Below are 71,647 nucleotides of genomic sequence, written 5' to 3'. Positions count from 1 at the left end.
TAGAGAGGGACAGGGATCTTCTATCCTCTGGTTCACTCCCCAAATGACCACAACAGCCAGGCTGAAACTAGGAGTCTGGAGCTTCTTCCAGGTCTCCCATGTGGGTGCAGGAGCCCAATGACTTCGGCCATCATCTGCTGTTTTCCCGGGCCATAGCAGAGAACTGGATTGGAAGTAGAGCAGCCGAGACTCAAACCAATGTCCATATAGGATGCCAGCAGTGCAGGCAGCGGCCTTACCTGCATCACCACAGTGCTGGCCCTGACTTTAGGTTTCTGAGCTTGACCTCTCTCTCCTATGAGACAGGTGGCTAGTCTCAGCTCCTTAGAGTCACTGGGGAATTTGATAAATAAAGACTTTGGACATGCTAAGTGCTCAATAAATAGACTAATATGTGAAAGTGTTTAAAGTAGTGCCTGGCACAAAATACCTGGTTAACAAAGTTCCCAACAGGGATGATGAAGATGAAGATAATGATGGTAATGATTTTTGCTTTTCCAGCTAAGTCATCTGAGTTTTGGACAGGCCTGGTCTTGGCTGGGACACTGCCAGCTGTGATCAGAGCTGAGGCCAGCGCGGGGGGAGCTGCCTGTTTCCTCCAGGGTCTCCCCTGGACCCCCCTCCCCCCCGGCCAGGTTCCAGTCCCCCGGGCTCTCTTGCTCCTGGGTCACTCGGGCCCAGTTGTCCTGTGATTTCTGCAACATGGCGGGAGGCACAGAAGCTGCTGTGAGGCAGTCAGCAAGGAAAGGTTTGTGGGGCAGGGCTGGGTGGTACCCCAAGTTCCAGGAAAAGGGGTGAGTGTGGGGGTGGAGGCACAAGAGCGAAGAGGCACAGAAAACTGGGTTCTCACAGGTGGGGAAGAAGGATTCGTTCAGCTCCCTGAGTTGTGATGCTGGCCTGTACCTGAGCTGCTTCCCCAGGCAGAGCCGCCCACCATACCAGGGGCCGCCCACCATACCAGGGGCCATCCACCATACCAGGGGCCGTCCACCATACCAGGGGCTGCCCACCATACCAGGGGCCATCCACCATACCAGGGGCCATCCACCATACCAGGGGCCGTCCACCATACCAGGGGCCATCCACCATACCAGGGGCCGTCCACCATACCAGGGACCGTCCACCACACCTGGGGCCACCCTGGCAGGTCCCGTTGCATGGCAGAGGTGTTCCTACCCCAGAGGCTGCTGCTGGCTTCCCGGGAGTCAGGGGGATCGGCACGGGACGAGCTGTCTTGCCAGGGCACCCTCCTCGCAGCCTCAGGACTTGGCAGGACCCTGCCAGAGAGGCCAGAGGGCCAGAGGTGAGGAACGGTACAGGGGAGCGGGGCTGGAAGAGCCTCGGGCCCAGGGTCACGGCACTTGGGCTCCAACCCCAGCTCTTCTGCTGGCAGCATTCATGACCTTGAGCCACTGCCTAGCTCGCTGGGCCTTGGTTTCCCGAGCTGGGAAACGAGTTACTCATGCTTGCATCACTGGCCTCGCAGGGTTGCTGTGCTTAAACCCATTACTGCTGCCTAGCAGAGAAAGTCGTAGGTTGTCCTCAGCTTTCTCATCTGCAGAATGGGGTCAGAGTGTCTCTTTCAGAGGGCTGCAGTGAAGGCTAACCGAGGTGAGGGACGCCAAGCTGTCCACGCAAGGTGACTGTGGATCAGGATTTGAAAATCTCAAGCTGTTTGTAGACCCCGCAATGAACGCCCCCTGTAGTACTGGGAGGGACTTGGACATGAACCAGAGCCTCCCTGTGGGCCACATGGAGGGATACAGATACCCACAGGGCCCCAGAGGCAGGACAACACATTAAGGATGTGAATTGGAAACGCTGGTGCTATGACACAGCAGGTTAAGCCACCACCTACAGTACTGGCATCCCATGTGGGTGCCGGTTTGAGCCCCGGCTGCTCCACTTCCCATCCAGCTCTCTGCTGTGGCCTTGGAAAGCAGTAGAAGATGGCCCAAGTCCTTGGGCCCCTGCACCCATGTGGGACCTGGAAGAAGCTCCTGGCTCCTGGCTTCATATCGGCTTAGCTCCAACTGTTGCAGCCAATTGGAGAGTGAACCAGTGGATAGAAGACTTCTTTCTCTCTCTCTCTGCCTTTCCTTCTCTCTCTGTGTAACTCTGACGTTCAAATAAATAAATAAATCTTTAAAAAAAAGCGATGAGGAGTGAGGCAGACAAGGCACAACCTGTGGCGCCCAGGAATCAGTGCTAAACTGCAGAAAGGGCTGTGGTACCCAGGCTGCCACCATCCGTGCTCGGGTGGCTGATTTAAGAGGGTCTGTTGAGCTCTGGGTTTTGTTTGGCTGAGGGTCTTTGTGTGCCAGGACCACTGGGCCAATGAAGTGGGTGGGTTTGTAAAACCATCGCTTTTATGGAGTTCACCACTAGCTTAAGAATTGAGTTAAAGTTCTTAAAAAAGGTGGTTGCCAATTTACCAGAACCTTCTGGAAGTCCTTGGTAAAATGCCCATCTTGGAATCATATGGAGAAGGGAGGTTCTGGGGACCTGTATTTGTGCGGAGCTCTGCAGGTGGGTGTTCTGGCTGGGAAGCCATGGATCAAGGGAAGAAGTGGCAAGTTCCGCTCACCACTGACTCTCCCCGAGGGACAGTCCTCACTCTTGGCGCTGGCTTCGCAGGTGTGAGGTCTGCACACTTGCATTTTTAGAAGCAGCTCAGGCCGGCGCCGCAGCTCACTAGGCTAATCCTCCACTTTGCAGTGCCGGCACACCGGGTTCTAGTCCCGGTCGGGGCGCCAGATTCCGTCCCGGTTGTCCCTCTTCCAGGCCAGCTCTCTGCTGTGGCCCGGGAGTGCAGTGGAGGATGGCCCAGGTGCTTGGGCCCTGCACCCCATGGGAGACCAGGAGAAGTACCTGGCTCCTGCCATCGGATGAGCGCGGTGCGCCGGCCATGGCGGCCACTGGAGGGTGAACCAACGGCAAAAGGAAGACCTTTCTCTCTGTCTCTCTCTCACTGTCCACTCTGCCTGTCAAAAAATAAATAAATAATAATAAATAAATAATAAAAAAAAAGAAGCAGCTCAGGTTCAGAAGGACCGCATTCCTGGATTAAGGCTCTGTGGTCATCATCTTGAAATTCAAATTCTTGCTGTTTTTTTGAACAAGAGGCTCTGCAAGGGGCCGGTGCTGTGGCATCATAGGCTAAGCCTTCGCCTATGGCGCCGGGATCCCCTACGGGCAATGGTTCGTGTCCCAGCTGCTCCTCTTCTGATCCAGCTCTCTGCTATGGTTTGGGAAAGCAGTGGAAGATGGCCCAAGTGCTTGGGCCTCTGCACCTGCGTGGGAGACCCAGCTCCGGGCTTCGGATCAGTGCAGCTCTGGCCATTGTGGCCATCTGGGCAGTGAACCAGTGGATGAAAGTCCTCTTTCTCTGTAACTCTACCTCTCAAATAAATAAATAAAATGTTAAAATAAAAAAAGCCTCTCTGCAAATTGTGTGTCAGGTCCGCTCCTCTAACTGGATGCAGGATGCAGAAAGGATGGACTTGCCCAAGCCCCAGTGCTGTGTTGTACTAATGGGTCTGACTCCAACAGCTCCACCGCCCCGTGCCTTTGAGACAGAAAGGGAAGGGAGTGGACTCTCAGATTTCAGCCACTTTGTCAGGACCCGGAAGGCTTTAGGGCGAAGGTGGACCTGGTCCAGAAACTGTCAAACTATGACAGGCGTGTTTTTCACACACGCTGCCTCCTCCTAATCAGAAGACTGATCCCCAAACTTACTGCAAGGGAAGCTTCTAGGTAACCCCAGTCTGGCAGCTCCTGTTGGAGAGACATTGTGGATCACTCCTTCCTCCCGCACCTTGTTTTGTCTTTGCTATTCCGAGAGCAAACGGCAGAGCGTGGAAAGTGGGTAGCATCTAGAGGAAGAAAAGAGGGCACATTGGCCGGCGCCGTGGCTCACTGGGCTGATCCTCCGCCTTGCGGCGCTGGCACACCGGGTTCTAGTCCCGGTCAGGGCAAAGGATTCTGTCCCGGTTGCCCCTCTTCCAGGCCAGCTCTCTGCTGTGGCCCGGGAGTGCAGTGGAGGATGGCCCAAGTCCTTGGGCCCTGCACCTCATGGGAGACCAGGAGAAGCACCTTGCTCCTGCCATTGGATCAGCGTGGTGCGCCGGCCGCAGCGCACTGGCCGTGGCGGCCATTGGAGGGTGAACCAATGACAAAAGGAAGACCTTTCTCTCTCTCTCTCTCTCTCTCACTGTCCACTCTGCCTGTCAAAAAAAAAAAAAAAAAAAAAGAAAGAAAAAAGAAAAAAAGAAAGAAAGAAAGAAAAGAGGGCACATAAGCCAACTCCTGCTACTCACTATGATGAAGAAAGTAGTGAGCCTCTTTTTTTTTTTTTTTTTTTTTTGGACAGGCAGAGTTAGTGAGAGAGAGACAGAGAGACAGAGAGAAAGGTCTTCCTTTCTGTTGATTCACCCCCCAAATGGCTGCTACAGCCAGAGCTACTCCAATTCGAAGCCAGGAGCCAGGTGCTTACTCCTGGTCTCCTATGTGGGTGCAGGGCCCAAGCACTTGGGCCATCCTCCACTGCCTTCCCGGGCTACAGCAGAGAGCTGGCCTGGAAGAGGGGCAACCAGGACTAGTATCTGACACCCCAACCGGGACTAGAACCTGGTGTGCCGGCACTGCAGGCAGAGGATCAGCCAAATGAGCTGCGGCACCGGCCTCGTAGTGAGCCTCTTGAACTTGAATCCAGTTTGTTGTTGTTGTTGTTTTTAAATCTATACAATGGAGTGATGCAAACAACCAGTTCCCAAGGCTGTGGTGAGAGCGAATGAACAGATGTTTGTGAAACAGTCTGGAAAGATCTAGAGAAACTCAGGCAGCGTTCGGCACTGCCAGGACGGGCTGGTGCAAGGACAAGGAAATGTTTAGGCAAGAGAGAGAGAGGAGCACCTGCGTCTCGTCCAAGTTTCATTTCCAGGCAGGTGGCTCTGGTGGCAGCAGGTGGTTTGGAGCTCAGGCATGGCTTGGGGTGGGGAAGACATAGGACGTTCAGGACGCTTACAAGGGTTGGAACCCAGGGGCCTGTGCTCAAGGCTTTGCTACTGCAAAGAGAGCAGAGCTACCGTGGGCAGCATTAACAGTGATGGGACAGGAGAGAAAGGACTCGAGGCACAGGCCTAGTTTTTCTTGGTTGAGAAGGAAGTGCAAGGCGTAGCTGCTGCTTGCTAGGTAAGGACCTGACCCATGTTAGGTCAGGCTTGGATGGGGATGGAGACTCAGGAGTGGAGACGAGCAGAAAACAAGTGCCAGACCAGCAAGTCTGTTAGGCTCAGAGACACTGTTTGTGCTTGGGTTGGTTTGTAAGGCAGCTTCTGCTCCAAGTCTTTGCTTAATTCTGAGCTAAGATAAGTCGGTTTCTCTGAGCCTGTGTTCAGCCAAAGGCCAAGGAGTCACTGGGACAAAAGGCTTGGAGGCCCTACAGCAGAGAGAGGTAGGGGAACAGGTGGACAGGGTGGCTCCCAACCTGCACGGGTAGAGGCGGTGTCCCACACAAGCCTCAAAACTGGGGGCAGGTGGCGCCACGCTGAGGAGCAGGTGCCAAGAACAACTCAAGAAAGGGGAGCAGGTGGGTGCAGCCCGTGGGCGGACGAACCCACACAAATTAAGGTAAGGTGCGAGAGATGTAAAAAGGCATGGCTACTTGCTCCATGCTAGAGCCAAGTGGCTGCTACCGAATTTCTCACACCGAGGTCTGGGGGTTCCTGAGTGCCTGCAGAGGATCCTGGGAACTCACCGATACCTGAGCTATCTCAGTGTGGGTTTGCGTGCTCACGACGATGTAAGTAAAGGAGTCAGTCTAAGCGTGTCGTGGCTTGTGTGAATTGGTGGCCTTCAGAATGCTTTGTTTTCGGCAGCCACCCATTCTGCAGAGACTCAGTTCCCACACGCAGATTCTCACGCACAGACAGAGCCCAGCCGGGGCAGCTGCACCAGTTGTCAGCAGACTGCAAGACTCCAAACCACTGGGTCAGCAGCAGCCCTGGGCCTCCTAAATGTCCCAGTCCCCGCCTCCCTGCTGGTCTTGGTGCCTCTGCACCCCAGACTGCAGACCACGCCAGGGTGGGCAGCAGGTGGGGGCTGCATCGGTTTCCTGGAGCAAATCCCAGCCTACAGGGAGGCTTAGAACTCAGTGGTTTGTCTTTTCACCCTCGGGAGGCCACACGTCCAAGTGTGTTCACTGAGCCAAACCCACGACGTCCACAGGCCACCTGTCTGTCAAGGTTACATCTGCCCTGTGTTTCTCCTAAACACTTGCGACAGCATTTAGGGCCCCCATGGACCAGCAGGAGAGCCTGCCCTTCTCAAGGTCCTCCACCAAGATCCCGTTTCCCTGCAGGGGTGGGGAACTGTTTAGCTACCAAGGGCCATTCGGATGTTTCCAACATTCACGGGCCACACGAAATGAGCAGCTGAAAAGTTAGATTTTTCAGATTTCAAGCCCCACCTGTGGTCGCCTTGGAAAGGCTGGACCAGATGATTTTGCCAGCCTTACACGGCCGTGGGCTTGACGTGCCCCTCTCCATACAGTAACACAGGTGCCAGGATTAGGCCCTAATATCTTGGGAGACCACTAATCAGCCTCCTACCTACAGCGGGCTGTCAGGGACCTGCCCCAGAGATGTGACAGCAGCATCGATTTGGACTGGTCACCCCTGTGTGGTTGTGTGCATACATGTGTGGGTGCGTGTGGGTGCCCAGGTGTGTGTGTGCAATACGATTTTCTGAATATGACACTTATTCTGACATCATGGGATACTTGGTATTTTCCTTTCTGCATCGTTTGTTTAAAAACCGTGCTTACAACCCGATACACTGATCTCACGATCCACCAGTAATCCTGCTGCCCACGCGTGTGTGTTGATCACAGGGCACTCCATCTGAATTATTGCAGGCGCTAATGAGAAAAGAGGGAGGCTTAATATGTAAATGACGCGTTCTTGAGAAGGCCAGTTGGCAGAATGGGCAAATGATGACTTCCTGGTGTCAGAACAGGATGGGAGAATGGAATCCACAAACGGCACGTGGTGACATAAGCAAGCCCCACTCGGAGGGTCCGTGCCATGTTGGCCCATATGCCAACCATATCGCACACAGAAATTTAGTTTTGGCAATCGAAAGCAGCAGTGTCTGCCACATTAAATTAATCCTGTTAGGATTTTGTCGTGTTGTCTGCACTTGTAAGACTGTTTTGGTTTCATAAATCATATGAGGGCTGTAAGCCTAAGGAGTTTTTATTTTTAAGGTTTATTTATTTATTTGCAAGTCAGAGTTACACAGAGAGGAGAGGTGGGGGTGAGGGTCTTCCATCTGCTGGTTCATTCCCCGATTGGCCACAACAGCCAGAGCTTCGCCAATCCGAAGCCAGGAGCCAGGAACCTCTTCCAGGTCTCCCATGCAGGAGCAGGGGCCCAAGGACTTGGGCCATCTTCTGCTGTTTTCCCAGGCCATCGCAGAGATCTGGATAGGAAGTAGAGCAGCTGGGTCTTGAACCAGTGCCCATATGGGATGCCAGCGCTTCAGGCTAGGGCGTTAACCTAGTGAGCCACAACGCCGGCCCAGGAGTTTTAAAACCTGATTTTATATTTGCACATTTTCAGGAAATTAGATACAAAGAGATAATTTATCTCAACCTTAGCAGATTGGTGATGGTGAGGAGTCCTTAAGAATGTCTTTAGTTTGGATCAAAGGACGAGTGGATCTTTCCAGTTTAAGAAACACTGGTCTATTGAAGAGGTTGTACTGGGATTCTTGAGTGTGAAAACAGAAGCAGGTGGGAGAAAGCAGGGGAGCAGTGGCAGGATTTGTGGCTGCTGCCATCTCAGCAGGGCGCCTCAAGTTTGAGAAATAAGGAGAGAACCCAGCAGGGGCGGGGGGACCTGAGGAGCAGCGTTGGCTGGCGTGCATGGGCGATGTCCCCACCTGTGGAAGACACTGGCAACTCTAAGTCTGGAGTCCAAGCAGGACAACCTGCTAAGGGACCCAGATGGGAACTTTGCCTCCTAGTACTCAGAAGGAGGGGCAGAAAGCACACAGTCCCCTGTGCTATCCACCGACCGAGGTGCGCGGCGCCCAACCCACCTTTTCAAGAAGGTGCAGGTGTGCCCGCTCCTGTTTAGGTCATTTACAACCTATGGACATGCTTTGATTCTTTTTTTTTTTTTTAAAGATTTATTTATTTATCTGAAATCAAAGTTACACCTAGAGAGAAGGAAAGGCAGAGAGAGAGAGGTCTTCCATCCGCTGGTTCACTCCCCAGTTGGCCACAGTGGCCAGAGCTCCGCCTATCCAAAGCCAAGAGCCAGGAACTAACTTTCGGATCTCCCATGTGGGTGCAGGGGCCCAAGGACTTGAGCCATCTTCTACTGCTTTCCCAGGCCACAGCAAAGAGCTAGATCGGAAGTGGAGCAGCCAGGTCTCAAACCAGCGGCCCTATGGGATACCGGCACTGCAGGCTGTGGCTTTACTCGTTATGCCACAGCGCTGGCCCCCTGTTTTGATTCTTTTAAAGGAATTTCTCTGTCCCAGACAGACCATCTTGAGGGCAGCATCTGTCTTGAGAGCAGGTAGGCAACACCTGTGAGTGAATGGGCCAGATTCCCGTTATTTACTGCTGCTTCCTCACGGGCTCTCACTGGATACCACACTGAATTGGGTGCTTCCAGGAAACCAGTCTTAGAAGACCATGATCATGTCTATAATTTAAGAATTGGAAAGGACAGTAAGCTCATAGAAATGCAACCTTTTGGTTTTTCAGCTGAGCGAAATGAGGCCCCCCAGAGTAAGTATTTTTTTTTTTAAAGATTTTATTTACTTATTTGACAGGTAGAGTTACATCAGTGAAAGGGAGAGACAGAGAGAAAAGTCTTCCATCCATTGGTTCACTCCCCAAATGGCCACAACAGCCAGAACTGGGCCGATCCAAAGCCAGGAGCCAGGAGCCTCCCACATGGGTGCAGGGGCCCGAGCACTCGGGCCATCTTCCACTGCTATCCCAGGCCATCAGCAGAAAGGTGGATCAGAAGAGAAACAGCCGGGACTAGAACCGGCATGCATACAGGATGTCAGTGCTGCAGGCAGAGGATTAACCCACTGTGTCACAGAGCTGGCCCCTGAGAGTAAGTTATTTATTTGAGATTTCTTGGCATGCATGACGCAGCAAAGGGTAGAACCCGGGAGTCCTCCCTTGATCAGAGTTCTTTATGTCCCCTAAAAGCACTACAAAGTGACTGCACGTTGGTGTTGTGCTCCTATTTGATATAGTGGATGTTTTCTAGTGTACAAGCGTTGAGTTATTAACTCAGTCTCCCCTGAGCCTCTGTTCTCTCATCTGTCGAGTGGGAAGGACAGCACTTGGAGCCCTCATTGGACCAGGATGCGGATGAATTGAGATGATGTTAGCAAACTGGAGAGCACACTCTGGTGTCATCTCCTAAGGGGCCAGGTAGTTCACTGCCACAAGTTCAGGGTGCTACAGTGACCGAGGAGGGACCCGTGTTTGCATTGACCTGGCTGTTGCTGCTGTCTGAAAGGCAGCAGGGGCTCCAAGTTATGTCACCCCACATGGGGATTCTGGCAGAGCACAGTGTCAAATAGGATTGGGGTGGGGCGCGGGGGGCATGACTTGGCCCAGAGAACCGAGTGGCACCAGCTCATGAAAGGTGGGAACAAGGAGTGCCCCAGATGATTCAGAGGGTGGCATGGTCCCTCTGAGAAGCAACCAAAAAATGCCCCCCAGGCACTTGTGTAAGTGGTAGTGAGTACATGGGGTGGCCAGAAGGCTAAGCCCTCCAGGGTCACCACCCCTGGGCGTTGGTACGTGCAGTTCCCTCTACTTGATATATGTCACTCTACTACTTCTGGGGCAAAACCCTCCTCCTAGCTCATTCTTCAAGTCCTAATTCAGGTCTGTGGGGAGCCCATCTGGGATCTACTAGGCAGACTTAGGTCTTTTGTTTAGGACACAAATTTTAGTTACTGCATACCCATACACTCATCTACTATAGCACATTGCTTTGTTGATTGCGTATGGAGGAGACATTTGGATGCCTACCACTAGGATTTCCTCCAGCCTTGCCCACAGATCCTGTCCAATGGGGGAGCCAAGGTGGCCATGTTCCTACATCTGATCCTGTTTTCCAACCGTAACTGAGTGCATCAAGGGTTGAAAAATCATGTGATGGCTAGTGATTTATGAAGCAGGCCAAGGTCAGACAAGACTCTCTCTGCCCGGGACTTGAACTGGGAAAGACTCCAGCCACGGGCATTAGAAAGCAAAGCTGAAAGGTCATGAAACTCAAAAAGACCTGATGTTTTGATGCAGAAATGTGCTGCCTGCATCTCCCTTCAGCTATAAGGGATTTATTCTCCCTGACCGAGAAGTCATCCCACAGGCAGCCCTCAGCTGTCAGCTCTCTTTAGGACCTGTCTGTGTGGAAGAAAGTCACCCCACTCAAGATCACGCACCCTTCCCAGGGCAACCCAAATCCAGTGATTGGTTGGCACAGCCCTTTGGAAAAGTTCTGAGATGCCGTCTCAGCCTCAGAGTGTAGTCAAAGGACTCCCAGGAGGAAGTCAATCATTTTGTTAAATTGTTGCTTCAGTTACTACCATTTTTGAAGATGGTAAATAGCTTTTGTTCTTTTTTTGTGCAGTCAGATGCTGGCTTCACCGAGACCAGGGAGACCACCCACCCTGAGTTGCTTGGGACACCACTGCCCCTTAAGACAGAAGCACCCTTTAGGCCCATTCCATCAAGTTCATTACCTGACATTGGTAGGCATCCCACTTCCGGTATCACTCTCTGCATCCCTACAGTAAGCCTCCTACTTAGGAGAGCTGGCTTGGGCAGGGTTGTTATTTTTGTGCTTAGAAAGTTCATGGAAAATGTGCAGTCTCTTTTAATTCCATTTTGTGAGGTTCCCTCCTAGATTAGTGGCTTTGCATTAGTGGGAGATTTCACTGTTGACCACAGAAACAAGTCTGGCCACGTCAAGAGAAATATATAAACTCACTGGAATGATACTACTTATTCCCCAATTCAAAGGAACGTGATAGAGAAGAGTTGAAAAATCAGCAGGAAGCTGAGGACTGGCACCAACTTGATGATGACTGAAACCTATGGCCACACCAGAGTTTCTTATAAACACTATTAAGAGTCTGTGTTCCAGGACAAAGCAGCCACTTGGCTGAGCCTAGCCAAGTGTCCCACCCTGTGGTGGTACCAGGCATGGAAAAGGGGTAGAGAGAGAAGTGTGTAGCTCCTTTAGCTTCTATGATGGAAGTCAGACTGCCCACCCCAAATGGTGGATTCCTCACAAAAGAGGATGCAGTGACAGGAGAAACTGGGGTTGAATGCTGGAGGACAAACGGCAGTAGGTGTCCACTACAGTGTCTGTCTCCCTCCTGTGCTAGATGGACCGAGGGCACAGACCATGGAGTTTCATCTTCATATCCCAAATGCCTTATGTCTGGCACTAAGACAGAGGTTTTACAGAGGTTCCATAAAAAGCATGGATGAGGTTATCTCTTCCGTTCAAAGAATCAGACACATCTGGAAAGATGGGTGCTTACTCCAGCAATGCAAAGATGGCTACTCCAAGCGAAGGGCGAGAACGATCTCCGAGCAGGACTGGGACACACAGGAAAGGACCTAGCTGCCCCATACACCTGCTGTGTGTATGGGGCACAGGTTACATGGGTACAGGTTGCATGCACCTGCACACACGGGAAGAGAGCATTTTGTCCATGTTCCTCTCTAGTTGTGTTGTGTTCCTGGGTGGAATCCTCAGTCACCCTATAATGTGCTGCTAACTAAGGAGGAAGGCCTGTTTTCCTCCCTGTGCCAGATACCACTTCTGCTTGTTCGCCATCCTCTCTGTTATCGGGCTCTCAACTTACTGACAGCTCACAGAGGAGCGTTCGGAGGGAGAAAGTGTATTGATGAAGTAGAATTCAGAGGTGAGGCCGGCGCCGTGGCTCACTAGGCTAATCCTCCACCTTGTGGTGCTGGCACACCGGGTTCTAGTCCCGGTCGGGGCGCCGGATTCTGTGCTGGTTGCCCCTCTTCCAGGCTAGCTCTCTGCTATGGCCCAAGAGTGCAGTGGAGGATGGCCCAAGTGCTTGGGCCCTGCACCCCATGGGAGACCAGGAGAAGCACCTGGCTCCTGCCATCGGATCAGCGTGGTGCGCCAGCCGCAGCGCGCCGGCCGCAGCAGCCATTGGAGGGTGAACCAATGGCAAAGGAAGACCTTTCTCTCTGTCTCTCTCTCTCACTGTCCACTCTGCCTGTCAAAAAAAAATAATAATAATAAAATAGAATTCAGAGGTGAGAAATGGGGCAGCCAACCGGCTGCAGGTCCATTCCATTATCAGATTAAACCTTCACTGTGCCCGTGGAGCTTGACACATGGGTAAGTGCTGGGAACCTGGCATTTTCCGTAGGCTTGCAAAGGGCTCCCAGGAGGAAGCCAACCATTTTGTTAAATTGTTGCTTTGGTTTTTGAAGGTGGTAAATAGCTTTTGTTCTTTCCTTTCTTTTTTTTTTTTTTTTTTTTTTTAAAGAAAATTCTGCCCATCCCTATCAGTCCCATCACCAGAGAAGAATTGCTGGGATACCTCAGGAATTCTCAATTGCATTCCTGTTCCTAAACTTTAAAGCCTCAATCAGCCCATGCCTCAATCATTTCATCTATGACGCTGGGGCAATGGTCTTGAGTAACCTACTGAGTTAAGAAATCAACATATGGCCACAGGAGACAAAAGGGTGAGCCAGAGCTTTCAAACAGTATGGCGTTAAGCAATAAGGTGCCGAGGTTAGAATGAAGACAGACTGTCTCCAAAATGGAACAGGATATTTAGTGCCTGGACAACGTGAGAAGCGGTAAGTATTTATGCATTTCACTGCAGGAAACAGGCACAAAGATAACCATTTCAGGTCTGGCTGTTCTGAGGGAAGCTCTTTCAGATAGTGAAGAACAGAGCCTTGGTTGCACAAGGTGTTGGTGTTTCCTGCGGGGGTTCTTAGCTACTGGAATGCGCAGAAACTCAACACAGCTGCCGAACCCGTCCAGTGGAGACCTGGAGGCTCTTTAGGGCGTGACCCCACCTGAGTGTTCGGCTCCCCATGCCTCTGCTCTCCTTTTCCTTGCTTCTGCTGGGCCGAGTCTGCATCCATTGCTCCTGCAGGCTTTTTGCTCTCTCTCACCTTTCAGCTGCCCCTCATGGATGGTGCCCGCTTCAACTTCTGCTCCATAGCACCTGTTCATGGTGTTTCTCATTGCTTCTCAGCTTCTCTCAAATGCTGCATCTTCCAACTACTCTCTTTCCACGTGGCTCAAATGCAGACTCTCCTAGAAGGAGAACCTGGCTTTAATACAGGCACAAAGCTCTGTTCAATCATTTGTAACCAATAGGGTGGGATCTTAGGATCCCAAACAAGGTATTTACCTAGAAGCTAAGAAGAAAACTGTCCGTGTAACTCTCAGGCATTTTAAGTGCTCATGCGTGTCTAATACTTGAATATATTTATCTAATTTATATTTGAATTAGAGTTGAGCCTATTTCACTGATAATGTCACTGTAATATAGAAGATGACCTATAGCATATGATTGGTAAAAAACTCTTCTATGGAAATTCAGAGAGAAAGTTGATTTCCATTGATGAGTAGGAAAGGCACTGGGGTGAGGCAAAAATAAAATTGAGCATTGCAATGGATAGAGTGTGGCTGGAAAGGACGAAGGAGGACAGTGTCTTCTGAGTAGGGACAGCAGTGTCCAGAAAAGTGCAGGCCTGGAAAGTTTTCGGCGGGAATTGGTGACTCACCCAGTTTGGACACGGAGGGAGGAAGGGGTGGTTACGTCTGAAATATTGAAATGTCAAGCTAAAGATGGTGAACTTTCTTGGGTTGACATTGGAGGAGTCATCATGATTTCCAAACTGGGCAGCGAAGGGGCTGGGAGTTTTCTTAGGAAGAGTCTCTGAGAGTTGGGTGTGAAGTGGGTTGAGGAAGGAAACAATGGAAGACAAGGAGGCTATTATTGTCATCTAGGGCGTGTCAGGAAAACAAGATGAGAAGGTGGATTTGAAATGCCTGTCAGAGGTAGAAAATAGGAGCTGGTGCTTACTGAGGGCTCTTTAGGTGCAGCCTTGTGTTAGGGCCTTCCTCCCACTATTTGCTTAACCTAGAATGATATTAAAAGGTTGGTACCACCAGTCCTATCTTTTGGGTTGTGAAACTGAGACTCAAATCCACACAGTAACCTGTTAAAGTTTATGTCTGGTGAGTGAGAGAGCTGGACTTTGCACCTGCATCTGGAGAACTCCCAAAGGGGCCGGCAGCTGACCCAACAAAGGGACAAGAAAATGAGTGGGGGGTCAAAGAGGAGTTCAAGTTTCCAAGAATGGGTGGCGGAGAGTATGCTAGTGACATGGACGCAGATGGGAGAGTCAGGCAAAGGAGTGCCTGCTTCCTGGGAGTCGGGAATTTGAAAGGACATTTTGGGAGATGACTAAGATTGCGTGTCTACTGTGACCCTCCCTCAAGGGGAGTACACGAAGCACCTACACAGCAGTGGAAATTCGAGGGTGTAAAGAGGTCAGAAGACTCAGTATTACAAAAGTGGATCAGTCAATGACTCCCTCTGTCCTCTTGTATCTGAACGGGCGTGAATGACTGCTCTGTTCCTCAGCCTCTGCCACATTGCTCTAGAACCCTCCACTGGCCTTCCACATCAACCTGCTGAAACGCAGCAGTGTCAACTCGTGGGCCAGCCCAACCGGTCAGCCGAAGGGCAGCCCTCAGAACAACCCATGTTTCAGATCACGTGATCCTTCCCACTTGGCCAAGGCCAAGAGAATAAGTGACCCAGGAATTGTCCACTCACCTGTGACCACCTGATGACTGGCGAGTGCTGGAGGATGAACATTTTTTCCCAAAGAGACTCCTTAGTTTTCTAAACAAAAACTCCTTAGTTTTTCAAGTAAAAACAAATACACATCTGGTAGACCTGGGTCTCTAATTCTCCAAACACAACTACTGACTGAGGAGTTAGTGTGACAGGGACAGAGCTGAGCCCGTCTCCTAGGTCCAGCACAGCAGCCAATACATTGTAAATACATACGGATGCATCTATATTTGAATCTTTGCAGTGGACATGGCTTTGGCTGTGTATAGTTGTTTGTATTTTTAATATACCAGTGGGTAATTTATTTTATTATATCATGGCAATTTTTGCCTATATCTGTCTCCATTAATAATAATTATATTGGTATTAGTGTTGGGTACTTTTCTGAGCATTTCATGTGTTTTGACTTGTTTTTCTTCACAGCAATACCAAGCATTGGATACAATTCTTAGCTTCATTTTTAAAAAAAGATTTATTTATTTATTTGAAAGGCAGAGTTACAGAGTGGCAGAGGGAGAGAGAGAGAGAGAGATATCTTTCATCTGCCAGTTCACTCCCCGAATGGCTACAGTGGCTGGGGTTGGGCTAATCCGAAGCCAGGAGCAGGAGCTTCTTCCAGGTCTCCCATGCGGTTGCAGGGGCTCAAGGGCTTGGGCCATCTTCCACTGATTTCCCAGGCCATAGCAGAGAGCTGGGTTGGAAGCGGAGCAGCCGGGACTCGAACCAGCACCCATATGGGATACTGGTACTGCAGGCAGTGGCTTTACCCTCTATGCCACAGTACTTCATTTTAAGGATGTGCAAATACATATAGAAATATTAATTCAATTGTTCAGGGGTTACATGGTTAAATTAAGTGGAGATAGCAAGCATTATGTCTAGTCTGTCCCCTTATGTTACACTGTTCTTTGGGAATGGATGATAAATTGTATGGAGTCCATCTGATTAATTTCTGCTATTCTAATGCTTGCTTTCTAGTAAGTGGTCTCTCCATGTATGTGGTGTTGAATTGAGTAAAGTTTCCCAACTTGGCCAGCATGGGTTTTAGTATGAGTATGTCTGTTCCCTGTAACACAATATGTAATGTGGAGGGCCTTGGTCTTGTTAGATATAGTGATGATCCAGATAAAATTAGGGAGGGTGGTTAGAAGATTGGCTCCTATCAAGGTAACATAAGACACCCGGGAGAGAAGCCAGGGGCAGGTGGCTGGGCCACAGGGCTCTGTGTACAGTTTTGTGATCATGCTGAGATGTTCTGAGGGTGGGAGTGGGGGCACCCACACGTGGCAGGAGTGCTGAGGACAGTGTCCTGGTGTTTCTCTCCACTGTGGAGGAGGACCATTTGGTTTGGAGAGTGATGCTGACAGCCCTTCACGTAAAGAAGTCAACTCTCCGGCCTCCCTGGCCTTTCAGTGGGTATTGCAAATTCAGTGGTTGATTTTGTGGGCTAGTCTGTACGATTTCCTTCTGAGAAATGGCTGTGGCTTTCAATCTGTGGGAAGTCAGGGTTCTCAACTAGAAAAACTAAGCTATTTTCATCGTAGGCTTACCAGGCCTGAGCTTACTCTGCGATCCCTCTGTGGCGCATTGCTCTGGGACCTCCTGAAGCAGAGAGGAAAATCCAGGCCCCACGTGGGATCCACAGCAGGTGTCCAGGTCGGAGGCTGGCACCTGTCTCCTGGTCTGTCCCTCTGATTTCTCTCTGGTTCAGCCGTGAGGCTCCTGATGAGTCCCACTGAAGAGCAGTTTCTCTAGAATTGATGTGAGACCCAGAGGCCCAAGTCACATCCACATTGGGGTCCACACGGCAGGGTGCCACTCCAGGAGGGGTAGAGGGTTCTCCCTAGTAATGGGGAAGGTGGAGTGGATTTGGGGCTGGTTTGGGGCAGGCTTGGCAGCTTGTGATGTGGGTGGCACCAACCATAGGTGGCAGTGACATCCACAGTGGCAAAAGGCAGTCCTCCAGTGGTTTTCTGAAACCCTGCATGGGTTGACCACACCTTTGCCATCTGCCTGGTGTACCTTCATGGGTACTGGAAGCCTCTTCTGCTGTTCTTCATAGGAAACCAAGGCTACAGAAGCAGACAAGGGCGTGCACCAAGGGTAACATAAAGAACAATCCCCTGATATGCACCAGATTCCTCCAGGATATTCCCAGAATCTGTTGGTGGTGACAGGTGGGGCTTTGGAAGTAGATTAGGCTTTAGAGTCTTGAAATAGCAAACTAAAAAAAAATGATACAAATAGGGCATGCACCTGCTACCCTCAGGCCGGGGCTCCCTGAGAGACTTGGCTTATGGTGCAGATGAAGAACAGGTGAGGTTTCCTTGTTCCGGTTTTTCACAACATACCTGGTATTCCGCACAACGCAGGCAGAAGTGACAGGAAGGTCTTCTGGCATGCTCGCTGCCCATCCGTTGGTCTGACAACCTGGCAGCTCCAGGCAGCCTGCTGATGCCTCCCCGTGAGTCATGGGCAGAGCTTGTCGACATGAGTGCGTGGGTATTTTTAGTGCTGATAGTACAAACAGGAAATCTTGGACTGGTTAATTTTATTGAATGAGAACTTGATGAAAATTCAGAATCTTGAACAACGTGTTAATTTTGGTATTGCTTTATTTGAAAAATTCAATCCATGATGCCTGCTTATTTTGAACAGGATGTTAAAAACCCTATCACAGAGCTCTTGCGGAAGCCTTTAACGCTGAGAACGGTGCCACAGATGCCTGAAACAGCCTCATCGAGAGGAAAGGACCAGACCTCCCAGGCAGAACGTGCTGTGCGATGACAAGGCCTGCGCTGCCAGCGTGGGCTCATCAGCCATGCCTGGGCCACAGAGGCAGCGCAGATGGAGGTGAGGAGCTCAGCAGAGAGGAAGAGTTCCCGGGGCACCTCAGGGGCGTACTGGACATTTCTGGGCCCACTCCATGGGATGGGGAAGGAAGTGTGTTCCCTTCAGCATAAGCTAAACGAGGAAGGTTTTGGGGATCTGCTTGCAGAGATGAGCAAGTCTCCTGTAGGATACAGGGTTGGTTTGGGACTCACACCAGAAGAGTCTGAAGGCTAGAGGCGGCGCCAATCACCCTCTTCTCCCCGTCGGCATAAGCGAGCGCATTGCTGGTCGCGCTGATGCCTGCGGAGGGCTCGTGGAGGGAAGCTGGCCCAGGGCCACCTTCAGTAAGAACTGGCCCAAAGATTTGCCATGAGGATGGGGGTCCTATCTTGCGAAGAGCTCTTAGTAACAGACGATGGGGCCCCTGTCTCTCGGTGTAAGTAGGAGGGGACTGACTTTAGAAGGCATTAGACACGGCAGGTGCCGTGACTCACTAGGCTAATCCTCCGCCTTGCGGCGCCGGCATACCAGGTTCTAGTCCTGGTTGGGGCGCCGGATTCTGTCCCGGTTGCCCCTCTTCCAGGCCAGCTCTCTGCTGTGGCCCGGGAGTGCAGTGGAGGATGGCCCAAGTGCTTGGGCCCTGCACCCCATGGGAGACCAGGAGAAGTAGCTGGCTCCTGGCTTCGGATCAGCGTGGTGTGCCGGCCGCAGCGCGCGCGCAGGCCGCGGTGGCTATTGGAGGGTGAACCAACGGCAAAGGGAAGACCTTTCTCTCTGTCTCTCTCTCTCTCACTGTCCACTCTGCCTGTCAACCCACATCAACACCAGGGAAGCCGTGTCCCTCTGCCCGCTCCTCGCAGGCCTAACGTCAGCCTGGAAGCCCCAGGTGGGGTTTCTGGTGTACAGATTCTGTCTGGTGTCCGCAAAGCCAATTGGAAAATGTTGCAGTGTGCACGTTTCCTTGGGCAACTGGGTTCACACTTAGGGGAGGGCAAAAGTTTGAGAGGGTTTGCAAACAGCAATTGTCCACTTCTGATGGAAGGATGTTGGCTGGAAGGATATTGGGCATAAGGGGACAGCGCTAAGCAGACAGCTGGAGGACAGGAATTGCCTACGACAAAAGATTTGGAAGGCACCCAGTCAGAGGCTTTCAAAATGGCAGAGTTGCAGGAGACCAGGAGGGCGCTCTGGGGCTCCGTCACGGCCCAGGGCACCAATGCCTTTCAGGTTCACTACTGCTCTACTGCTTCCTTTCGCTCAGTCTTTCCCTCCACCTCCTCCTCCTGCTCCTGTCCCCATGTGCAGGACCCCCACCTGGTGCAGAATTAGCGACCGGTGAGTAGGGGAGGAGCCGGAGTGGGGAGAAGGACATGGGCCACACGGCCTTACCTACTGATGGCTTGCGTTGAGGGATGGACAAGTTTTTAACCAGCGAGAGCTTGCTATTTTGATGATTTGAGGATTACACTGGAGCTGACACTTTAATATTTGAATGGGAGCTGAAGATTGTTATTTTATTGTCTAAGGATGATGGAGCCAAAGAGGAGACCCCAGCTGAGATTTTATTTCGCAGTGGGGAAGAACAGGGCCCAAGAGCACATTGAACTGGCAATGGGAGAAGCCATCCAAGGATTCTGTCTGCCCCTAGCAAGGCTGATTCAGTTGGCTCTAAGTATTATTACTATAAAGGTATATTTGTTGTTTCTATAACTTTATTTTATTCATAAAAAATAATGTAGGGGGCTGGTGTTGTGGTGTAGTGGGTAAAGCTGCCTCCTATTATACTGGCATCCCATATGGGCTCTGGTTCAAGTCCCGGCTGTTCCACTTCGGATCCAACTCCTTGCTAGAGGCCTGGGAAAAGAAGTGGAAGATGGCCCAAGTGTTTGGGTTCCTGCCACCCACATGAGAGACCTGGAAGAAGCTCTTGGCTCCAGGCTTCGGCCTGGTCTAGCCCTAGCCATTGTGGTCAACTGGGGAGTAACCAGCAGATGGAGGTTCTCTCTGTCTCTCCCTCTTTTTCTCTGTAACTCTACCTCTGAAATTAATTTTAAAAAGAAAGTGCTGTTGTCTTCAGTTCTCAGAAGAGCCTTATGAGGTAGGGATAATCACTCCCACTTTGTGGATGAGAAAACTGAGTGTTGGACAGGTTAAACAGCCTCTGTAACACCACAGAGCTTTCAAATAGCCACGGGAGGCCTCTTTCCCTTCCTCCTACACCACTGCCCAACTGGTTTGTGCTGGGTCTGCACCCCGGTCTGGCTCCCTGGAGAGGGCCCTGGCGCTGGAGACATTGCAGTCTTGTTTCACGAGTACTCGCTTACCCTTTATACATGTTCTCATTTAATGTCCATCAACCCTATAAAGTCAGTCACATTGCTAACCTCATTTTCCAAGTTCAAAGTCAAGCAAACTTGCCAGGAAGCTGTGCAACTGGGGAATAGTGGGGTGAGCATGCCTATACATATAAATATAGTTGCTATAGCAACACACTTTTTTCCTTTTTTTTTAAAGCTTATTTACTTATTTGAAAGGCAGAATAAAAGAGAAAGAGAGAGATCTTCCATCTGCTGGTTCACTCTCCAAATGGCCGCAATAGCCAGGGCTGGGTCAGGCCAAAGCCAGGAGCCGGGAGATTCTTCTGGACTTCCTACTTGGGTGCAGGGGCCCAAGCACTTGGGCCATCTTCCACTGCTTTCCCAGGAACATTAGCAGGGAGCTACAGGGGAAGCAGAGCACCTGGGACTTGAGTCTGCTCACTGATATGAGATGCTGGCTTGGCAGGCTGCTGAACCCCCAGTGTGCTGCAGTGCCAGCCCCCGGCAAGACTCTTAACTGCCATGCTCTACCACCATGGGATGCACCAGGCTGAGTGGAAAGGGGAAAAGGCGAACTTCCCGTGGCTTCCAGCCTCCCAGGAATAAGAGCAGGAGCAGTCCTTCCTCCTCTGTGCCTCCTCAGTGGGAGGGGTCCCAGGAGAACCTCTACCTCCATCTGAGCTCTGGCCCAGCCTCACCCCTCCACTGGGACTTTGCTCTGGGCAAGCCCTCTCTGCTGTGTCTTCAACCCCACCCCAACCCTTACATAAGAGCCAGTGGCCGAGAACATCTTAGGGGGCCAGCTTTCTCAATGGGCCATTTTTTGTGTAGAAAAGCCATTTGTCAAGGTCATGGTGGATGGAGGAGACAAAATGTGAACTGCTCCATGGAAGAAGGAAGTAAGGCTTTGCCGATGTTACCTGGACATGGCAAGGCGGGGGTGGGATGGGGTGGTCTTGTCTGCATGCAGAATAAGGCAGGAGCCCAAGCAAGAGAAAGAGCCAAATAGAGTTTGTTGGGAGCTGCATTGGCCAATTTGAAGAAAGGGACTCACACTCAGCTTTGTGGTTTTCCATCAAAGCTCTTATGTAGCACCCACTCTGCTTCGTAGCCCTGCTATGAAGCCTGCTGCACGCTGTCCTCAACCAATGGCACGGTGGGAAGTGGTGTCTGATGGCAACACGCTGGGGCTGGGGCAGCTCTCCTGGAAGGTGGCACATGGAGCTGAGACGGGGAACGTGGAAGCCGGGGCGCAAGAGGATTAAGAGAAGCCTGAGTCACCTCTGCTTCCCAAAGCCCTGGGGTGTGCTGTGAAGGATGCTGGATTGGCTGGGGCACAGGGCAGGGGTGTCTGAGCCCACTCACACATCATTCTCCACCAGTTCGCTCTTGCAGCTGAGCGCAGCGCCATGAAGAGCCTGGGTTACCCAAGCAGAAACTTTCCCACTTCCTGCACGCTCTGAGTTTCCTTTACAGACCTCAGTCTCTGCCTTCATCTAAGCCTGAAATTTGATTTCTCCTCTGCTCTGACCTTGGCTCCATCTCCTGGCGTCTGATTTTCTCCCTCCTTCACAACTCATCAGGTCAGCAATGGCCTCTTGGGTAAAAATTTCCCCTAGGTCAATCAGCTCCTGGAAATACCCCTTCTGTTTCCTGCTCCACCCTCACTGCCCTTTCAGTCCACCCCAGGTCCATCTGCAAACACTAAAGAAGTTGGGATTTCAGTAGATGGAAAGGAGAGGGCATGTGGATGAGTTTAGCTACAGGATGCAGAACACCCTCCAGTCAATTTAAAGCAGAAATGGATTGATTATGGGGTATTTGGTGGCTTACAGAATTGTTAGGAAGTTTGAGTTTCTAGAACCGACTCTCAAAGCCACCTCACAAAACAAGGCCCCTGAGGCAGCTAAGGGATCTTCCATCTCCATGAAGCTACTCAGCACATTGGCAAGTACCTGCCATCACTGGTGGCTCTAAAAATATCCTCTGAATCCCACAATCAGGAAGGCGGCGCAAACAGGACAGCAGGAAGCCCCCTGCCACCTGCCTGTTCCGGAACTTCCCCAGGCCCAGGCCTGGGTAAAGTGGGTGGCTTACATCTTATCACCAGCTCTTCAAGAGGCCAGCGACTAGATGCTAGGGCCATGCCAACTGTGCCAGGGGGTGTTTGCCTCCAGAAACAGCAGAAGTACAAGTCAGGTGGTCATCTCACTATCTACCTCCAGTTTTTCACTAGTGAATCCAAGTAGCGAGATCCAAATGATATCCAGAACTCTAGCTGCAAGAGATCTGGGGGGAAACTGTTGAGCTTTCTATTGTCTGCTGTATAGGGAAGCACACAATGAAGAAGGAAGAAGTTGGGAGGTGGGCGTTTAGCCTGGCGGTTAAGATGCCTACATCCCTCATTGGAGTGCCTGGACTTGATATCCAACTCTGGCTCGGAACCTTCCTGCTAATGCAGACCTCAAGAGGTACCAACGATGGCTCAAATAATTAGGAACCTGCCACCCACATGGGAAACCCGGATTGTATCTCTGGCTTCTGGCTTTGGCCCAGCCCAATCCCAGCCACTGTGGGCATTTGGGGAGTGAACGAGTGAGTGGGACCCCTGTCTATCTGTCTAGGTTTGTCTCCCTCTCTCTCAAATAAATAAAGAAATTATTTGTAAAGAGAAGGGGATGAAGAGGGTTGCTGTGATTTAATCAACCACACCTACCAGAGGGTTAACTTTGCTCTGTAAGGGCTCTTCAGAATCCCTTTCCCTAAATAGATTTATTTCCCACTTCTTTGGAATGACTGAGGAGAGTCCTATTTGGCTCAGAGAAGAATGACTCATGATCAGACTATTATTTATCACAGATCACATTGTGGTCTCTTCCAGCTTGTTGATGCAGAGTCCCTTAGTAATGGCTCAGGGTAGACAAACAGCACTCCACGGAACTAATCCATTGCATAGACTTGCTTGCTGTCCACACTGTAGATGGCTTAAGGTCCACTTTGCAAAGCTCTTTCCAGGGGTAGCACAAAAACCAAAAAGGATAAAACTCTAGGACAAAGAAAGAAGCAAAAAAGTCAATTTATTGCATTATAATCATCTTGCAGCTTGCAACAGCACTCACTTTCTCTGGTTTCTTCGATTGTTATCTTTTCCATCTGGTTCCAGGCACCAGAAGACTCTTCCTAAGATAGGCCAGGCCTACTGGCAACAAGAAATACTAGAAACCTCGCTAGAAAATAGAGTCCATTCCTGGCCTCATTTTGCCAGAGTTCTGATAAGTGTCCAAATTTTGCGTTGTTTATTCAGATTGAGCTTCTGCATCTCTTGAGGTTCACCCCTTGCAATTGGCGAGCCAACAGCTTGCAGGGGAAAAAATCACACATTTCTGACCCATCCTTGGAAAAATGCGTGTCTTTTCTCTGCCAGGTTACTGATTTACATATGCTCCAAAGCCAGGGCCAGCTGGTTGGAACTGTAAAGATGATTTTTAACAACTTAGCATCCAATGGTGAAAATGATTTGGAAATTATTTCCAATACCCAATTGGATCTTATTTATTCCTATGAGGGAGAATAGGTGGATTATGAAAAATTATAAGGATTGAATCTCAAAATATAATTTAAAATTTGTAATTAAAGTCAGGGGTTGGCTTGTAGACTCAGAGGATTTATATTTAGAAGGAAACTTCCAGTACCAACATTCCTGATGGGTTATCTTCAGTTATCTTGGGTAAGTGGGTGTTACTGTAAGTATGATTTAGTCTCTCATCCAATGTGAGAAAAATTCTTGGCAAAAACAAAGGTGCATTTGTTTAGAGGAAGGCAATGACATTTATTGGGAACAAACCATGACATGAAAATCTCTCTATATAGGGATTTGGCGTTGATGTAAACTGTGGGACTAGTTGCATAAACTTGTGCAAGTTATTTATCCTTTTGGAGATCCTCATCCTTGTGTACTGCAATTTTCTCTATTCTCATCAACTTGTTGCTTAACAACAGCTGAGCTGAAGGGTGATAAAACCTACTCCATGAATTATTAGCCCGTCTTGTCAATGGACTACTCCTCTAACATCTCTTGGAGTCTCAGGGAGGACTTGCAGTAACTCCCATACAAATCCAATTAAGTCCATGTTAACTACCACACGGAATACACTTTTCTCTTTTTGTTTTTGATGTTTTTGATGGACACTTTTGTATCTGCTGGCTCCCACTGGGCATGGCTGTCTCCTAATGGCACTATCTCTCTAAGGCTACATTTATCTTGGTGTAACTATTCATGAACCTTAGGCCTTGACTTAAGACTTCGTAAAAGCTTCAGACAATTTTGTAGCTGAGTTGGGGGGAAGCTGCCCCATTCCATAGATTAGTTAAGATGTTTTTGGTTGCAGGTTAATCAAACACTCAAACTAATCTGGCCCAAACAAATGGGTTTATTGTCTCCTAGACAACAAAGTGGAAGTCTAAAGGTAAGAAAACATGTACTAGTGAGGATTAGGTTAGGTTGTAAGAAGCAGAGGCCCAAACTAACAGTGGCTTAAATGAGCTTTGTTCCTCTTTCACATGTACAAAGCCAGAAATAGGAAGGCCAGGGCTTCTACGGTAACAGCATTTCATAGAATCTGAAACATCTTTCATTTTCTTCCCATTCCCTTCCACCTCCCTACTCTGCTATGTCCAGAGTGAGTATGGCACTGTGCTCACGGACTAAGATGATGGCTAGAGTTCCTGACATCATATCCTTGCTCCCAGCATCAAGAAAAAGAAAGAACGGAGATGTCGTGAGCCAATTGTCTTACAAGGAAGGTGTCTATGGGCTGCCGCATGACATTCCACTGATATTCCATATACTGGGGCTTAACCACATGGACAAATCAACCTGCACAGAGGAGCTGTCTCTATTTTGGATGGTTGGAGGCTCTGCTATGTGGAAGACAGGGAAAAATAGATCAGGGAGGGGGGAGAGAGGGGTGCAGTTTCTGCACAAGCACCTTTCAGGTTGATGAACTCCTGGGGCTTCCACTGTGTTCCCATGTGATTCTCCTGGCTTTTCATACTTCGTGTTTGGGCTTCATTCTAATTTGGTAACTAAACCACGTAAGCGTTCCAGAAAATGCCTGTCCCGACAGTGTGCAGACAGAAGAGGTCGCATCTCGATATTCTCCTAAAGGAAGCAGGGAGAACGTCCCTCGAAGACCTAAGCAACGCTGGATCGAGACTCCTGCTTAGTATTGAGCCAAGCAATGGCAAGAGGAAAGAGACTGCATGTAGACTACACCTGTCCTCCCCCAGGCTGGGGCTGAAGCCCGTGTCCCCAGAGGAAGCTGTCTTGTCAAAACGGACAGGGATTATACTAGGAACAATGAAAAGGAGGGGACAGGTGCTGAGCAGGAGACCCTGTGGTCTGGACCAAAGAGAGGTGGCACTAAAGCTTGCTGTTTATGGCCCATTGGCATACATGGTCTTTAGATATGTTATTTTTTCTGGTTTTGTTTTATTGATGTTCTTGTTGTTTCTTATATCCCTTTATCTTCTTAGTACCCAGACATGAATCCTTATAAGGAGTCCAAGGATATCAACAGCAAACACCATGTCCTACCGACCCCTACAATAGACTCTTTGTGACTGGGTCAAGATCACCATGCTCAACTCTCTCCTCCTTTCGTGTGAGTTCTTCCTCAGAGGGTTCCCCACTTCTTCATGCATATAGATAGATCCCTGGTGGGCACAAGCAGATGAGCAGAGCTCAGACCCCAATGGGATCCCAGTAGCACAGGTGAGTAGCCACTTACCCCAAAAGGCTGTTGTGAAAGTTAAATATACAGCCTTTGGGTATCATTTCTCACCACCAAGCTCCCAGGGAATAGGGCCTAGCAGCACATGGTAGTAAACACTACACAGTGGTAGCTGTTTGGGGCATTAGATTAAGCATGATAGCACGTGCAGGTGCTTCGTATACGGTGGGCCTTTTATCAATGTCAGCTATTTTCTGGAAGGTGCTCCTAAACTCAGCAGTCACACTACACCAGAGGGATTTCAACACCTGCGCACTACGTGCTGAGTTGAGACCACTTCACTTTTAAGACTGGAGACTCATGCCCCAGGCTAAAAGACATGGGATGATAATTAATTAATTAATGAACTAGCTATCCTGGGAGAGGAGCAAGTCCAAGAGTAGAAGGAAGAACGTTCTTCCACTGACATACAGTGGAGAGAACTTCTGTTGAGGCTGCAAGCATGAACAGTGGAGTCTAGCAGAGCCAGCATGGGGCATTATGAAAATCCAGGCGCCTGGGTGAATCGATTTGACACTTGCAGTCGTGACTGAATGAAGCATTAATTTAGTGAAGAAAGAGGCCATTGTCAGTGATACAACTGAATCATAATGAGGTTGTAAGAGCTTTCTTTTTATTATTGATGTTACAAGGACTAGAAAAGAAGAAACGGTGGGAATTATGTCACTTTCTTTTTATTAAATGCCTAATTAGAGTCTTTCCAGACAAGGTATGGATGTTTCCTGGGTTGTGTAAACTTTAATCATATAAAAATTGCCTTGGAGTATTTGTGGTGATCTTTTATTCCCCCTATTTTTAGAGGTTGTTGTCCCATCCATGCTGAATATATTGGCTATAAAGTGTTCTCTTTTTAAAAAAGTCTATGCATGTATTTATTTGCATTTATTAGAAAGGTGGAGAAACAGAGAGAGAGCAGAGAGATAGAGATATATCTTCTCTCCTCTGATTCACTCCCCAAATGCCTGCAACAGCTGGGGCCAGGCTGGGCCAGAGGCAGGAGCCAGAAGTTCCATCTGGGTCTCCCACAACGATGACGGGGACTCAAGTACTCGAGGCCATTACCTGTCGCCTCCAAGGATGCGCATTAGCAGGAAGCTGGGTCCAAAGCGGACTCAGGGCTCCACACCAAGAACCCAGAGTTGGGAGAGGCGCGTACCAAGTGTGCCCTGAGGACCACACCGAATGCCTGTCCCTAATGGCTCTCTGATGGAAGTTTCTATCCTTGTTCATCCATGGAGTTGACATAGGGCACTCAAATTGTGCTAAATCACTCCATGGAGTTACGTGAAAGAGTTGCTACCTCTGTCAGCAGAGCTGATTTTGTTCCTGTATCCTCTGGGAAGATGCTTCCATTCTGTCACTTCACGTTTTTTTGGTAAGATTTATGTATTTGAAAGACAGAAGGAGAGAGAGAGAGAGAGAGAGAGAGAGAGAGAGATTGATCTCCTATTGGCTGGTTCACTCCCCAGATGGCTGCAATAGGTATGTAGCAGGGACCCAACTACTTGTGGTTTCCAATTTTCAGTCTCATTTGCTCTTCCAACAGCTCCACTGTCTCCCTCCCAGAGAGGCCTTCCTGACCGTCCTGTCTAGAGGAGTGATTTCTCCAAGTCAGTTTCAACCGTAGCCACGTGTGCTGGCAGCCACAGCAGGTGTTAGTATTGAAAACGGTCTTGGTCACTCCTCCCTGGAAAATATAAACACCGGGAATGGGGATCTCGACTGTACGCCTTTCCAGCACCCACGAGAATGTTGGTCAGGTGGGTGTTCATTGATCGAAGGAATAAATGAGGGGCACACTTCCAAAGGCAGTAAAGCAAAATGTGTGACCACAGATGCACACCAAGAAGGAAGTCTGAATCAAAATAGTAGCCATGGTGGTAACTGTTTCCAAAATGCCACTGTGATGAACCCCTGGCAGTGCCCTCATCTCGTCAGCTTCCCCATGAAATACAACATGGCTCTTTGTCATATCCTCCTTCCAGAGAGAGAGAGGGAAAGGGAGAGGGAGAGGGAGAGGGAGAGGGAGAGGGAGAGGGAGAGGGAGAGGGAGAGGGAGAGAAGGAGAGAGGGAGAGAGAGAGAGAGAAGGAAACTTGGATTTCATGAAGCATTGGTAACTAGTGGTACACACAGCACTTAGTGTAGGCCAGGATGCTTGTAAGCCCTCTACCTGCACTTACACATTTAAATCTCACAGAATCTTCATGGCACAGGTGCTATTGACAGTATTCTTGTTAATAAGATAAGGAAAACCCTGGCAGATGGAATCACACAAGGCCACATGGTCAGTGGTGTGTCAGGGGCCAGGGCTAGGAGTGGGGCCCTTTGATCTTTGTGTCCCACACTCAGGGAAAAGTCGGGGAAGGCACTGGAGAGAAATGGTGGGGAAGGGTCTGTCACACAGCACACGGCGCAGCAGTAGAAATGCCTGGTAAGCCCCTCAGCACCTCCTGCAACGTTGCAGCCAACACCTGCGGGGCTGCCCCTCCACCTCCGCCAAGTGGGCTCCGCAGCTGGACAAGTGCTAAGACTGTGTCTGCATTTTCATTCCCACATCCATCATTCCGCTTAGCAGGAATGTTCAAAGGATCTTCTTAAGGGTGGAATAATAAATGAATTTTTTCCTGTACAAATTTATTTACTAAAACATTGAGATGTGCAGTGGCAGTTGTGAGATTTGAAATGAAATCTGTATTTTTACTTGGCCTTGGAAGGTGCTCCTTGCCCATGGGACACCCTAAGTGATAGACATCTACCTCCCCAGGCTGTGTAGACCCAGCAACACTGGTTCTTTCAGGAAGGAAGTTGTACCTGGCAAACCCAACCTCAACCCCCAATATTCCCCATTTGTTGGGTACCTTGGCTTGTCCCTGTGCGTGTCCACATACCTCTTTGATCCAGAGGTGGCCAAGGGGACCATCTTAGCTCATCAACTCTGGGGCTCGGAAGGAGCTGTTCTGGGTGATCCTGGCCTCTGAGCACTCAAGAGGGCCCTGCCACTTTGTTGAGTGCATTGCCCCACACCTCCAATGGCAGACTGAGCACTGGACACCCAGTGAGGTACCCCTTACCCCACACAACACCTGCCACGCATGACAATAATGCAACTCCACTCAGCTTTCAAGAAGAACCACATGGACCCCAGCTTTGAAGCCACGCAGCGGCCTGAAGACGCAGTTTGCAAACATCAAGTCTGTCTAGCGCTTGATTGGAAAGCACGTGTGTGTTAACTCAAGGACACGTCTCTTGACCCAGTGGCCCCATTTAGCCCATGTCCTATTACTCTTACTTCCCCGTGAGACACTTGGTTGCAGACGTGTCTGTGTCTGTTTTGACTGTCTATGACTAAGCAAACTTTCCTGGCTGTTCATCTCTTTAACCCCTTGTGATTCCGCTTCTGTTTCCACTACTTCGTCAAGGTTGCCTTGGCAAAGGTTGTGGATGATTTCCCATAAGCAAAGATGATGGCAGGCCTCCACACCTCTCCATCTGTGTTCAGAACTCTCTGTTGCATTTTCACTGCTGACCCGAAGTGGTTCTCACAAATTTCCTTCATTGTGCGCTCTTCCCACTTCTTCCTGCTTCTCTGTCTCTTTTTCAGAATTACTGTCTTAAAATTCTTGTTCTCCCCCAAGCTGTCTTCTTTCACTGCTGTGCAGTCTCTCTTGGACGTATCTCTGTCAATCTCAATGTATTCATCTCTATCTGTTTTGGTTGTGCGTTGCTACAACAAACCACCTGAAACTTAGTGGTTTAACATGGGGACACATCATTATCGGCCCCAATTCTGTGGGTTAATTGGGTGCTTTCCTTTTTTCAGTAGGTTCGGCTAACACGCCAAGAGATATGATGGCTCCAAAGTGACCTCACTCTTCTGGTTGGGAACTGGTGGTGCTGGTCACTGGCTAAGCATAACCACGGCTGACACCTACAGGTCCCACTTTTCTTCTCTCTAGGCCATTCCTCACCGCTGCTTCAGCTTCCTTAGATATGGTGGCTGTATTCCAAACTGCACGAGGTAAAAATGGCCCATTTTCCTAGGGCAGAGATTAGAATGTTCCACTCCTGCCGTGTTGTACCGGTCAAAGCAGCCACAAGGCCCCCCAAGGTAACAAACTGCATCTCTTGACGGGCATGCAGCCTTTGCCTGCAAGCAGGGAAGAAACCAATGGTGGTCGTGTTTGGAGATTATCTTTTTTTTTTTTTTTTAACAGGCTGAGTGAGAGAGAGAGAGAGAGAGAGAGAGAGGTCTTCCTTTTTCCATTGATTCACCCCCTAAGTGGCCGCTATGGCTGGTGCTTTGCGGCCGGCGCACTATGCCGATCCGAAGGCAGGAGCCAGGTGCTTCTCCTGGTCTCCCATGGGGTGCAGGGCCCAAGCACTCGGGCCATCCTCCACTGCACTCCCGGGCCACAGCAGAGAGCTGGCCTGGAAGAGGGGCAACCAGGACAGAATCCTGCACCCCAACAAGGACTAGAGCCCGGGATGCTGGCGCCGCAGGTGGAGGATTAGCCTTGTGGGCCACGGCGCCGGCCCCTTATCTTTCTTTCCCTAGGAAGAGTGCCTTGTGTCTGTAGCCGAGTTGACTGCACAGCATGCGTTTTGCTCACAGGAAGTTGGGGATCCAGGGCTCTCTCCTTTGATGTTCCCCTATCTGATATAATTTCTCTAAAACAATCTGTGGGCTTTCTGTGCACCAAACTATAATCCATGCAAACAAAGGAAAATCTGTGAACCTTTTTGAGGCAAGGTGTGGTGGGGAAAAATCTCAAAAATCCTCAGAAGCAGGACCGGTGCTGTAGCATAGCAGGTTAAGCTGCTACCTGCAGTGCCAGCATCCCATATGGCCGCTGCTTTGAGTCCCAGCTGTTCTGCTTCCAATCCGGCTCCTTGCTGGTGCACCTGGGAAAGCAGTAAAGGATGCACCCACGTGGGAGACCCAGAAGAAATTCCTGGCTCCTGGCTTTGTCCTGGCCCAGGCCCAGTTATTGCGGCCATTTGGGGAGTGAATCTGCAGATGGAAGACCTCTGTCTGTCTCTCTGCGTCTCTCTCTCTCTGTAGCTCTGCCTTTCAAATAAATAAAATAAAAAATAATTTAAGGCAAATGCCCAACTCTCACAGATAAAACTGTTTCTGTCCATAAACTTCAAGATTGCTGGATAGAACTCCCTGAACCTCTCCTGGTACTGAGTGTTTTGCTTTTGTTTTTGTTTTTGTTTTTCTTTTTCTTTTTGAGAGGCAGAGTTACAGAGAGAGGGAGAGACAGAGAAAGTGGTTTTTCATCCACTGGTTCACTCCCCAAATGGAGTCAATGCCCATAACTGGGTCAATCTGAAGCCAGGAGCTTCCCCCTGGCCTCCCACATGAGTGCAGGAGCCCAAGCATTTGGGCAATCTTGCACTGTTTTCCCAGGCACATTAGCAGGGACCTGGATTGGAAGTGGAGCAGCTGGGACTCAGGCCAGTGCCCATACTGGATGCTGACACCGCCAGCGGATGCTTAACCACAAGCCCCCTGAGAGCGGTTTGATTCAAAAAAGTTTTTCTGAATTTCTTTTGTCTAGACTTTTTCCTTTAATATCCCTTACTCTGTCATCTCCAACAGCATTTTCCTTTCTGCCCTTTCAGCCTTCCTATGTCTTTCGATTCTTCCCGACTTCCATCTGCAACCAAACTCCAAAGCCAATGTTGTATATATTGGATGTTTTCAGTTGTAGCACTCCATCTTCAGGTGCCGTCTTAATCCATCCCTACTGCTGTAACATACTGCTTGAGACTGGGTCTCACAAGTCGATGCCTCACAGTTCTGAAGGCTGACAGTCCAAGCGCAAGGCACTGACAGTTTCAATGTCTGCTGGGCATTGCTCTCTGCCTCCCAAACAGTGTTGCATCAGTCTGCTTTTTGTTACTTTAACGAAAAGAACCTGGAAGAGCTTCCTGGGGGTGGGGGTTGTGGGGGAAGGTTTATCTCAGCCTACAGTCTGGAGGTTACTGGATGGTGGACTGTGGGGGCTGGTCATGGCAGGTGCAGGGGGCTGATCACATAGTGACACAGAGAACAGGAAGAGCAAACTAGGTAGGACTCGAACTCAAGTGGGCAATCTGCTCTTAAAAAAAAAAGATTTATTTGTTTATTTATTTGAAAGGCAGAGTTACAGAGAGAGACATAGAAGGATAGAGAGGTCTTCCATCTACTGGTCCACTTCCCCAAATGGTCGAAATGGCCAGAACTGGGCTGGTCTGAAGCCAGGAGCCAGAAGCTTCTTCAAGGTCTCTCCTGTGGGTGTAGGAACCCAAGCACTTGGGTAAAACCTCCGCTGCCCTCCCAGATGAATTAGCAGGGAAATGGATTGGAAGTGGAGCAGCCTGGACTGGAACCCTTGCCCCTGTGGGATGCTGGTGCTGCAGGTGGCAGCTTTACCTGCTATGCCACTGTGCCAGCCCCTCAATCTGCTCTTGAGAACCATCTTCCAAAAGCGTGTCCTCAGTGACCTAAAGACCTCCCAGCCACAATTAGATCCAGTTCCCACCCTTAATCCATCAACCATTAACATGAAGACATCACAGTTTAAACACTTTCATGAGCTTTAGCGAGACAAATTCTGCTGTACCCCAAACAAGCCTCTTGTGGCTGTGTTCTCATATGGCAGAAGGCAGAAGGGCAAAAAGTGACAAATTTCCCACATAGCAGAAGGGCGAAAAGACCTGGCTAGGTCCCTCCTTCTCTAAGGTCACTAATGCTGTTCATAAAAGCCCTACCCTATGGCTTAATCACATCCCCAAAGCCCCACCTTTTTTTTTTTTAACACTATTGCATTGATGAATAAGTTTCACCATACAAACTTGGGGGGACATATTCAGACCTTAGCAGGCAGTAATTTCTGCTCTATTATGGAAATAATTTAGGACTATGGTTTAAAACAACAGCTCCCATTCATTATCATGCTTCTGTGGGTTTGTAGCTTGAGCTTCCTCACGGCATGGCAGCTGCACCCCAGACAGTGTTCTAAAAGGTTGGAACAAAAGTTGCCTTTCCTCTCCAGGTTTGAGCACAGAAGTCTCAGACTGTTTCTTCTACAGGGTTCTGTTGGTCAAAACACTTATAAAACTGGGGAGAGCTGAAATGAACTCCACCTCTTCATAGGGGAGGCGCATGTGCAGACAGGGAGGGAAGAAGTTGATGGTGGTCATCTTTGAAAATAGCTGTCAGAGCCTCTAGCTGATAACCACTAACTTTGTATTTCCAACCCTGCCATCATTGCCTTGCTTTCAGACTCATACGCCCTACTTCTTGAGGGATGGTCCCACATGCACCTCAAATCCAATGTGCCCTAAATGCATCTTCCTCCTTCCAAGAGCTGCTCTCATCCCGTGTTATCTGTTTCAGCAAACAGCAGCCACCCAGGTCAGAAAGTGCAATTCCTCCTGGCTCACCCGTCTGTCACCATTACTGCCCCCATGTGCTTGTGTGTGTCTGTCCAGATTTGACTCCTTGCTGTTTCTCCAATGTGTCTTCATTTTTCTTCATTCTACTGCCATCAACAGAATGCTTATGTTGCCCCTAAATTCATATGTTGGAATTCTGACCCCATAGTGATGATATTGGGAGGTAAGACTCCTAGGAGGTGATTAGGATGTGAGGGTGGAGCCCTCATGAATGGGATTAGTGCTGGAGAGAGACCTCTCATCACTCCTGCCATGTGCAAACAGAGTGAACAGGTGGTTGTCTATGAACAGACACCAGATGTGCCAGAGCCTTGATGTTGGACTTCCTAGTTCCCAGAACTGTGAGAAATAAATATCTACCGTTTAAAAGTCACACGGTGTTCTGTTAGAGCAGCCTCAATGGATTAATACACTAATATTGCTCCAGCTCAGGCACTTACCATGATCTGTCTGTGACTGGGGACACTGCGTGGTCTTCCTGTTTGAGTTGCACTAACACCAGGGGGAAGCTGAGCTGTGGTTTGGGGCTTATTGAGCCACATGATTAAACACAGATAGAAGAAAGAGGAAGAGGAGGAGGAGAGAAATGAAAGAAGAAAGAGAAAGAAATGAAAGCTAAAAGAGGAAAGGAAAGACAAGAACCTTGCTGGGCATATATCAAAATGCCACGAGCTGATGGTGTCATAGTTTAATTTCTGAAAGGAAAAACTCCATAAGTGCTATAATTTGTATTTGGCCAAATAGACTGACTTATAAGCAAAAAAAAATTCTAATTTCAGGGCAAAACTTTTATCCAAGTTTCTGAAATAAGGCCTTCCTTAAAAAAAAAAAAAGCCTGCTGGGAAGACAGACAAACTTGGCCCCTCCCTACCCAAGAGAAACTATTTTCCAGGTGTTACTACAGTGGCTTTCTAAAGCCATGATGCGCCTTTGCTTACAGTCTCCCAGTGGCCACTAGGCTCCTTACTCCAAAGCCACACTTGGCTGGACCCTCCTAATTCATCCCACAAATGTATACTGTGTGCTCAGTGTGTTGGGTTGTCCCCCTTCACATGCTACAGAGCGTTCTTACCCCATGCCACCTACCTGTGGTCTCTTGACACACACCTCTCATTCAATTCCCGTGGCCTGGGCTAGTTTCCTTCAGCTTCTCCATGCTCTAAGTTCATTCCCACTCACTCCCTGGTCTTCTGCTTAGAAACTACATCTCCCAGGCAGCCTTTGCTGGTCTCTCAGACTGTACTAAATGGCTCCAGACACCCTGCACATATCCATCGTCTTCTGTCCTCATAACTTCAGCATCACCTGTCTGCGTCCATCTCCCTGTAATCGTCTTCAGAAAAGACATCATGTCTTAAAAACCCTGTAATGCAGGCAGGCCTCCGTGTGCATAGCCTCCATATTAGCCGTTTCAACCAGCTATGCATTGAGAATTGTCTGCGCTTGGACATTTGGCCTAGCAGTTAATGTAACCACATCCCACATTGGATGGAGTACCTTGGTACAAATATCAGGCTCCAACTCCTGACCCCACCTTACTGCTGATGCAGATTCTGGGGGCAGCAGTGATGCCACAACTGGATTGAGTTCCTGACCCTGGATTTGGCTCAGTCTCTGCCACTGTGGGCATTTGGAAAGTGAACCAGTGGACGGGAGCTTGCTCACTCGTGTGCTCTCTCTCTCTCTCTCTCTCTCTCTCCCTCCCTCCCTCTCTTCCTGTTTCTCAAATAAATAAATGTATATTTTTGAGAGTTTAGAAGAAAAGCATGCTTGTATTGAATATATACAGATTTTTGTCTTGGCATTGTTCCCTAAACAACACAAATATAGCAACTCTAACATAGCATTTATATGGGGTTATGTGCAAACGCTATACTATTTTATTTTATTTTTGTAAAGATTTATTTCATTGGAAAGGCAGAGTAACAGAGAGAGGGAGAGAGCTTCCAACCGCTGGTTCACTCCCCAACTGGTCACAATGGCTGAGGCCTGGAGCTTCATCTGTGCTTCCTACATGGGTGGCAGGGACCCAACTACTTGGATTATCATCTATTGCTTTCCAAAGAGCTTAATCAGAAGTGAAGAGGCCAGGACTGGAACCAGAGTTCTGTCATGGGATGCCAGCATCGCAAGTGGTAGCTTTGCCTGCTGTACCACAATGCCAGTCCCTGCTACACCATTTTACACAAGGGATTCAAGTGTCCAAGGGGGCCTGGAACAATCCTCCATGAAAATTGAGGGAGGACAGTGCAGTGACACAAAGCCCACACTCTGGAGGTGAATTGTCTGAATTCTCATCCCAGCTGTACCACCTGCCACCTGGATAATTCCAGGAAGTCACTGTGTATCCTTAATGGAGGCGTGTTATTTTCTGCATCCTTAATGCAGGCTTGATATTAACAGATAAATGTCATATTGGTTTCTTATGAAGTGTCAAAGAATACACGTGTGTGTGTGTGTGTGTGTGTGTGTGTGTATTGTATTTAACATGGGCTATTCTTATTCTAATGATTCACCCAGGACAGCACCTAGCTGAATATTTATGGACTTGAATTCCTTCTCTTCTCTTTTTTGCCTCATATGGCAGTTTTCTAGCCCTTTACCTACTCCCACAATTTTCTGTTTAAGTCACAGGCTGTCTTTAACCTTTGATGGGGGGAATCCCCTATCCCCCGCCCCCTCTGACCTGGGGTCAGTTGCAGAAGTCAAGGAGAGCCAAGGACCCACTGCTATTTGCTGTCTCTGCCCTGGCGACCACGTCCTTGGCCCACGGTGGAGGTTCTTTCCCAGCGCCCGCCAAATAGAGGCATAATCTCTACCAGTTGCTACTGCTTCCTCATCTGCCCACATCCTGCGCACAACAGAGGAGGGAATTCTTTACATACCCAGAGCAGTCCCAAAGGTAAATGCTTGCATTGCCAAGCAGCACTCAAAGCAACTGTGGCGGTGAGAAAGCATGTGAGTGCCTTGCCATGGAAACCCGTGTTCCACTGAGGAAGGGCGGCTCCCCCAGAGCCAGGACCAGCCAAGCACCAGAAATAGTGACTTTGTTTCTCAGCTCTGCCTCTAGTTTCCTGTCTAAAAACAAAACGGAGTTAATCACGGTTGCACCTTGATCCCTCCAACGGGGCTGCTGCAGCTGTCGGGGGATGGCTCCTTACAGCCCGGTTCTCAGAGCCTGTTTGTGACACTGCCTGGGAGAGCCCCAGTGTGAAGGCAGCATCTGGAAGGGGGAGCTTAGTCCAAAAATGCCCTCCACTCTTTTCTCAGGACTTTATCGAATGTCTGTTTCTGCAATGGCAACAGCGTGATTTGAGTATGTAAAAAATACAGTGCGATGAGCTACAAACACCCCTAGACAACCACCTGCATCCAAACAGAAGTCATGGCAAGCAACAATGCTGTTTCCCATCACAGGACTCCGTGGGCTCCATAGCCAGGGACAGCCTCACTGCTTCTCAGTGAGGGCGTTGCGAGACATTGAGCCCTCTGGGTCTGTGTACTCTGACAGCCAACAGTTGTCTCCTTCCCTCTCTTTCTGTCTGCCCCTCCCCAGGTGTTGAGTCAGTCCTACAGAAATTCACCCATTTCCAGATGCTATCTCCGACCCACCACCAGGGGATGATCCAGCAACCCTACCCCTGACCCCAACTGAAAATCCCGCAAAAGCCGATAGGAAGCTCTTCTATGCCCTCAAGCCTCACCACGTGGCTCCAGGCAGGTGAGTGTTGTAGACATCAAGCCACGTCTCTAAGGAGTGCCTTGCCCCGGCTTTTTGGCTCCTCGCTGAGGTCAGGGGAGACACATGATCCCAACTGGGGCACTCGACCTTCTCTCTCTTTCTAGGAGTTGACCGCTGGGAAGCTGCCCCATCCTGCTCCCAAGGACACTGAATGGCCTGGAGCTGACGTTAATGCCCAGTGCATTAACTCTCCACTTCACTGGGTTCATTCTCCAGTAGCCTTCCCCACAACTGGCTTTTCTCATCCCCACCAGAACGGGGTGCTCCTAGCAGCCCCAGATCCTTAGCTAGTGCATCATGTTCATCCTCATTTTCCAACGAGGAAACTGAGGCTGGAGTAATTAAACAGCTTTGTCAAGGCTCACAGCACCAAGTGCTTGAACTGGAATCCAGAAGTCATGCTAACGCAAACATGTTGCGCCGCCTCTCGTAAGCCCGGACGATGCCAGGACAAGTACAGATGTGGGTCTGATGGAAAACATCTATCAAGAGACTTCGCAAAGGCTTAGGAGTCACTCAGGAATGCTGTTGTGGTCAAGTGACAGTTGATGGCAGCTACTCACGCTGACAGAGCATCCTCCTTTGGGTTGGGACAGCCCCACGGGAGACTTCCCCGTGTTGATTCCTCTCCCAGTAGCTTCTCTGGCCACCCCTGCCTATTGGGGGATGGGAATGGCCCAGGGCACCACCCTCATCATCTCTGGAAAAGTCCACCCTGACGTTAAGCCAGAAAAAACATTGTCTATACTCATAAATTAGCAAAGCAAACCTCTTGCTGCAAGAGATGGGCTTGCTTCTTTGGGTGGGAGGGGGCTTTTGGCTGACTTCCCCTGCATCCTATCGTATCGCTGTCATCCCTGCAACCCACACAAACACGGCCCAGACCCCAAGATGTAATGATTAACTGCCTCTTTTTTAGTTCATTAGCAATTCTGCTGTATTAATAGATTATCAAGAGCAGCTTCAGTATGTCATAAAATCTGTTTGGTATTAACTTGATACACGATGTGTTTTTCTCCATCCAGCTAAATAGTTTTCCTTAAATCTGGACCAGATGAGCACTCTGGGACTCGCATGAGCTCATGTGTGTGTGAGCATGGAATGCAGTGCGTTGGGTCCCCTTGGACGTGGGGAGCACGTGTTTGGCACAAACAGAAACATCCTTAGGCACTGATGCCTCAATTAAGGGAAAGATAAAGACGCAAGATCAGATAGGGCATCTGCAAAACGTTAATTTCCGGGGGATGCCCTCTATTTAAGTCATTTTTCGGGTCGGCTTGGTGGCTGGTTTAGGCAAAATCGTGCAGAGCATGAAATTGTCTTGATTCACCGTCCCTTTGGGAGCAGCATCCCTTCCCCTCCCCTAATCCCTGCTAATTATGCCTTCTCCCGCCTCCAGCTCACCAAGGCCCCCTCGCTCACTCACTCAGTTGGTCTCTTCTGAGTCTATTCTGTTTTAGGTGCAGGGGGTTGGGGGAAGAAGACAAAGAACGGTCTTGCATCTAAGGGCAGGAGACAGAAAGGTGGAAGAAAAAGACAACTGACCTACACGGGACATGAACCCCTCCTGGAAGAGACAAAGACTCCAAACCAGGACAGGAGAGACTTCCTAGAGGGAGCACGCAGCTTCAATAGAACTTTGAACATTCCAGCATCAGGGCTGCCACTGGCAGCTTTGTGCAAATGATAAAAAGGCACCACCATGGCCAGAGCAAGTCCCGTGCAGGGCACACAGCGTGAGAGACCCAGGCTCACTGCTGCGTGTAGTCTACTCTCCCTTCTAGCCTGGTGCCCCTGTGAAGTCAGCGACCGGCACAGCTGGGTCCCTGGGATGACACATGTAGAAGAGAGTACTTCAAAAAACTCAGGGAGGCAGACAGCACTATGGGTAAAGCCGCAGCCTGCAGGGCCAGCATCCCATATGGGCACCAGTTCGAGTCCCATCTGCTCCACTTCCGATCCAGCTCTCTGCTATGGCCTGGGAAAGCAGTAGAAGATGGCCCAAGTCCTTGGGCCTCTGCACCTCTGTGGAGGACCCCGAAGAAGCTCCTGGCTGCTGGCTTAGGATCGGCACAGCTCCGGCCATTGCAGCCAATTGGGGAATAAACCAGTGGATGGAAGACCTCTCTCTCTCTCTGTCTGCCCGTCCTTCTCTCTCTGTGTAACCCTTTCAAATGAATAAATAAATCTTTTTAAAAAATCAGAGAGAAATGGAATTAAAAGATAAGCTCATATTGGTGCAAAGAATTTCTAAAATTCCTGCATTTTTTTCATAATACACATTTTCTTGAACTTTTTGAAGATCCCTTCAGATTCCCAAAATTTTTTGCAACAACAATTTTTAAAGATTGATTGGTTGATTTGAAAGGCAGAGAGAGAGAGAGAAGAGCAGAGAGAGAGATCTTTCATCCACTGGTTTACTCCTCAAATGACCACAGCAGCTAGGCTGAAGCCAGGGGCCAGAAGCTTCCTCCAGGTCTCCCACATGGATGCAGGGGCCCAAGCACTTTGGCCATCCTCTGCTGCTTTCTCAGACGCATTAGCACGGAGCAGGATCAATAGTGGGTTAGCTAGGACTTGAACTGGGATCCACGTGGGATGCCAGTTCTGCAGGCGGTAGCTTAACCCGCTGTGCCTCAGCACCAGCCCCCAATTTCATGTTTCACACAAAATTTCTGCAGTATCCTCTTACTAGTTTCCTAGGGCTGTTACACGGAGAGGCTTAAAACAATAGGAATTCCTTGTCTCCCCATTCTGGAGACCAGATGTCCAAACCACGATGTAGGGCCCACCACGGTTCTTCTGGACATCTGGGAGAACAGGACTGGCCTCTTCCAGCTCCCAGAGGCTCCAGGCCATTCTTGATTTGAGGCTGCACATTCCAATCTCTGAGGACCCTCTCTCCAAATAAGGTCATGTTCTCAGGTTCTGGAAGCTAGGTCATAAGCATCTTTTTGCTTTTTAATTGTAAAAAAAACCCAACAATTTATTTTACTTGTTCGAAAGGCAGAGTTTGAGAAAGAAAGAGAGAGAGAGAGAGAGAGAGAGAGGTCTTCCATCCACTGGTTCACTACCCAATTGGCCAAAAAGGCTGAAGCTGGACAAGGCTGGAGCTGTGACCCCGGAGCTTCATCTGGGTCTCCCATGTGAGTGGCAGGGCCCAAGCACTTGGGCCATCTTCCACTGCTTTCCCAGGATGTTATAGGGAACTGGATCAGAAGTGGAGCAGCCAGGACTTGAACTGGCGTCCACATGGAATGCCAGCATTGCAGGCAGTGGCTGAACCTGCTGTGCTACAATGTAGGTCACAATTTTTATTTATTTATTTGAAAGGCAGAGAGAGAGAGAGAGAGAAAGAGAGCAAGAGAGAGCTCCCATCTGCTGGTTCATTCTCCAAATGCCTATAACAGCCAGGGCTGGACCAAGCTGAAGCCAGAAGCCTGGAACTCAATCCAGGTCTCCCTCTTGAGTGACAGAGACTGTAGCCATCACCTGCTGCCTCCCAGAGGGAGTGAGAGCAGGCAGAAGTCCCCACAGCCACCAGAAACTGGAGAGGCGGGGAAGGACTATTCCTGGAGCCTGTGGACAGAGCGCAGCCCACACCTCGATTCCAGACTTTTGAGAATAATTTTCTGCTGTTTTAAGGCACAAAGCTTGTGGTCATTTGCCTTGGCAGCCCTAGGAAACTACTGAACATTAACAATGCGCATGACATGCTCTTAACGTTGATAGCAAGGAACAGGCGAGTAATGAGGTGCACGGAGCAGAGTCTGGGCACTCTGTAGTGGTAACTGCTCTTGTTCTAAAAAGAGGAGCCGGTGGCCTGGCTCTCACTGCTCTGCCATCTTCCTGCAGCGGTGCCGCCAGGGACCACGCTGTTGTGACCTTGGAAATGAGTTTGCTAATCCCTCCACCTGTTCTCTCTGGCATGCTAGAGTACCCTCAGGGAGCCAGCGGGCTTCAGAGCTGCTGTCTCTTGATACTGATCATGCAATAAACATGGCAGGCTGGGTAGTCAGCCAGAGAGAAGTCCTTTGGCCATTATAAGCATGATCTAATGCACTGATCACCTTGCCTGCCGACGGTGGCCAAGTAGGCTTGTGACTGGCCAGTCCCCAAAACAAGTGAACCCCTGTTACAAAGGATCCTGCCACATGGCTTCAGCTGTCCTGAAGACTGGCTTAAGTCTCAGTCCCTGGAATGTAATAATGACATAGAACTCGTGTCCTTGAGTTTATCACAACTTTCCCACCTCACCCTTTCTTAGAAATATGCGAATAAAATAACTCCACTTGCAAACCATGAGCCTTCAGAAAGGACTAGGTATCTTTCTTTACCCCCAAGGCGATGCTAACAGGAGGTTTTCTGGCTCAACTAAAAACTTGAAGGACTTTCAGTACGGAAGCACCCTAAGCCCTTGGGCCATATCCCAACCAACCCAACTGGTCATGAAAGACCTTGACCTCCAGGCTCCGGAGCTCTTGCCACGTAGGCTCCCTGCTCCTGCTCATCCCCAGCAAGGGCTTTTGCTCTACTGCATCTCTTCCCACCCCCACGTGAGCTGAGTCTCAGCAGCTTCTTCCCTCCATCCCCCAGAGGAAGCCCAAGTCCCTTAGCCTCAGTGCGAGCCCCGCCCCCTTTTACCTTGTTTGGCACAGAACTCAAGGTTTCCTCGTGTAGCCCTTCCCATTGCAGAATGGAATTTCCTTTTGCACAGATAAAAGCTCAAGTCAGTGCTTTTTTTTTTTTTCTCTCTACCAGAAAGCCTTGGCCCCCGTAGACCAGTTAGGTTTCCATTTTTAGAAACACAAAGAATTGGCAGAAGCTTTGAAATTGCAGTTCTTCCATAAAGATCCCACTCTCAGGCCGAATCAGAATCCACACACTGAATTCCCCACCCTTCAGTTCCATCACAGACCCAGTTATCTCCATGCCCACAGCGACCTTGACCTTCACAGAGCAGAAGTTCTACTTCCTCTTCCTTAATCAGCACTGGGTGACTTTGGGCTAGAAGATTTCACCTGCCTGAGAGTCATGCTCCCTGTCTAGAAAATGGGATTAGTAATACCTTTCACACAGGGATATTGTGATAATATATTTATTTATTTGAAAGGCAGAGTTACAGAGAGAGAGAAGGAGAGGCAGAGAGAGAGAGAGAGAGAGAGAGAGCGGTTTTCCATCCACTGGTTCACTCCCCAGTTAGCCTCAATGGCCAGAGCTGTGCTGATCCGAAGCCGGGGACCAGGAGCCTCCTCTGGGGCTCCCACGTGGGTGCAGGGGCCAAAGGACTTGGGCCATCTTCTACTGCTTTCCCAGGCTGTAGCAGAGAGCTGGATTGGAAGTGGGGTAGCCAGGACTCGAACCAATGCCCATATGGGATGCCGGCACTGCAGTTGGCAGCTTTACGCACTATGCCACAGCACCGGCCCAAGAAAATATTTTAACTTAAGAAAACTGTCCATCAGGGTGCATGGTACACACAAAAAATATTCAATAAATTCCAGGCTCTTCTACTTTCTATCACTAGATGATTAAATAGTCATTTGCTTTGCTGTATTATACAAGTATTGTAATAGAGTACTATGGATTATATGAAGGATCAGAAACTCGAGAACAAAGACACACAGAGCCCCTTGCAAGGGAACCCAAGTGCTGAGTTTTATGGACTAGCCTCTTAGCTATGTATTTGCATATTTCTAGATTTATTTCTTTGTGATTAATTCCCAGTTGTGGAATTGGCAGTCAAGGGATAAATAAATTTTTAGAATTGTGGCTACACATTGCCAAATTGCCCTATGGAAAATCTGTTCCAGCTTATGTCTCCCACAGCGGTGTGTCAAAGAGCCTGTTTCTTGGAATTCTGAGTTTTTCTTAAAATTTATTAATTTGATGGATGAAAAGCGCTATCTCATACTGGTTGTACAACTGTTTTTCAAACTTGGAAAGCAAAGATTCACCAAGTCCAACTTATTTCTTTTAAAAGTGTGGATCCCAAGGCTCAGCGAGATTAAGTGACTTGGCCAATTCATCTAATTAGTAAGACGGCCGAAATCCATATCCTCAGTTTCCTAACCCTGGAATTCTTTCCATGCTACCACTCCAGGGAGGGAGAGTGAGCCCACAGATGAACTACTCACCTACTTAACAACAACATCCCATTAGACCTTCGGGGAAAGGTGTTGAAGAGGAAAGAGCTTTAATTAGTGTGCGGCTAATTCATCATCAGATAATGAGTTCTAGCCCTGGCCGTGCTAGCACCACCTACTGGTGACAATTTGGACTTGCCAGGATTCCCCTAGTTGAAGGTAGAATGGGAAACACCACTGGGAGATTTGGAGCCCTTTAAACTGTCTTATTCTGGGAAGAAGTAGGTAGCAAAATAAGTAGGTACGGAGTCATTGAGTCATGAGCCACGCCGTCTCTGACATTGCCATGAATGAAGTTCCAATTTCCTGTAGTAGCTAAGTCAGTTTCCTGTTCTATCGAGGGCACAGAATGCGTAACTTTCTTCATTTTTCTATAAACTAATTTCTAGTTTAGCCCACATTCTTCCAGTGGCAGGAAACTTCATACATAGTGACTTCCAGGTAGAAATCACTCACTTCAGTGTTTATGCAGTTCCTGTAGGTTTCAGTCTCTTGATTTAAAATTTTACGCCTTTCCTTTTCTCTTGGGGTCACAGCTAAGATCCTGGAAGCTTAGGATTGTTTGCGTGTAGGGAATGGACTTCTGGAGGAGATGAGAGAGGAATACGGGTGCTTTGGTCTATGGCCATTGGCATCTACTCACATTGGTACCCAATGGCCATGGTTGGCATGGTGCCTAAGTCTCAGTTGTTAGCCTCTCTCTCAAATACATCTCCCTCCTCTCCCTCACCCTCTGCTCCCAACTTTTAGCTCTACTCAGATCTGCTAGTCCCATTGAGCCATTCTGCACCCACTTTGAGGGGTGCAGCAAGGGAAAGTTTCAGGCGCTCTCCTACGGGTCTCTGGCTGTGGGCGGATCAGGGACTTCCTCAGGGCCCCTTTGCCAGCTTTGCTCTGCTGTGTCTTCCACTCTGGCCAGTCTTCCAGAGCAGGGTCAGCAAGTGGTGTCCCACAAAGAATTGGATAATAAATGTTTTAGACAAGTACTCCTTCCTGCCATTGCAGCACAAGGGCAGCTCAACAGTAGGTAAACAAGTGGGCATGTCTCTGTTCTAATAAAACTTATTTGTAAAAGCTGGTAACACACTGAATCTGGCCCTTGGGTCATAGCCTGATGACCACGATCTATATCTATGAGGTTCCTCCTCATTCTGGATATCTTCCAGGAAACAAGGCACGGGTTCTCTCAGGTCTTAGCACTCCCAAACCTGTCCTGCGGATTTATCACCCACTATTCCATCCCAGAAAGTCACAAGGTACGGGATCCTTCATGGATTCGTCAGCTTCAAGAACTTCTCCCCGTCTCCTCTTTCCCTGGCCAGAGCAACCTCCCTTCTGCTCTTTGCATTCTCTTGTTTGCAGTGTGAACTCCATGCCATGCTCATGTGGGCGCAGCCTTTAGATTTGAACACACTTTTCCGTCACCAGCCTTAGCTCTGGGGCCTCTCATCTCTGCAGTAAGAGTCAAGAGTCTAAGTAGCTCCATGGCAAGAAATTGGCCTTGTGTTTTGTGTTCTTTATAATCCTTCACTGGAAGTAGAGAATGCCTCCAGCAAGTGGGAGTGAGAGTCCTCGCCATCACTGCCGTTTAACTCTTGCTGAGTCGGGACCATGCCTGCACCAAACACAGACTCAAAGGAAGATGGTTTCAAATGTTTCCTGGCCCAGTGTCCGTTCATCCGGCTGTATCTTTAGAGGAACTGAGAAGAATGAGGTTAGCTTGAGATTCTTAGAAAAAAAAAACTGCTCACAACCATGAATAGAAACAGACACTTTTAGGAGCAAAACTGTTTAGAACAGAGCTTTTCAGAATACAACTTGTACCCCACTGGTTTGGGGCTGGGCAAACTTTTTCAGTAAAGAGACAAATGGTAAAATGTTTTAGGCGTGTGGGTTGTGCACACAACTCCCAGACTGCAGCTGCTTGATTCTGCCATCACCGTGGAAAGTGATCATAGACCATGGCTAGACAAATGAGCGTGGCTGTAATCCAATAAAACTTTATTCGTCCATGCTCAAATTTGATTTTCAAGTTTTCATCTTATGAAATATTCTCTTTTGTGTTTTTTTTTTCCACTTAAAGTTGTATTTATTTATTGAAGAGGTAGAGGGGGAAGGAGACAGAGAGAGGGAGACAGATCTCCTGTTCACTGATTCATTCCCTAAATGTCTGCAACAGCTAGGGTTGGGTCAGGTTGAAGCCAGGTTCTGGGAATGCAATTGAGGGCTCCCTCGTGTGTGGAAGGAACGCAACCACTTGAGCGATCATCATTGCCTCCCAAGGTCTGCATTGGCAGGAAGCTGGAGCCAGCATCAAACCCAGGCACTCGGATGTGAGAGGTGGGCATCTTACCTGGAGCCTCAGCTGCTAGACTGGACACCAGTCCCTTTCCCGACAATTTAAAAAGTAAAAGTCATTCTTAGCTTGTAAGTCATCCAGGTGCCTGGTTCGATTTGGCCCTAGGTTGTTGCCCACTGCATTAACGGGGTCATGAAATCAGTTAAGGGAGGCTGTGCCAGGATTTTTTTTTTTATTTAAGAAAATGAATAAGTAGGAGGAGGAAGACAGAAAATGTTGGAGTGCAGTACATACAGAAAAGGTCCCACAGAGCATTTACTCAGTGAATACACATGCATTTTCCCATTGGATTTTGATTCACAATCTATCTCTTGCTAGGGAATGTGGTAGAAAGCTCAAAAATCATCAATTTGGAAAAGTTTTCTCTTTTTGGTCCCCAAATAAACTCATCTGTCAAAAGTTCTCAGTTCTGTGTGTACTTTATTTTTTTATTTTTAAAATTTGAGGCAGACGGCTTGAGTCCGGCTGCTCCACTTCTGATCCAGCTCCCTGCTGATGCACCTGGGAAAGCAGCAGAAGATGACCCAAGTGCTTGGACCCCTGCACCCATGTGGGAGACCCTGAAGAAGTTCCTGGCTCCTGGCTTCGGCCTGACCCAGCCTTGGCTATTGCAGTCATTTGGGGAGTGAACCAGTGGTTAGGAGATCTCTTTCTCTCTCTGTAGCTACTCTGCCTTTCAAACAAATACATAAATCTTTTAAAAATTAAAATTTGAGGCAAGGAGACAGCAAGAGTGACACAGAGAGAGAGAGGAGAAAGAGAGAGAGAGATTAGACAAAGAGCTCCCACCCACTGATTCACTCCCCAAATGCCTGCAATGGCCCCAAACCAGACCAGAGGCCAAAGCCAGAAGCCAGAAACTCCATCTAGGTCTCTATGTGTATTACAGGAGCCCAGTCACTTGAGCCATCACTGCTGCCTCCCAGGGTGTGTGTTACCAGGAAGCTGGAGCTGGGAGCCAGATCAAGGAATTGAACACAGGCATTCTGGGATGGGACGAGGGCATCTTAACCACAAGGCCAAATGCCTGCCCCTGGAGAAGTGTTCATTTCAGGGTGACTGTTTCTCTCCAAGGAGTTATTCATTCATGCCACACACATCGTCAGCTAAAATGTACAGCATCTAGTTAAATTTGAATTTCAGATTAAAAAATGAATACATTTTAAAAGTAAGAATTCTCCAATTATTGTATGGGATATACTTTTACGCAAATTGTATTCACTAAAAAACATCTAAAATTCACATTCAGTTGAGTATCTGTTTTTCTAATTCAGACAGTTGTATATTATAAATTGTTTTCACTATTATTCTTATGATCTTTTTTAAAAAAAAGTGTTTTTTTTTTTTTTGAAAGAGTTACAGAGAGAGAGGGAGAGACAGAGATCTTCCATCTGCTGGTTCACTCCTCAAATAGCCATAAAGGTCAGAGTTGGGCCAGGAGCTTCCTTTGGGTCTCCCAACCAGGTGGCAGGGGCCCAAGTACTTGGTCCATGTTCTATGCTTTCCCAGGCCATTAGCCAGGAGCTGGATCAGAAGTGGAGCAGCAGGGACACGAATCGGCAGCCACTTTAGCCGCTCCGCCACAACACCGGCCCTACTCTTCCGATCTTAAACTTTAGGTGGGACAGTTCAGTTTCACTGGTGACTTAAGGGGAAATAAAAACAAGACCCAGCATTGAAAACTCCCTCCCACCCAGCAAGCTCACCGCCTCTTCCTCGCGTACCAGGACGAACCCTCACGGGGGCTCTTGAAGGAAGGGCAGCTTTGGTGCCTGCACGTCACAAAAGAGGAAATGGAGCTGCACTTGGGCCTCGACTGCGGGCGGAGCGCTGATCAAGGGCTGACCCTGCTGACCCCCATCCCTTGCGACATCTCCATGATGTACTGAGAGGCAAGCCCCGCGAAGTCACCTGCCGCTCTTGGTCCAGTAGGTACACCACGGCGGGCAGAGAGGCCAGCAGCCGGGGCCCAGCCAGGGAGCAGGCTGTAAGGGTGCATTGTCTTGGTGGCTCTACAGCACAGTATAAAGCTGGCAAAATCTGCCTTTTTTTTTTTTAATATTTATTTATTTATTTGAAAGGCAGAGTTAACACACAGAGAGAAGGAGAGACAGAGAGAGAGAAGTCTTCTATCCACTGGTTCTCTCCCCAGTTGGCCGCAACGGCTGGAGCTGCGCCTATCCGAAGCCAGGAGCCAGGAGCTTCTTCTGGGTCTCCCATGTGGGTACAGGGGCCCAAGGACATAGGTCATCTTTTACTGCTTTCCCAGGCCACAGCAGAGAACTGGATCGGAAATGGAGCAGCTGGGACTCGAACTGGCAACCATATGGGATGCCAGCACTGCAGGCGGCGGCTTAACCCACTACGCCACAGCGCCAGCCCCCAAATCTTATTTTTAAATTAATGATGCAGTGCAGGTAGTTAAATAGCCTTCCCCGTGCCTCTTGATGTGCCACTGGTTGGTATACAGTTGGTGCTCGGTAAGTGTTACTTTCCTCTTTCTTCCTCTCTCCTTTCTTTTCCTTCCTCTCACCTGGTAAGCAAGCTTCAGATCACTTGCCAACTCTAGTGGTGACGTCAGCCTAGACTGTGGGGTTGAGAAGGATTCTGAAGCCGAGCCTTTGCCCCCAACAAATGTACACTCTGCTTCATCGGCACGTCTGCCCCAGGGAGGGAGGGAGTGCCTCATTGGTACCACGTGTTTATTATCCTATCGTTAAACTCTGCAGCCTCAAGAGAGCAGGGGAGCCTGCCGAGCAGCTATTCACCATGGACCCTGGGCTCCTACCACATAAGGCAAGAGGGAGAAAAGAGGGAGAGAATTTCCACCCATCACGTCTCATCCCCCCACCTGCCCTTCAACACACACAGCTCCTGCGTAACCCAGGGCTAGAGGCTGTTTATGTGACTAATGGGCACCGAAGCAAAGGAGGCCCAAGGTCAAGGTCATTGAATATCTCCTCCCACAGCCTCTCACCTCCTGAAACACTGGTCCTGGTCGCCCCTGCTCGTGAACGCCTGCTCTCGATTTACGTGTGTGTGTGTGTGCGTGTGTATGTGAGTGTGTGTGTGTGTGTGTGTGTGTGTGGCTGGACACAGGGCTACAAAAATAGGCTGGAGGCGAGACTTTCCATTCCTTTACTTCCTTCCAAGCAGTTTCTTCTTGGACACAAACCTCCATCTTCCTTAAATTCCAAAATTGAGTAACTACTTGGAAGACGTTCTAGGTTGTTTTATTTTAAAATTATTTTTCCAGCTGTAATTTTTCTTCAATCTGGAATTTTGCTCTTTTTGCTCAAACTTCATTGTAAATCCAAGTTGAAAAGCAGGCCTAGTATAAATAGGCTTTGGGTACCGCAGACTTCGGGCATGCCATTTCTTAACCTTGTAACAGTCCCCCATTGTGATGAGTCCGTAACCTCTCAGCACTTCGGTTTGCCACTTTGTCCCAACTCCCTCTCCCAAACTGGGTAACAATAGGAAGGTGATGGCCAGGCCGTCACACAGAAGGAGTTGATAAGTTCAAGTACACATTCAAGGTCAAAAGAGAAGGATTGTTCAAAGGCATGTAAAGGTATGTGGATAGCTTCTTGGATATTTAATAACTTTGGTTATACTTCACTTTGTTGAAATAGGGTCTTGTGGGTCCAGAAATGGCTTCTGGTTTTTTTTTTGTTTTTGTTTTGTTTTTTTTTTTGAAGGCTTATTTCTTACCTGACAATCAGAGTTGCAGATAGAGAGGGAGAGAGAGAGAGAGAGAGGAGGGAGAGAGGGAGGGAGGGAAGGAGGGAGAGGAGGAGACAGAGAGAGAGAAGGCAGACATGGCTTCTAAAACTACTTGGTCAATTTCCTCTCAGGGAGTGGTGGTACAAAGGGTTACTCATCCTCCATACAGCTCATACCAAGTATTTTGTATGGTACGGAGGTCAGAATATTAGTCATAATGCAAAGGAGAATCCATGACATTTTGATGATTCTGGCCTAAAATATTTACATCAGATTTTTCTCAACATGATAGCGTTTTGGTGTGTTTCTTGGGTTTCCAAAGAAATGGGTCTAGATTCTTGTGCTTTGTTTGGTATCGCTTTGGGGAGTCATTCAGCATGCTTTTCCCAATGGATTCGGTGTTGTTTTCCATTGTGTCCTTAAACCCAACTTTCAGGTCCTTTGGTTGGGTTTCTTGGCCATACTCTCTGGGGTCAGATTGATTCCTACCTTAGCAACTGTATTACTGCTCAGGTGTTCCTGACTTGTCTCCCATGGACTTATCCCCCTACCCAGCCTGGCCTTCAAGGTCCCCTGTGGGCCTCAGGTCAGTCAAGCCATCCTTGACTTTCTCAGTATTCTATGGTTTCTCCCCACTCTGAACTTCTGTTGGGCTCATCCTCAACCCTCAGTCTTTACACTTGGTCTTTGATCATGTCCTACAGTGTTCAAATTTTTCCTGAGGCAAAGGACCATGTCTTATGCATTTTCTTTTCTTTTCTTTTTTTTTTTTGTGTGCTTTTTTTGTTTGTTTGTTTTTTGCAAATGCCTGACCCATGCTGGGCATGCTTCGAGCAATGCGGGATGGATGAATGGTATGAACCTCAGCTGGCTCCAGAGTGGATGCAGCTACACACACAGAGCTTCCCTTTATCTTGCAGTGTTTGACCAGAGTTTGCCCCCAGCCTTACCCAATTACAGGAAAAATAATGTTCAAAGTAGGAAGCGAGTTCTGTGAATCCACATTTCCTCTGTTGGGCAATGCTCTAACTGCATGTGGCATAGCATTTGCTGACACATCGTGTACTCACTCATTCTTTTTTTTTTAAGTTGTCAGAAAAAGACTATTTCCATTTAAGTCACAAGTGGGGAAGGGCAGTGCGGTTTCTCCGTGACCTTGGCCGAGTCATTTCATCACCGTTAGCTGCAGTTTCCCCTTCTGCGACTTTCCAGCTCCAAGGTTTGCGATTCCTCGGTTTTGTAGGTGTCCTGTTCTTCTAACATCTCAACTACCAGATTCGCTTGGATACAGAGGGGAGGGCTGTAGGTTTCTTGCTCTTCTCTGCTTTGAAGCTGATGTTGATGGATGGAGCTCGGGAAGTTAAACAGCCAGTGAGCTAGGGCTCTCTCTGTGTGAATCACAGCTCCTTATACACCGCTGGCTAAGGCTCAGAGCCCACCTCAAGGGTAGTGGCATAAGCTTGCCTGCACAGGAGCACCCAGGAGCTCTTGTTTTGAACAACCGCCCTGCTAATCTTTCTCCTGACCACGAAGAGGGTCCCTGCCTGTGGAGGAGCTGCTGCCTGTGGTTTTACAACATGAGCCAAGTCAATTCTTCTGTTAGAGTTTGGAAAATTCACGACGTGTACTAGTGACTAATAATGCAACTAATAAAGGCTTCAGTAGATGCCCTTTCTCTTTCTTTTATGTGGTTGATGCAAGGCAAGGCTGTCTACCACGGTTAGCCATCATTTTCTGAGTTGTTGCCTTTGGTGACTTGTGTTTCTGCCCTATCATTGTAGGTGTTGCATCTTGAGGACAGATGTCTTGGGTTAAGGCAGGAATTGATTTTTCCCTCCCAAAAGTTGGCCCTGGTGTTAGAGGGAAAATAGAGGAAACCACTGTGTTATTTGGGTTTCAAATGAATGTTTACATTCCAGTGAAGGGACTAGCTAGTTTGCTCTCTGCCACAATTGAAGAGAGATCTAAAGTTAGGCCTGATTAAGAAATACCTATTACCTAATTGCTACTAACATTTAATGCAATGACATCATGGCTATCTTAAGGCACAGAAGTTATTTTGTGCAATTTTTTTCAAGTGACTTGATCGACTGCATTGGGTTTGATCTTCTGAAGGGTTTGCAGCATTTTCCCTAAGAACGCATTGTTCAGCGGGAGGCGACAGTGGAATTACCGCTACTTGTAAGTAATTCAGCATGTGATGTAGGTGCTTCGCTTTCCATGTGGGCTCAAGGAAGCAATGCTCCTTTGAAATGTACCACATAATGAAGCCCCCCCCCCAAAAAAAAAAAAGAAAACAAGAAAGGAACAGGCAGAGTTTCAGAAGAAAGTGAGTTGTTTGGATTAGAACTAAAACCACGTGGGGCCAGGAAATCTGAGAGTACCCTGCCCATTAACAGTTCTTCTTCAAATAAATGTGCACATGCTGAAGAGGGGCAGAGAAGCCTTCCAGTGAAATTCAACAGCACGTCAGCCTAATTATTTCAGACAATGGTGAGCTCAATAATTCCACTTTTGATCCATTGCTGTGTGAAGTTCATTATTCTCTGTTTCGAATTATTGCTCATTTCCAGAGTGGTACAATGAAAAAGCATGTCAAGGCTTTGAAAGCGCACTTGGCCTTCCCGAAAGCTTTGTGAAACACTTCTTTGGAAACATTTCTGCTGAGGCTGTGCATCGGCTGTGAGTGGGCGTAGGGCATGGGTGTCTGCACTTCCTCTTTTCAGATTTGTTTACCTTAAATACATCTCCATGGAAACAGGCCCTGCTTCGCCGTTGACTTTGGGGTTGTCCACAAGAGGAATGAACAGAAAAAGACAGATAGCTAGAAATCTCGTAGAATCTGAAAAAAGGTAGGAAAGGCGAGAGGCGCTGGGGTTCACCAAGCCCCTGTTTAAGATGGGTGATGTTAAATAAGTTTTCTCCATTAATCATGAGAGTGGAGGGCATGATCTCTGTTCTACAAACGAAAACCTTACACTTCTGAACAGTTACTCAGATAGTAAGTAGCGAGCCCGGACTTGAACTCAGGCCTGCGTGACTCTGATGCCCACACTCTTTCCGTAAAGCCTCGCTGCCCACTGTTTCAACCCTTCCTCCCACCTCCTCCAACCGTTCTCCAGAACTGTGCGGGTTACCCTAGAAGCTACTTTCTTTTGGGTAAATAAAGTGCTTCTGAGGAACGAGTTATTAGGAAGAAAGAAAAAATAAATGGCCCAGAGAATTCTAGCTGAAATCAGCAGCAGCTTGAACAATAGTTTGAAGTCATTCCAGGATCCCAGCCCAGGCCAGGGAAGCCTGGTGTGGCTACCAACGCCTCAGGTAGCACGGCCTCCACTGGCTCTTTGTGGACGGGGCTCCACTTTGAGGATCCAAAAGAGTGGACTGGAAAGTGCCATGAACATCTGGGTTCCAATCGTGCCCTCTGCCTCTTAGGTTTTGCAGGAGCTACAAAGCCTTCCCTATTAACAGGGCATCTTGACGGGGGCAGGATCAATGACGATAGGCAACGTATCCACTGTGCCCATGAACTCCATCTCAGATATGCACAAACTTCTGATTAAAGGGCGGGGCGGCCAGCGCCGTGGCTCACTAGGCTAATCCTCCGCCTTGCGGCGCCGGCACACAGGGTTCTAGTCCCGGTTGGGGCGCCGGATTCTGTCCCGGTTGCCCCTCTTCCAGACCAGCTCTCAGCTGTGGCCCAAGAGTGCAGTGGAGGATGGCCCAAGTGCTTTGGCCCTGCACCCCATGGGAGACCAGGAGAAGCACCTGGTTCCTGCCTTCGGATCAGCGTGATGCGCCAGCCACAGCACGCTGGCCGTGGCGGCCATTGGAGGGTGAACCAACGGCAAAGGAAGACCTTTCTCTCTGTCTCTCTCTCTCACACTGTCCACTCTGCCTGTCAAAAAAAATAATAATAATTAAAAAAATAATAAAGGGCGGGGCAACAGGATTAGGAAAGAAACAGCCACTAAGTGAGGCGGTCTCATGTGGAGAGATGGGCTCAGCACCTAGGCCTAAGTGTTCGAGGACTGTGGTGGCCTGAAAACTGTGCTGTGGCTGATCTGAGATCTCAGCCCCACCCAGTCATGGAAAGAGCTTTGGCGGAAATGTCATCGAGTTGAGACTCAAACATCTGACTGTGGGATACCCACCCCTCTACCCACCCACCCCCAACTCCACTGCAACTGAACGTAACACGGAGGACTATTCTCGTCTTTATTTCAAGGGTGTCCAGTTCTCTGGCATTGAGGTATGGGGATTTTTCAGATTTAATGATACCCAAGGAATGGAGACAGGGTTGGAACGACCCACGTGAGTGATCTTCATGGAACATGGAAGCCGAAAATCCTAGCTCTGTGAGCCGTAGAGGCACAAGGACAGCCAAGCAGGATCTGTGGACATGTTTAAGCAGAGCCAAGTTTTCCCAGAAATACGAGGAGAAGGATTCATTCAATACGGACACTGGGGGAATAGGGGTTTGGAGTCCCTGGAATCCATGTGGATTCGACAGTGAAACTAGACTGGAGAAGTTATCTTCTAGATGCTGAGAGGATAAAGTACAGGGCCTGGCACACAGCAGGGCCTCCAGAAATGTGAATTATCTTGACCTGTCTGGGGCCCAGGCAGAGGTTGGCAAAGCGTTCAGGATATGAGGCAGAGCTAATCTCTGATCGGCTAAGGCAGACAGATCAGCTATCAGGGTGCAATCCGAAGGAAACGCAAGACGAAGGAAGAGAAGACAAGGAGTAAATCTGGAAATTAGCTGGGAGGATCCCGAACGAGGGAGAGGCCACGCCAGGAGGCCTCCAACTGGAAGGGCCGCAGCGGCAGGAGGAGATCCAGAAATGAAAACAGTGTGCGTGCATTTCAAACAAGGCTTGCACCAAAATAAACCGGTCTTTTACTTTCACGTCTCCACAGAGTTTTTGAAGTCCCTTGGTGGTTTCAGACTCTCAGAAAAATTGCAAGGATAATATAAGAATCACCATACGCCCGTATACTTTTCGCCCAAATTCTCCACATGTTAACGTTTTACTGCTTTGCTTAATCTCATATCTATTTATAGCTATGTGCTCATTCATATCATGTTTTTTCTGCGCTTTTTGAGTCAGGATGCTCCTTCAACTATGTCAGTATATATTTCCCAAAACTAAGGAATTCTCTACACAAAGCACAATACAATCGTTACAGTTATGAAATTAACATTGACATAATACCAGTGTCTACAGGATAGTCCTTTTCAGATTTCACTAATTGTCCCAATAGTGTATTTTAAAAAACAGATTTATTTATTTATTTGTAAGGCAGAGAGAGAGAAAGAGGGAGGGACAGAGAGAGAGAGAGAGAGAGAGAGAGAGAGGAGTCTTCCATCTGCAAGCTCACTCCCCAAATAATGGCCGCAATGGCTGGAGCTGGGCAAATCCAAAGCCAGGAGTCAAGAGCTTCCTCCAGGTCTCCCACGTGGATGCAGGGGCTCAAGAACTTGAGCCATCTTCTACTGCATTCCCAGCCTCTTTAGCAGGGAGCTGGATGGGGGAAGTGGAGCAGCTGGGACTCAAACCGGTGCCCATAGGGGATGCCAGTGCTGCAGATGGTGGCTTAACCTGCTGTTCCCCACAGCGTTCCCCCTCCCTCACAGCATCTTTCAAAGCGAAAGAACAGTCCCAGGTCAGGCATTGAATTCCACGGTCATGTCTGCTGTTTTCTGTTGTAACCTACAACAGTTCCTTTAAGACTACAGACGAAGCATTTTGTTGGTTTTATTTATGAAAGAGAGAAAGAGAGCAAGAGCTCCTCTTTGCTCGTTCCTTCCCCAGATGCCAGCAACAGCTGGGACAGGGCCTGGTAGAAGCAGCTACATCACGTGGATAGCAGGAGATCAATTGCTCTAACCATCAGCTGCTGCCTCCCAGGGTCTGCATTAGCAAGAAGCGGGATCCAAGAGCCAGAGCAGATGGGGCTGGTGCTGTGGCAAAGCTGGTAAAGCCGCCGCCAGCAGTGTCAGAATCCCACATGGGTGCCGGTTCGAGTCCTGCCTGTTCCACTTCTGATCCAGCTCTCTGCTATGGCCTGGGAGATCAGTAGAAGATGGCCCAAGTGCTTGGACCCCTGTACCCACATGGGAGACCCAGAAGAAGCTCCTGGCTCCTGGCTTCAGATCTGCGCAGCGCGCCGGCCATTGTGGCCATCTGGGGAGTGAACCAGCAGATGGAAGACTTTCTCTCTCTCTCTCTCTCTCTCTCTGTCTCTCCTTCTCTCTCTGTGTAACTCTGACTTTCAAATGAAATAAATAAATCTTTAAGGGAAAAAAAAGAGCCAGAGCTGAGAACTAAATGCAGCTGCCCTGATACGGGACACAGACATCCTAGCCAGTGGGCTAAATGCTGGCTCCAGGATATTTTCAGCTGGGGGTTGTCTGCCAGCTCCTCGTGGGTAGAGTCAGGTTTTACGTTTTAGGCAGGAAAAACAAATGGGATGCTCTTCCCAACACCACACCAGGAGGCAGACGCTGCTGTTTTTCCTCCCTTCTCAAGTCAACTTTGACCACTTGGTTAACAGCTGTCTGCTAGGCTGTTCCATCGTAGGGTTATTATTTTTGCTTTGTCCTTAATAAGAAGCTGTAGTGCAGATACGTTGAGGCTATCGAAGCGGCCTGTTCTTTCTCAAGTATGCCCGTGATTCACCACCCTTTGATGCTCTACCTGAATCAATCATCTTGATGATGATTGCCAAATGGTAGAATCCAGTCTCTTGACCTCCATTTCAGATAAATGAGCACAGAATGAGCGGGGCCTTCACACACCCAGCCTAAGACTCAGTGCCTCAGCTCACACACCTCCTCTTCCCTGAAGCGCCCCTCACTGTTGGCCAACGCTTCCTTTCAAGGCCTGACTGAAGATCCATCTCCAGGATCTCTTCCTTGGCACCCCTTTGCCTACAGTGACCTTTCTCTTACCCTCCTCTGGACTCCTGCCTTCAGCACATCTTAGCTTCTACGTACTCCACGAATGCGTGGCTTCTTACAGTATGATGAACTCCTGCCTTCAGCATATCTTAGCTTCTACGTACTCCACGAATGCGTGGCTTCTTACAGTATGGTGAAGGCTGTCATACAAAAACATATTTTTAAAAGTATTTGTGGCAAAGGGCCAGTTTTTTCTCAAGATTTATTTATTTCTCTGAATGGCAGAATTACAGAGAGAGAGAGAGCTCTTCCATCTACTGGTTTACTCCCCAATTGGCCAAAACCGCTGGAGCTGGGCCAATCCAAAGTCAGGAGCCTAGAATTCCATCTGGGTCTCCCACATGCAGGGGCCCAAGCACGTGGGCCACCTTCTGCTGCTTTCCCAGGTGCATTGGCAAGAAGCTGGGTTGGAAATGGAACAGCTGAATCTGAACTGGCATCCATATGGGATGCTGGCATTGCAGGTGGTGGCTTAACCCTCTGCACCACAGTGCCAACCCTGAAAGGGCCAGTTCCTAAAATTCCCAAGGGGCAGGCATGGGGTGTAGCAGGTTAAGCTGCTGCTTGGGACACCAAGCATTCCATATCAGAGTGCTGGTTCAAGTCCTGGCACCTCCACTTCTGACACAGCTTCCTGCTAATGTGCCTGGGGGACAGCAGATGATAGCCCAAGTGGTTGGGCCCCTGACACCCATGTAGGAGACCCAGATGGAGTTCTGGGCTTCTGGCTTTGTCTTGGCCCAATGCTGGTTGTTGTAGGCATTTGTGATGTGAACCGGTACATGGAAGATCTCTCTACTCTGCCTTTCAAGTAGATGAAAATAAATAAATAAATAAATATTTCCAAAATATTGAGGGACAATATGTAGTCCTACTGTGTGTCTCACCACACAAGTTCAATAGTACTTAAAATTGTCCCTGCTGTCCAGCTCACTGAGACAAGTCCATGGACCCCATGCTTGGATACAAGGGGATCTTGAGATTGCTCTAGAAGTTTCTAAACCTTCATTCTCTGTATTTAACATGGGCCAGTAACATTTTGAGTGGGTGTTTCAAATGTCTCCTTGCTCTGCCTACACCCACCCCTACTGCTAAACTCAAGAGAGAGCTATGATGGTAATCAGATGAGTCATAAAATCCCTTCCCCCGGTTCCATACACTCCATTCATTTTTTAAAAAGTATTTATTTATTTATTTGAGAGAGTTACAGAGAGGCAAAAGCAGAGGTAGAGAGAGAGAGCGAGGTCTTTCATCGCTGATTTACTCTCCACATGGCCGCAATGGCCGGGCACCCATCTGAAGCCAGGAGCCAGGAGCTTCCTCCAGGTCTCCCACATGGGTGTAGGGACCCAAGGACTTGGGCCATCTTCTACTGATTTCCCAGGCCATAGCAGAGAGCTGGATCAGAAGTGGAGCTGCCGGGTCTCAAACTGGTGCCCATATAGGATGCCAGCACTGCAGACCAGGGCTTTAATCTACTACACCACAGCGCCAGCCCCTCCATTCGATTTTGGCAAGACTCCTCTTCATAGCATGATTGCCACCAAAGTGACCCGAGACTGCCTGGATAGAGAAACAGTGAATGGCAGCTTCTACTGAAGAATGCGTCTGACAGATGTGGAGGGAACGTGAAGATTCAGGGACGTTCCTCTTGACAGCATAATATTTTAAAGGAATAAATCCACCTGCTTTTGCCATTGGAATAATTCACTCTACGACAAAGGAGTGAAATAATGAATTCTCCACTTCATGTCTCTTGGCAAGAGAGCCCTTTATCTGAGATTCCCAATATTAAATCAGAATGCGATTTAAAAACCATGGCTTTTGACTCTTGGTGAGATGTCACCCAGGCACTGTTGAATGCTGGGAGAGGGGTGGTAAACAAAACCCAGTTGCTGCCCTACTGAGGGAGGGCAGGGAAAACCCTATAGAGGAGTGTAACAAGGAACCCTGGGACCACAGGAGCTGAGGTTGAGCAGAGGTAAGAGAGGTGAGTGAGGGAGTGCACCCTTCGAAGGACTCCCTGAGACCTGGTGTGGCTCGGCAGAGAGGCAGGGAGGGTCTGGGAGAGGCCAGACCAGACCTATGGAGCAGGAGCCAGACCTGGGGGCCTATGGGCGGGTAAGGATTCAAGTCTTAAAGTCTTGGAAAGTGATGAGGAGTTGCCGACCAGGAAAGAGATGGGATCAGATTGTTTCGAGATGAGATCGCTGTGCTAGAGAGAGAATGAGCTGGAAGGCCAGAGTGGGCTCGGTGGGACCAGTTAGAGGGCTGGTGCCTGAGTCCAAGCCGGAGATGAGGCTGGCTTGGATTAGGCACTGGAATCTCTCACTCTTTTCGTCTTTAGGGGACCTGCCAACAACCAAACTAATTAAATCCTTGGAGAGACGAGTGGGCAGCGTTCCCATTTATGTAGATAGGGAGCCGGTTAGCAGGGGCCCTCATCGGGGTAGTTCTGCTCCTTTTGAGTAACGAAGAGAAACAACTTCTAAGAAAGGCAGAGCCTCCAGGCCGCACGGAGCCCAGGAGCCCTGCATGGTTATAACACCGAATACGCCCCATGGCAATGCCCAAAACACCATCCCTGGCTCCTTCCACCCCCACCATGACTATCCACCCCAAAGACCTTGAGAATGACAGATCTACCAGAGGAAATCACCACTGAATTTTGGCTTGGAACCTATGAACAGCCTAGTTCCCAATCCAGCAGAAGTCTCACTGAGTGGGAGCAGGGGAGAGGGCCGAGTCTTGAATTACAGGATGCTTTAAAGAAAACACAGCGTGCTGGCGCTCAAGGCCAAAGGTGAATCCATTAAGAGTCATGTATACAAGACGGTTCTCCTTTCGCTAATAGACCCGTGTGCAACCGCAATGTTATTACACACTAGTGTGCGCCCATCAGCTGTAGCCCTGCTGGTCATAATTAGAATAAGAAAACATTAATGATAAGCCAGTTATCACCTACTGAATGTTCACCAAGTAGGAGGCCCATGGCCAATATTTTAGTTTTCATATTGGATCCAATCCTAAGCATAAACCTGCCCTGTTAGGAGGGTTCTATTTTCATAGCCATTATGCAGATGAGAAGGCTAAGACTCAAAGAGGTTAAATAACTTACCCAAGGTCACACAGAAGTCAGAACAGGAACCTCAGACCGCCTGGCATCTAAGCCTATAACCTATTCCAGCAATGGAGAGAGCATCAAGGGTCTCGTGTGGGTTCCTTGCTTAGTAAATTAGAGTGAGCTCGTGGTTACCCACCTGCAAACGTCACTCTTGGTTGCAAGGACTGGTGGTTTCAGGAAGTGTGTGTAACCTCGCACGTAGCGAGCACACAGGCCTGACAGGTGGAGGTTGTGTGGCTTTCATATTCCATCAGGAAAGTGTCTGAGGACAATCCGTTTAGTAAAGAGAGAACCAGGGGCCAGTGCCACGGCTCACTAGGCTAATTCTCCACCTGCAGCGCTGGCACCCCAGGTTCTAGTCCCGGTTGGGGTGCCGGATTCTGTCCCGGTTGCTCCTCTTCCAGGCCAGCTCTCTGCTGTGGCCAGGGAGTGCAGTGGAGGATGGCCCAAGTGCTTGAGACCTGCACCCGCGTGGGAGACCAGGAGGAAGCACCTGGCTCCTGGCTTTGGATCAGCACAGTGTGCCAGCCATAGCAGCCACTTGGGGGGTGAACCAATGGAAGGAAGACCTTTCTCTCTGTCTCTCTCTCTCTCTCACTAACTCTGCCTGTCAAAAAAGAAAAAGAAAAAGAGAGAGAGAACCAGGGCTAATCTAGGGAAAGGACCTGAGTCTTGGGCCGGCCTGCTGGAATTTTAGCCTCCCTTTTCTTCTGCTTCCTGTCCCAGGGGCCTTCCTGAACGTGACTGCTTGGTGTCTGCAGGGCTGCCCGTGACCCTGTGGCTCTGTAACTCCAGGGCTCCAGAAACGCCTTGAGTAGAGAAGCTGAATCCTTGCGAGATTCCTGCCATGGGGTCCCAGCAGGGAGGCTCGTGGGGACCCAGAAACCTCCTCATCAAAAAGAATCTGAGCCTGCTGGCGTGGTGGTGCAGTGGGCTGAGCTGCAGCTGGCGAAGCCGGCATCCCGCTTTGGAGGGCTTGCGACACCAGCATCGCATGTCGAGTCACTGGTTCTGGTCCAGGCTCCTCTACTTCCAATCCAGCTGCCTGCTAATGTGTCTGGGAAGGCAGCAGATGAAGGCCCAGGTGCTAGGGTCCCTGCCACGCAGGTAGGAGGCTGGGATGGAATTACTGGCTCCTGCCTTCGGCCTGGTCCAGCCCTGGCTGTTGCAGGCATCTGGAGAATGAACCAATGGCTGGAGGATCTCTCCTCCCTCTCTCCCTTTCTCTCTGTCACTCTGCCTTTCAAATAAACAATAGAAATCTTTAAAAAAAGAATAAAACCACAAACTTGGGCAGTCCCTAATTTTGCCCCTAGGACAGCCGGAGGGACAGTGCTAAAGGTCAGGGTGGCATTGACACTCATCTTGAGACTGACTCCACGTGGGTTCCCCTTGTCCTTGGTGCATAACCCAGACGCCTTCTGGATTCCTCTCCTCTTACTCCTCCAGGCCTGGCCACCTTCTCATTGTCTTCCACCACGAGCAGTTCTCGCAGCACCGGGCCAGGTCCTCCCATCCCCCTGCCTTTGCACGCGCTGAGTCCACCAGCTGTTCTGGGGAACACACCTGCACTTCCACCCCACCCTGCCTGCGTGCTGGCTGCTGCTTTCAGCTGAGGCTGTTGCTTTATGCTACACCTGTCTCACATTGCATTACACTGCGTGTGTGTGTGTGTGTGTGTGTGTGTGTGTGGCTCTGCTGGTCTCCGCTATTCTCAGTGAACCCCAACGGAACCACATGCGCATCGAAACCAGAGAAGCAACTGGTCTAGCTTCTTGCCCAGGAAGAGAAGGGCATGGGTTCCATGAGCAGCTGGCCAGTCTCTGCCAGCTTTGCTCAGAAACAGGCCCGAGGTGAGCGACAGAGCCGCTGCTTGCAATCAGGCTACTAATTGAATGCCTGTGTTTATCCTGTCACAGCTGCCTTGCCGTGGTGAAGAGTGTGGGCCCTGAGTTCAGGCGCAGCTGAGTCCCTATCCTGTCTACCACCTGTTAACAGCTGTGTGGCTTTGGGCCCAATGCTTGGCTCCTCTGGGCTTCATTTTCTCATCTGCAGGGTGGAGATAATGAATAGTAAAATTAAGTGAGGCAATTAAAGCAACAAAATGGAAAGCAGCCTGCGCAGTGCTTAGAACAAAGCAGGCACTCCGTGAATGTAGCCAATGGGCGAGGGGCGGAGGACCAGGGCTTTGATCAAGCGGAGACACTGAGCCTCGCCCAAGTTGCTCTGCAGTTACACACACGCTCACTGAGGGCCTGCAGTACTGAGCGTGCTTGCCACATGCTGCAAGGAGCGAAGACCTGACTCTTCCCAAAGAAGCCACGAAAGATGTGGGGAGCACATCCATCTACTGACTCAGAGCCCTAGAACGGGGACCTGTGCCGTCCAGCATGGGCCGTGAGGTTTCACAAAGGGAAGGCTCAGTTCCTGATGAGTGATGAGGAGCGGCTTAGTGAAGCTGCCAGTATCTGAAAGGGCCTTAAAGCGAAGACAGAACCATGTGCGTCTGGGGGTGAAGGGCACTCCTGGCAGAAGACTGGAACAGACTGAGCCCAGGCATGGGGTCATGCAGAAAATAGCAGGTGTCCAGGCAACTTTTCAGGCCGGCTCAGCTTATGAGCATCTTAGTCTGGGCCTGGAGATGCAGGCTGATGGTAGAGGGATGCTTGACCTAGGGGGCAAATGGGGAGCCACTGGATGCTGTTTCCTACCCACTGGTGTCCATATATCAACTGTGTCTGGCATGCAGTTATACTTCCAGGGAAGGGTGCACTTGGATCCAGTTAATGCTTTTATGACCATCTGTAGTACGTGCCCTAACTAGGTTCTCTTAATAGGGTGACTGCATCCATTCTCCTGCTCCTGTGAATGTCAGATGCCAACAGCTCACAGCTACCACCTTCTTCCAGGATTGGCCTTGACCAACGCAATAAGAGCTACGTGGCCAGGGAGATGGACTCTTCCCCCCTCTAGAGAAAAACCACAGCCAATAACTGATCACAATGGGGTGCAAACGGGGTGCAAAGGTCAGCTCTTTTGCCTCAAGTGAAGACCAACTCTGACCCTAGCTGCCTATGAAATCGAGTTGAATAAAAGAAGATAATCTAAAGCCTCCTGGAATTTAAAAGTCCAGGGAAAATGCTTTGGGCACAGCTGGATCCAGGGGCTCAAAAGGTTTAATTGGGATCTCTCTGCTGCTTTCCTCTGGGTTGGCTTCAATCACAGACACTCTTCTCATGAGGAAGCATCCTCATTCCCAGGCTTGATGCTTACCTCCCAATAACTCTAGCAAGAGCCCTTGTAGAACTGTCTTCCTTCCATGACATTCAGTGGGACTTTCCCTGGAGAAGGGCAGATGGATTTGGGCAAGCGGCAGCCACATGTCACCTGCACATGTGTGACAATCAAGGCCATGAACAACTGAGACCTTCCGTGAAGTTGCCAGAGGGCCTGAGATGGCTAAAAGCTATGGTTGCTGGGCTTGTACAAAGGAACCTCACCTCCCAAATGAGTACCAGTTACACTGGCAGACGCTGTCCTGGAATTAAGGAGGGCAAATTTCCAGACTGGAAGTCTCAGGGACACACGTGTGTAATGGGCAGATTTCAAGGCCTTATTTCAATTTTATCCCTTTCCTTCTTCCTGGTCCTGAGTTGCTCTCCCTCATCACCAGTCAGCTTACGCAGCAGGCTCACAGAGGTCTATGTGCAGATGTGCTTTCCCCAGACCACACATACATGCACACACACAGATGCACACGCAGTCCATGTGCTTTGTCTTCAGAGTGGCTGCAGAAGGAACGCTGGAGGGCTCCCTGTTCACAGGGGGCTCCCTGTGCACTTAGACACCTCCTCCTGGTTCTGGGTCTGTTTCCCCACATGAAAAATATGGCCTTGGACCAGATGGTTCCATGCTTTCCAGCTCAGACACTCTTTTGTTTCCAGCCATGGACCTCTCCCTGACCTCAGCAGGGCCCCAGCCACAGGCCCACAGTGGCCCCCCTACCCTGTGGTCAGTGGCTCCCCATTGCTCTGCTCGCTCAGCCTGAGCTCCTCTGCAAGTCACTGTGAATCCATGGGCCTGGCCTCAGGAAAGGCTTCCCTACCTTCCAGCCAATACTGCATGCCTCCCATGAGATCCTCGAAAGGCAAAAGGCAGGAAGTCGCGTTACTCTGCACTCAGATAAGACGAAACACACACAATGCACTGTGGCCTTATTGCCAAAGAAGTAGCCAAGTTGGCATGGAGGCTTTGGACCATCATCTCCGGTTGCTTAGTCCAACTTATTGCCTTAATGGAGATCTACAGCTTCTCCTGGAGAGGGAGTGCAGTTCAGTGGTTAGAGACACACCTGGACTCTAAAAGGCCCAGGCTCCCTCCCAGGCTGCTCTGTCACTCTGCTGCTGTAGAACCTTGGGCCAGGTCCGTCACCTCTCAGTGGGCCACAACTCCTTCACAGTCAAAGGGTGGTGGTCACTATGGCCCCTGATTACCCCCTGGGACTGTATAAGGCTTGTGGCAGGCTCGCTGTTGCTGGAGATTATTACTTTTTGCAGCAAAAAGCTCAAGGGACTGCTGTAGAACTGTTGAAAAGAGAACCCAATCTGTGGATGACTTGGGAGGCAGCCCAATAATTTGAAATTTTTTGTTTACCGAAAGAAGGAAAATGCAAATTTAGCTTATACAAATATAATGAGCCATGCATGTCTTTTTTACAAAAACTTTTTAAGATATATTTATTTATTTGAAAGGTAGAGTTACAAAGAGGCAGAGGCAGAGACAGAGAGAGATGTCTTCCATCCACTGGTTCACTCCCCAAATGGCCACCACTGCCAGAGCTGCACCCATCCAAAGGCAGGAAACAGGAGCTTCTTCCAGGTCTTCCATGTGGACGCAGGAGCCCAAGCACTTGGGCCATCCTCCACTGCCTTCCCAGGCCATTAGCAGAGAGCTGGATTGGAAGTGGAGCAGCCGGGACTTGAATTGGCACCCATATGGGATGCTGGCACTGCAGGCAGTGCTGGCTCCACACATGTCTTTTTCTTTTTTTTTTATAAGATTTTATTTATTTGAGAGGTAGAATTATAGACAATGAGAATTAGAGACAGAGAGAGGTCCTCCTTCCACTGGTTCACTTCCCAAATGGCCGCAATGGCCAGAGATGCACCTATCTGAAGCCAGGAACCAGGAGCTTCTTCCAGGTCTCCCACGTGAGTTCAGGGGCCCAAGGACTTGGGCCATCTTCTACTGCTTTCCCAGGCCATAGCAGAGAGCTGGATCAGAAGTGGAATAAGCGAGACTCAAACCTGCACCCATATGGGATGCCAGCACCACAGGTGGATGATTAACCTACTGTACCACAGCACTGGCCCCATTTTTAAAAAATATTTATTTTATTTATTTAAAAGACAGAGTTACAGAGAGAGGTAGAGACAGAGAGAGAGGTCTTCCATCCACCACAGCGCTGCCCCCCCCCATTTTTTTAAAAAAAATTTTATTTGAGAGGTACAGTTACAGACAGTGAGAGGGAGAGAAAGGTGCATGTCTTTTTAACACCTGACTTTCCCACGCAAGAATACTAATTTGTACTTATGGTCATCAGTCATTTTCTTAGGAAATCAGATCATCTCTTGACGGGAGCCATGTTTGTAGATCGACAAGGAGGCTGGCATGGGAAGACTGGGGTGGGGCTCTGGTCCAGCTGGAATGAGTAGAATAGACATGCGTGAGAGAGCAGGTGCATGTGCCACACTCAGCCTCGGAGGTGACAAAGAGAGAAAAAAGAAGAGTGTTGAATGGGGAAGCGTGTCTGGCTTCCTCCAGACCGGGAGCAGGGCCCCAAGGGTGAGCCCCGCTCAGAGCAGGGCTTTGTGTGACATCCATGAGTCATTCGGGAAGGCCCTGGGCTGTGGCTGTGGACAGCCCCAGAACAGTGGCCACCTTGTGAGAGACCCAGTCCCCTTCCATAAGACATAGGCTCATGAGTTGGTGGCTGCCCAGGAAGACCACTAACCCTGCCAGGGGGATCTCCTGAGCACCGGGACGAATGGCCAGCACCACACCAGGCATTTATAGACTGGCTTATGTTCGCAGAAATTCCAAATGGTAGGGGTTGCAGGGCCACAAGGTTTGGAGAACTTTGTTCTATCACACATGTTCCAACTAGCTGGTTGATGTGAGTTTATCCCCAGGGTCACAGGCTCCTTCATGCCAGGGACTACACTGCATGCATTTTAGGAGGGCTGTTTAGTTAGTCATGACAGTACCATGCATGCAGTAGGAGCTCAATAAATGGAGGCTGCACAGAAGGAACATGGAGGCATCATTCTGAGTGTCATCATCTTCCCTGAGAGTCACTGGGGGATCGGGGCACAGGAAATGCTGTTTCCACTCGAGTCGTTACTGATTGCACTGGGACAGCCTCTCTGGGTGAGATCCTGCCCTGACACCGTGACCACATGGCCGTGGACTCGCTGCAGTCGTAATCAATTGCAGAGGGATGTGTCTTGCTCCTCTTAGAGGCTACAACTGCCCACTCACCACGTGCAGTCTGAGGAGTCCATGCTCAAGGCCAGAGTGTCTTAGCATTGACCTCCCCTCCTGAGACACAGGCCTTACCGACCTTCCCTGCTGCTGTGGACTGAATGTTGGGGTCCCCCTGCCTTCAAATTCATACGTTGACATCCTAACCTCCAAGGCGCTGGTGTTAGCAGGTGGGGCCTTTGGGAGGTGATTAGGCCAGGAGGGGGCAGCCTCAGGAAAGGCATTGGCACGTTCCTAAAAGAAGCCCCGCCCCTTCCGTCCTGTGAAGGCGCAGCTAGAAGGTACCAGCTAAGAGCCTGGGAAAGCGCCCTCAGCAGACCATGCGCCTGCCGGTGCCTGCGTATTGGATGTCAGCTTCTACAGCCGTGCGAGATAGGAGTGGACATGCAACAGTTTCGCAGAAACACGGAACCAGAAGACATGTGTCTGTCGGCGCAAACAGTTCTGAAATGGATGCATAAAGTTTTCATCAGAACATTGCCCTGAATTTTTTGTCGACCTCGTATTTCATGCTCTATCCAGTTGAAGGTGTTTTTGTTACAGCAGCCTGGAGCTTCCGGCGGGCTACCCTAGGAGGGGTCACAATTAGTCTAGAACTTGGTCTACCAGGGATCGGAAATACTGGGTGGACAATGAGCCTTGGGAGTGTGAGGAACAAGAACATGACGGGCGAGCCTGCTGCTGTTCCCGCCCCCTCACGGCCTCCGCCTGGGCTCAGAGCCCGCGCGGCACAACCTTCCCGCCTACGTTCCTGGGGGCTCAGTTTCCTTCTCTGCACAGCATCAGTGGTGGGGGGGAGCAAGCACATTAATAACGGGAAGGGGTTTAGGCGACGACCTGGTGCCTGACAGAGGCCTCGTGAATGAACCCAGCGAGAAGCCAACAGCGATACACAAGACACATTTGGTGCAGATTGAATAACGATATAGAAAATACACTCTGTGCTCTTGAAAGCCAGTGTGAGCTGCTGGGGGGCCCAGAGAGAAGGAAACTCATCTGGGAAAGCAGATGGCCTTGGACTGAGACATGTCCTGGGGCTAACAACTTCATATTCCAGCTTTGGCCTTGGTGTACAACCTTGGGCAGACCAATTACTCTCCCCGGGCCTTAAAAGGAAAGGAGAGACAGGGGAAGAATGTAAAAAACAAAAACAACAATGCAGTCTCAGCTCAGAGAACAGCTTGGCTCCTAAGAAGATGGGGAGTCTCAAAATGTTAGGAGACTGTTCCAGACGGTGCGGGGTGGCAGCGGGTTTATCGCTCATCTGCAGAGCTCCCGAGTGTCTGGGAAGAGCTTACTGCTGGCCGAGCAGACACGCCCTCTCAGGTCATGCTTGCAGTGAGCGGAAAGCCATTGAAGTTAAAGATAGAAAAGCATTTCCTAGACACCGTGGTTGCCCAACATCTTATCACTCCTCTGACCGCAAAGGAAAGGCGACGGCTCACTCGAGGCCCGCAGCTCAGCCTCGGCTTCCCACATGGCTCTGAGGGACACCGCTTTTGAAACCTCGGTCAGGCTATTTCTTGTTGGTGAAGAGAATGAAGTCATGCCCTGATCTGAACATGATGTGGCTCCCAGACTCATGCGTATCTACATTCCAAAGTCGTAAGGGAAGCGGGCCGAGTGGGAGGTCCTTTGGGCACTGGGGGTGTGTTCTTGGAAGGTAGCTGACTCGGGAGGATTGGTTAGAAGAGCCAGGTTGATCCTGGTCACTTTCCCTGCTTCCCAGCCCACCTCGACCCTCCTTGTGCTCTGCCATTGCTGTCCTGTGGCCTCCCTTGAATGCTGAACCAGGGAGGCTGCCTGATTTTGTGAACCTCCAAGAACAGAAGCCAGAATAAACCTCTTTTCCTCTTAAGCAGCTTCTCTCGGGTACTTTGTTATAGTAACAAAAGCTGACTGGTAGAAATCAGATGGCATTAAGTTATTCACTTAACATGGAACTATATATATATATATACATATAGAAGAACAGCAGCAAGGAGCAAGGTCATGCTGGGACTGCTGTGGACAATCTGAGACTAAGGATGTGGCGGATGGCACCAGAGAGGAAGTGTGTGGGAGAGGGGGAGATCCCAGGGTCGGACAGAAGGCCTGAGGACCAGTCTTGCTCCTTTGTAATAGCTCTTTCCTAAGAATGAACCCAAGGCCCCATGAGAACTACTCTCATTCTTGCCCAGGGTGGTTGCGGTTCCTGCTTACTGCTGATACATACCTGGGAGAAGTAGGTAATGGCCCCAGTTCTTGGATCCCTGCCACCCAGGTGGGTGACCCAGTCTGAGTTCTGAGTTCCTAACTTTAGCTTGGTCTGATCCCTGCTGCTGCAGGCACTGGGGGAGTGAACCAATGAATGGAATCTCTCAATCTCTCTCTCTCTCTCTCTCTCTCCCATAGATATAAATGTGTGTGTGTGTGTAATTGAAAACAAGTTCCCACCACTAAACACTATCACACTGGGGGACATGCTTCCAACACAGGAGTGTCTGGGAGACACCTTCAACCCACATTCAAGCCACAGCACAGAGTAAGAGGAGGAAATGAGGGTGTTGAGGTAGCTGAGACACTGATAACCCCTGGGGCTGGCAGAGGAAGGGGGAGAGGATGCTTATCAGGATTGGAACCTGGGGGAGGCTCGTAAGAGACTGGCACTTGGTTTCTCACTGACTCGCTTGTGTCTAGACCATGGCAGCTGGGGGAGGGGGACAAGATGGGATGGGAGCCCACTCCCCAGGGGTGATGGGACAGGGGTTGCTGGGACACCACAGAGCACAGGGCCCTGCACACGAGGAAGCATGTGTAGATGGCCCTCCACCTGTGGGAGGCCATGGCTGGCAGTGTGTCCTAGGGCCACTGCAAGGCACAGGGAGGGGGCCTGGGCACACTGAGGGGAGCTGGCAAGTGGAGCCTGTCTCGCCCTGCTGAAGAGACACTGCCAGGAACCCACAGGCAGAGCTCAAGTCCCTCTCCTCGTCTCCTGTTCCCAGTCTCCTGGGGGCTCCTCTTGGCCAAGCCCCATAAAGTGCCAGATGGTCTTTGGAATGTGGTTCGCAGAGAACCTCGCCAGCATTATGGAGCAGACAGGAGAGCTTAGAGGGGAGAGCCAAGAGCTGACGGTCCAGCTTGCTGAGTCAGGCTCCCTGTTATCTGCATCCTATGGGTACACTTGACTACCAGAACAACCATACTTACAGCCTTATCCACTTTCCTTGGGCTATAATCTGGAAACCATTTTGGCCACCCTAAATTCTATTGTTTACCTGTAAATCTGTGTGGACGGCTGGGGTGTTCTCTCATTCTCTAGGATGAGAAGATCAGGCACAGGGAAGCCAGGTGGCAGGTACACCCCAGGCTGGCTGCTTCCCTGTTTCCCTTGTAGAAAAGCTCATAGGGATTAGCGACTTCGGGGCCCATTGCAAGAGGAATACCTAAGGCTTCTTTTGGGGGCAGGAATTGAGCAAGGGTTCTTTTTTTTTTTTTTTCTTCCTATAAGAATGAGGAAGTCTGTCTCAACTGGCTGAAACAACAGAAAATCTATCATCCCCTGGAACCAGAACACTATGAAATTTCATTCCTTAGCTCAAATGTACCTTGGCAGACACAGGGTCTTCCTATCTCTTCTTCCACCTTGGTCCCCAGCTTGGTTCTGCAAGTAATGCCCTGACTTGATTGCCACGGCTGCCCCACTTCCAAGCATAATACCCAGATGTGACGTATGGTAGAAGAAGAGCAACATCTTCTCTTTGTGTCTTTTCTTTGTGTGTTTTCCAATCAATGGAGTCTTTTCCCGAAGCCACCCCAGGAGTTGCAGGTCAATGCCAACCTCTAAGCCCAGGATGAGTTCAGAAATAGCCAAGGTTCACTCCCCAGCTGAGGATACAGTATTTGTAGCAAAATTCAGGACTTGTTCCAGGGACCTGACTCTGTAGATACGGGAGCTGGTTAAAGAGTCTCTAGGGCTATTGCTGAGCCTGCAGCAGGAAGCAGGGACAGAGGTAGAAGAGAGGAAAGGTAAGTTGGTCTCCACAACTAAGGACTGGAAACCTCATCAGTTCCCCAGCCTCCCCCTCCACAGCTTGCAGGAGAAGCCACTGTGTCCTTTGTCATCGAGATCTACCAAGGCCTTGTAGAAGTAGAAGGATGATCCAGGCAAGAGTGGTGCAGGTGCACCCAACAACAAGGTGAACCTGCTGACCTTGCCTGACCTGCCAGGCTTGACGTTTGCCCTCCAAATCCCAGGCGAAGCGACTTCCAGCAAAGGAGATGTGGTCAACAACCCTCAGCCTACCCGGGCTGATCCCTCACAAGACCACCAGGGTCACTGACTGAGGAGTGAATCTTCGACAAAACTGGGGGGCTGGCATTGTGGCACAGTGGATTAAGCCCCTGCCTGCAACACCAGCACCCCGTATCTGAGCCTCAGTTCAAGTCCTGGCTGCTCTGTGTCCAGCTCCCTGCTAATGCATCTGGGTAGGCAGCAGATGATGGCCCACACTCTTGGGCCCCTACCTCCTGCATAGGAGATCCAGGTGGAGTGCCCAGGTCTTGGTATCGTCTGGCCCAGTCCATGTGAGGAGTGGACCAGTAGATGGAAGATCTCCCTGGCTCTCCTTCTCTCTCTGAAACTCTTCCTTTCAAATAATTAAATAAATCTTACAAAAAAAAAAAAAAAGTGGAGGGACCTGTAAGCAGGAAAGAAGGGGGAGAGAAGATTTGGGGGAGGAACTTGAGAGTGTTTGTGCCCCAAGAGGAGCATTCCAGAATCCAGTGTCAGGAGGGGTTTCTGTGGGTAAAGTACACATGAGGTTGAAAGAAAGCAACACTGCATAAAGAGAGCACTACATCACCCCCTGTCTCTTCTCCTTCTATTCCCCAAAGGATAATGGCCTCCCGCCCCGGCTCTGTCTTGAGCCAACCCCTGGCAGTCCACACTACAGAAAAATAAACTCATGCCTTCAGCCCCGAGTGGAGCTCCTGCCCTCCCCTACCTCTGAGTCACGCCGTGCGTCCGCTTCCCCTGCCCGGTACCTCCTCTCACCACTTCCTGTTCTCACTCAGCAACCATGCATTAAGCACCCACTGTGTGCTGGGGGCAGCAGAGACAAGATGAGAATGCAATGAGCCTGGGCATTCTCTCCAGGGGGCCCCTCCATCCTCTGCCTCAATCCCCAGTCCCTGCAGAATCCTGCCCAGATGTCGTCCCAGGCACTCCTGGAACGCCCGCACGGCTGCAAGCCATTAGCTGCAAGTCTGTAGGTGGGCATGTGGTCATGTCCTTGTGTCTCTAATGAGGGCTTTGTTTCTGCTGGTCGCATCTTCCCCCTCCCCACCCCTGGAGCGCACGAGCACTCTGAAGGTCCAGTTTCTGCTTCCTGCGCAGCTCAGAACGGCCGTGCCAGGTGCGGGTGCCAGTGTTCCAGCCAGCGTTTCCAAAGACAACAAGTAGCCTCTCCACGGTGCTGTGGGAGATGCACAATGGGTTTTGCACACAGCGGCCCCGCTCTTTCTCACACCGTTCCCCGTGTGGTCCCTGACACATCTAATAGGCTGGCTCCTATAAGCGTCCCATTCCCTGGATGGAAAAAGAAAGGTCCGGGGTAGCTGAGACAGTTGTAGATGCAGAACTCCAGCCAGGCTGCCGCCCCCCCGCCCCCCCCACCCCCCCCACTCCCATCCACACGCAGCTCCCAGGGGAGGAATGTGTGTCACTACACTTTCCATGGAG

This window comes from Oryctolagus cuniculus, chromosome 2 (assembly GCF_051225735.1).
Source record: "Oryctolagus cuniculus isolate XC-2025 breed Fujian yellow rabbit chromosome 2, ASM5122573v1, whole genome shotgun sequence".
Lineage (NCBI taxonomy): Eukaryota > Metazoa > Chordata > Mammalia > Lagomorpha > Leporidae > Oryctolagus > Oryctolagus cuniculus.
Note: the sequence above shows the minus strand (reverse complement) of the source record.